This window comes from Mytilus galloprovincialis, chromosome 8 (genome assembly GCF_965363235.1).
Source record: "Mytilus galloprovincialis chromosome 8, xbMytGall1.hap1.1, whole genome shotgun sequence".
NCBI lineage: Eukaryota > Metazoa > Mollusca > Bivalvia > Mytilida > Mytilidae > Mytilus > Mytilus galloprovincialis.
This window is the reverse complement of record NC_134845.1, coordinates 86,018,495-86,090,583: the sequence shown is the minus strand read 5'-3', so window position 1 is coordinate 86,090,583 and position 72,089 is coordinate 86,018,495. Positions and strand designations below refer to the sequence as shown.

At 32.4% G+C, this 72,089-nt stretch overlaps 2 long non-coding RNA genes across 2 annotated transcripts; both read right to left on the bottom strand.

Moving 5' to 3' along the window:
• Nucleotides 1-23,959: 23,959 nt before the first annotated feature.
• On the bottom strand, nucleotides 23,960-26,926 carry LOC143043628 (uncharacterized). Its single transcript, XR_012968514.1, has 3 exons — nucleotides 26,789-26,926; nucleotides 25,609-25,749; nucleotides 23,960-24,060 (listed from the first exon to the last, which is right to left on the bottom strand). It is a non-coding gene; the product is annotated as an uncharacterized LOC143043628 (long non-coding RNA).
• A 30,754-nt stretch (nucleotides 26,927-57,680) lies between these two features.
• LOC143043627 (uncharacterized) lies at nucleotides 57,681-68,447 on the bottom strand. Its single transcript, XR_012968513.1, has 5 exons — nucleotides 68,322-68,447; nucleotides 62,034-62,186; nucleotides 60,529-60,672; nucleotides 59,351-59,491; nucleotides 57,681-57,803 (listed from the first exon to the last, which is right to left on the bottom strand). It is a non-coding gene; the product is annotated as an uncharacterized LOC143043627 (long non-coding RNA).
• Nucleotides 68,448-72,089: the final 3,642 nt, after the last annotated feature.

Sequence of the window (72,089 nt, the reverse complement as noted above, 5' to 3'; positions counted from 1 at the left end):
AGAAACTTTCAAGTCTAGTTTAATTAATTGATAATGTCGCATGCCGTACAAAATAGACCACGCGGGATTAATCAAAAACATTTGTTCACAATATAGAAAAAAACAGATTCACATAACAAGTATTCCGAAACGTTTTCATGTATATCTAAATAGTTATCAAACTATTAATCATATAATTGATTCCGAGTATATGGAAAGCCTGTATGTAGTTTTGTTGTCGTGCATTGCATCTTTCTTATTCAGTAGTAGTCATTGGTAGTTGTATTTACCACATTACCATACTTTGTTCTTTCATTGTATATGTACCTCCCAATCTTGAGGGATACAAAAACGAGGAAAAAAACAGATTTTTTTTCAACTGTACAATTCTTGTATTAAAAAAATAATAATGTGGCAGCTAGCATCAGTTAAAAAGTAAACAAGTTGTCATCTTTTGATTACCACAACAAGACAACTAGCGCTTATAAAGGATGTGCTTTTATTTTCTTATTCGAGCGTCACTGATGAGTCTTTTGTAGACGAAACGCGCGTCTGACGTGTATATATAATTTTAATCCTGGTATCTATGATGAGTTTATTTTTATCTTTAACCTAGATTTCGAGAATGTCGGAACGTCTGAGTCGTATACAAATTAACTTTTATTCAGACATTTCATCAAAATGGCTGCTGAAAAAAAGACGTGTCTCGGTATGTTTACATCCAACATTCATGTATTTAGTTATGATGCAATCTTATCGTTTGTCGTTTTAATCCTATTTTTTATTTACTATTCGTATGTAAAATTAAAGATATTTGATCACCTAGTTCATTTGTATGATTTCAGTATAAAGCTACTATATGCACAGGATTTATTTGTTTTAAACAGTTTGCATGATTTGATTTAGAAGAAACAATCGATTTCTCGTAATTGTTATAACATACACCAAACAACACTCACAAACTTAATTCCGATTTATATTTTTTTTGTAAAAGAAAGGTACATGTGACGTCACTTTTTGGGGCGTTGATACATCCGTGTGACGCATAGCTCGTAATCTTATTCTACTGTCTTTTTTTTTCAACTGTCGAAAATAATTTTTTGTGTTTGTTTTTATTCTGTAGTCAACTTGTCGAAATGTACTAATGAATTAATTGTTCATGTATTTCTCTTTCCTGAGTATTCTAACAGTTAGTTGTACTGAATTGCTGTCATATAATGCCATTTCAGCGGTAAATGTTACATTGCAGTATATAGGGTTCAACGAACCATTTTTTTCTAAACATCCTGTACCAAGTCAGAACATGACAGTTCTTATCAAATATTTCGTTGCTATGCATGTTGTAATGGCGTTTAATTTTGTTGCAAATCAGTGTAACTGTTTTCCGTTGTTTTCTCTTATAGTTGATGTGTTTCCAACGTTTTCAGTTTGTAACCCGGATTAATTTTTTCTTAATCAATTTATGACATTTGAACAGCGGTATTCTAATGTTTCCGTTATTTGTTACTTTAATCAGATAATTAAGAAAATAAAAAAGACAGAAAACACATACCCCTACAGAATGCCGGATCTTCATCACTCCAATCGTTACAGTTAAACATGGTACCCCTTCTACTTCCACCATCGCATAATCCCCACAAAGGAAAGCATTCATTACCATCGCGACATTTGATATAGCCTTCACCGCATGACTGGTCTGTTATCAAAGTAATAAAAGAGACAGATTAAGGAAAGCATTCATTACCATCACGACATTTGATATAGCCTTCACCGCATGGCTGGTCTGTTATCAAAGTAATAAAAGAGATAGATTAAGTGAAGCACTTATCACCATCACGACATTTGATATAGCCTTCACTGCATGACTGGTCTGTTATCAAAGTAATAGAAGAGAAAGATTCAGGAAAGCATTCATTACCATCACGACATTTAATATACCCTTTACAGCATGACTGGTCTGTTATCAAAGTAATAAAAAAGACAGATTAAGTGAAGCACTTATCACCATCACGACATTTGATATAGCCTTCACTGCATGACTGGTCTGTTATCAAAGTAATAGAAGAGACAGATTCAGGAAAGCATTCATTACCATCACGACATTTAATATAGCCTTCACAGCATGACTGGTCTGTTATCAAAGTAATAAAAAAGACAGATTAAATGAAGCACTTATCACCATCACGACATTTGATATAGCCTTCACTGCATGACTGGTCTGTTATCAAAGTAATAGAAGAGACAGATTGAGGAAAGCATCCATTACCATCACAACATTTAATACAGCCTTCACCGCATGGCTGGTCTGTTATCAAAGTAATAAAAGAGATAGATTAAGTGAAGCACGTATCACCATCACGACATTTGATATAGCCTTCACTGCATGACTGGTCTGTTATCAAAGTAATAGAAGAGACAGATTAAGGAAAGCATTCATTACCATCACGACATTTAATATAGCCTTCACCGCATGACTGGTCTGTTATCAAAGTAATATAAGAGAAATATTAAGGAAAGCATTCATTACCATCACGACTTTTAATATAGCTTTCACTGCATGGCTGGTGTGTTATCAAAGTAATATATTGAATAAATTAATAAATTGGTTTACATTGTCATTTCTCATTGTTGAAGGCCGTACGATGACCTATAGATATTAACGTGTGTGTCATTTGATCTCTTGTGAAGATTTGTTTCATTGGATATCATTTCTCATCTGTTTTTATATTCATGCACTTTGCAGTAAAGGAAAGTGGAATTCTTAATGGCATTTATATTTAAAAAAAGAGGGACGAAAGATACCATTAGGACAGTCAAACTCAACGATTGAAAATAAACTGACAGCGCCATTGCTAAAACTAAAAAGACAAACAGACAAATAATAGTCCAGAAGACAAAGCATAAAAAACTAAAGACTAAGTAACACGAACCCCACCAAAATCTAGGGGATCTCAGGTGCTTCAAACGGGTAAGGTGATTCTGCTCAACATGGGGCACCCGTCAATTTGCTTATGTTATTACAAATCCGGTTAATAGTCTAATTCGGTAGTACAGAACATATCCGATATCATCTGTGAAACGGTTATTCCATAACGGTCAACCAACTATTGATGGCGTAAAATTTAGAAAGCGATGATTTCAACTTCACTTTTTGGAACTCCTGGTTTAATAGCTTCCTTGTGAGCAGAAATCCTTTATTAAGGAAATCATGATAGATTAAATGATACATACTTTTACAAAAACCTGGGTCCTCGTCACTTTCATCCTTACAATACACAGGGTCCCCATCACATAAGCCATTTGCGTTGAAACATTGTTTTCCGTCCCGACATTTCTTCCAACCATTCCAGCCATCCCATCCATCAAATTCAGGACAACTTTGTTCTGTAATTAGTTTTACTAATATTAATATAAAAAAGTAAAACAACAAAAATACCGAACTGCGAGGAAAATTCTTATGTAGAAAATGATGTAGAAATCATGGTTTTACAGCTGGCTAACTCTCTCATTTGTATGACAGTCACATACAATTTTATTATTTTTCACTCGAAAATTGATATTCTATATAAGTTACAATAAAACGAATATAACTTGTCTTTAAGTGTTCGTTATGAATAAAGATGAATTTACTAAGCATTTCGGATGCATAGACATTGATACAAATATATTTCTCAATACTTTTAACAACCCGTTACCTCCTTTCTATCGTTTCTTTGTCATTTTACGTTACTCATGAGCTAGCTTAAAGTACGTTGATTTTGTTGAACGAGGAATATTGCTTTCTCAAAAGTTGCTAAGACAGGGCTATGAATCAATCAAATTAAGGTCATCACTCAAGAACTTTTACGTTATCATGAGCTGATTGGCCATTATGACAAAAGTGTGTCAGAAATCATGTCTGATATTCCTCCTCAGTCATAATAACTTTCCATCATTACCAAACTGAACAAAGAGATAACACGACGGGGGCCGTATACGGTGCAGAAAATGCTTACCCTTCCGGAGAACATGATTTAACTCCGGGATTTTAGTGGAGTTTCTTATTTATTATTTATAAGTTTTGATGTAAATTTCCTTTGGTTTTGTGAGTCTTTGTTTACTCCTTGGTTTAGACTGTCATTGTCTTTTGCTGTACGACAATCTGGTTTTTTGCACGTTTTATAAGATATTTTAACATTAAATCGTTTAAAATTTATTACGAATTGATCCTCTCTGTAGGATAGATACATCATTATGCGATTAACCCTCTATCAAAAACCCAGTTCCGCCACTGAGAATAACCGGCATCAAATATTTTTACGAAAATAGAAAAACACCATTTGAATTAATATCAAGAAAGGTCCACAATAAAACACTCAAAACCATCTAGTTGTGGTCAAACTATCATGACTTAGCTAACAGTTTCAGTTTTTTTAACAATTACTTGTTAAACTTGATCAATTTTAAAGAAATGAAAGAAAGTTCCATTCGTGTCTTTCAAGTAAAAGAGTTTATCCATAGACCTGCAATCCATCAGAAACACTACAAACCTTATGTTAGTAAAAGAGGGACGAAAGATACCAGAGGGAGGTCAAACTCATATATCGAAAATAAACTTACAACGTCTAGCCAAAAATTAAAGAAGACAAACAGACAAATAATAGAACACATGACACAACATAGAACACTTAAGAATAAGCAACTCTAACCCCACCAAAAACAAGGGGTGATATCAGGTGCTCTAGAAGGGTAATAGTATAACGTCCGGGCTAACCGTGCTTTTCCATATCGGTTTATGATATTCGAATATCGGTAAACTAATGTCGTCATAACTTAAAACACCGTTCTCTTTCATCTAGTAACTTTCATCTAGTTCGTAGTTTAACTTTTGAATAATTAAACACACATTTTATTATTAGAACTTTAGTAGTTTAATAATGAGTGTGCTCTTTCATAGAACTTTGTTGGGTTTTTTTTTTGTGTATGTATCAAATTGCACACTCTAAATGGATGTCTTATATTTAGATGTCTGATTTATACACTGGTATAATGATAGTATCAACTTTAAGGAAAATATTAGATTAAATTGTTTGGATGGTGAGGAGGACTTACATATAGAAAGCAACAGATGTTAAAATCAGGACAGTTTGGGAGGAAATCTTGTCAAACGAATAAGCTATGTAAAGTCGACGATTGAAATGAATATTTCTGTTGTAAAACAGACACATAATTCACATAACGAAAAAAGAAACAAACACGTCATGGCTGAAAAAAAAAGAAAAAAAACAAGACAAAAAGGCATATATTTAAGGAATAACTGTAATATTTTTTCTGTCTATGAAGAAATAACTTCGTTGTAAAGCACACTGAACAACACGCATAATTATTTCTTATAATTTAATTCTAAATTCTATTTTAAACCGGCGTAAATCATGAAAAAACGTTGATGACGTCATGGTCATATGACAAAATTGTGTCTATGATATGATAAGTAAAACGACGTCAGCCAATCAGAAGACGCGTTACATCCAAAATTAAACTATTAGTACATAAGAGTAGTAGAATATATAACAATCGTGAATATTTCAGCTTTCTATATAGTTTATCTACCTTAATTAATACGTTACGCTTATACATGTTTGGAGTATACGGACTTAATTTACATTTGTATGCACCTGACATAAAAAACTGGATTTTGAGGAAGAACAACTGAAATCGACAGTACATTGGTTTTACGGTCTTTATCTAGAATTCCTTGATCAATGATCAACAAAAATAAAGGCAACAGTAGTATACCGCTGTTTGAAAATCATAAATCGATTACAAACTGAAACTGAGGAAAACACATCAAATATAAGAGGAGCACTACGTCACAACATTAACACAATATTTAAATGTAACACACAAATAAACGAACTATAATATAATGATGGCCATTTTCCTGACTTGGAACAGGGCATTTAAATAAAAACAAAAGGTGGGTTTTGTTGCATGACAAACCTTCCGCTTTTATGGCAATGCTAGATATAACATTAAAATCATATCTTTCTGATTTATCTCACTATCGAATGTTTTCGAAGTATTCGATTTTTAAGATGTTAGAATATACGTGGGATCTGTAATCTTACCGATTGTTTTCTTTTTCCAATGGTGATATTTTTTAAGAGCGTTAATTGGCATTGCTGCGATGCATTAAACACAGATAACAGTTACTCTGTCGACGTAACATGTCTAACTCCTTTTAGAGTTCGTATGATCCCCTCTTTTTAATTTGTAACATTGATCTTTCTCTCCCTAGTCGCTTCCGAGATCTGAACATCGATACCGTAGCCTGAATTGTAGTTTTTGTACACGGTGAGCATATCACATGCATTTACTTTTACGTTTCTAGACCAAAATGCAATTTGAATTTTGAGATATCAAGAAAAATCCAGGAATACAAATTTTTTAGGAACCACCAAATTCAGCAGTCTTTCATTATTAAATAACCTTGTCTCTCCATCTCAAATTCCTATGCCATACATTGTTATTACAATAACCAAATGATCCTTTCATGAAATCAAGGGATATGAGTTGTAAATATAGAGAAATATAATTGCTTCTTGAATATGGTCGAAAGAAGTCCATTTAAACTGCTGCAAAACAGATATTATAAGGTACATAATGGTTTGTATCCCATGGTAACCAAAAGCAGATCTAGTGTTAACTATTTAACTGTTGAGTATAGAATTCAAACTCCACTATTTATGGGCGTTTTTTTTATAAAAACGTGATTTCTTGTCCCAGTCACTTTAAAAAAAATGTGTTTGATCGTTACAAGTAATTTTTTGTGCAGTCAGTACCTTGAATTAGATTTAACATTTTTAAGCAATTTTAGAGAGATTTATAAGGTATTGATTCCTGAACGGTCCAAAACAACCAAAATGGGATGTCCCTAGACCGCCTCTTCAACATCTATACTCTAAAATATCGTTAAAAATGTAGAAATAAGTGTTATTATTACTTAATATAAGTTCTTTAATAATTCAAAAGTATGTTTAGAGCCAACATATTTTAATGAACAGCTTTGAACATGGGATTTTTAATTTCAAATGGTGTGTCCCTGACAAAAAAAATATCCACTACGAAACGAAGTCATTAAAATTTGCTAATAAACAGTTTAATAAAATCAATGTTATTTTGTTTGCAAGAGATATAAACATAAGGGTCTTACAAAAGAAGTGATGCTTTTATAACGGCAGTTAAATTGTTGGTAAGAAAAATGAACACATGAAATGGACCAGAGTGATACCGTATTTTTGTCAATGTCCACTACGAAACGGGTCAAATCTACTCCTGTGTCTGGTTTTAAAATTATGAAAAAAATATCAGTGTACAGCTTAATACATGCTTTGGTGAATAAAATCAGTCTTGATACTACTGTAATACAGAGATTGTGGGAAGAAATAAAACATGTCAATGTGTCCCTTACGAAACGGTCACCTACGAAACAAGTGTGGGAGAAAAACGTTTCGTAGTGGACACTACCACTACCATGTAGTCTTTTTTACTCTTTTTTTTCAATTATATTCGTGCAAAACAAATAACAAGGATTAGTTTCATGTAATTTTTAGTATGATTTTATTAACATAGAATAGGGTTGATGTTAACTACGAAACTTTTTGTCCGCTACGAAACGGTTTTGTCAACTACGAAACGCATCAAAACGTCCACTACGTAACATAAGTTGAACCTTCATACGTGAAGTACTGTCTGATCTTTATCGATAACAAATGGTTCTCCAATTTAGAAAAAAAATGAGATCTTTCTAGTATATAAAGTAAACAATCTGGAATGTCTATAGGAGACATTTAAAATTGCAATAAGATATGTTTTTAGAAGCAGTTCGTAGTGGACAAATGGTTTCAGTACACACATTATGAATATAATATCATTTTGAAGAGTATCTAAATTTGCACTTTTAATTTACAAACAGGTCCATAATAGAGGTATTCAAAATAATTCTTGAATTAAAATTTTAGACAAGTTGATTTTCCTTCCTTTTTTTAGGTGTCAAAGTCACGCGTTTATTGAAAAACGCCCTTATATGCATCCAATACCTAGAAAACCCATGTATTTGATGCTGATTCTGAATTAATTCAGCAATTTCAGATCGGTTGCTAGGGCTTTTCTTTATGTTGCTATTGTCCTTCAGCCATTCAAATTAAAGCTATTATATTTTTTATCATTTTCAAAAAAATGATATTGACTGTTAAATTACATTAATATTAAAAAAATAGCAAAAATCTTGATAATGAAATAAGTATTGTTTTTGTCATTTTTATTAATTTTAACCTTTTCGGTTGCTATGGTAACAAAAAAAATACAAAAATACCTAGACTTTTTTTTCTGTTTTTAACAATTCAATATATGAACTTAAGATGCAATTATAGTTGATAATTAACTTGTCTGCCCAATGTAAATTTTTTCTTGATTTAAAATATGATATTTAAGCAATTTTCAGAAAATGTCAAAATACAGATTTTTGCACTTTTTTAAATACCATTTTAGCCTTAATAAAAAAAATATTCCACATCAAAATAAAAACTTCAAAAAATGCTAAATGATATGTTGATTTTTAAAAAAAAAAAAAATTTGAAATTGTCATTATCATAAAATTGCTGCAACCAAAAAGTATACATTTTCCAATTTTCATGTCTAATTTCATCATAAATTCCTGAAAAAAATGGCTGCATGTTTCCATACCAACCGTTCAAGAAAATTAAAATAAAAAATAGCTTGCAAACTTTATTTCATTCTTAGCTGCCTATCATATAAAGGAAGAAAGCAGTTCTGAGACATACATGAATCACCCCCTGCCTGGATCTTACAAATAGCTGTACTTTGCTTTGTTTACAATGAAATACTAAGACATATAATTATGATTTCTACCCGATCAATCTATACTCTTACTACTCCTAAATTATGTCTGCTGACTCGGAAAGCAGTATTTCATGTGAATTCCTCAAGGGTAAACATTTACATTCATATGTTTGTCTTGAATGTATATTTTGAATTTGAATATATACGTAAGCTATCGTTTATCGGCTTTACAGACAAACATAAGATTATTATATATAGAATTGCACGAGGTCGCACGACCACCAAATTCAATCATGATTCCAAACGGCGACCGTAGATCCTTTTTTGAAATCCTTATACTGTTTTGAGCATGTACTTCTGATAGTGAAATCATCATAATGAAAGCTTGTAGCTCTACAGCATACTTTTTTATTCTTTTCTAGAATATTAAAATACCAAATAACTTCAATATCAATATCAATGCGTTCGTTTGATATATATTCTATTGAAAGTTTGAATGGAAGTTCTAAGAGAGAGACAAAAGATACCAGAGGGAAAGTCAAACTCAGAGATAGAAAATAAACTGACAACGCAATGGCTAAAAACAAATTCCAATGGAAGTGTAACTTGTAACTATAATTTACTTACGTTCACAGAACTCTGGGTCTTCATCACTGTGGTCCGGACAATCATATGATCCTGCACGATCACAGAGCCATTGAGACATGAAACAGTGAACACCATCCCTACACTTAGTGTAACCAGGCTCACAATTTTGATCTATAACAAAAACAGATACTCAATTGATTTTATAGCTTGCTGTTCAATGTGAGCTTAGGCTCCGTATTGAAGACGGTATTTTGATCTATAAGGGGTTATTCTTAGGTTGTAACCTGAATGGAGAGTGGTCTTTTTGGTATTCACACCTCATTTTCCTATACTGTTGATTCAGTAATATTCGTCGGATACCAATTTTCGTGGATTTCGTGGGTACAGGGACAACACGAATTTAAATGTTCAACGCAATGCAAATTTTCTTAAAAAAATGCATGTTAACTTTGTCAAAAACCACGAATTTAATATCCACGAATATGCAGGTTTATCTCTTTCCACGAAAATTGGAACCCACAAAAATAAATGAATCCACAGCTATCTAGATACTTGAATTCTCCAAACTGAATGGCCGCAGGTAAAAAAAGGATAACATAATAATTTATCAACTTATACACGAGGTCAAATACAGACAACAATTCACAAAACAAATAGAACATTATAATTATATAAAGAGTGCTATTCATTTTTAAAAGCAAATATTCTACATAGGAATCAACTTTCTGACACCTACATTAACTCTTTACCATTCGGCAAAAATTGCACTATTTTTGCCGCTGAGGAACGATCAAATTTCAATCAATCATAACTTTCTTATTACTGTTAGTAGGCTTATCAACTAAGACTTTTTATAGAAAATAGTTTTTCAGTAATATTAATGACAGGTTTGTAAAAAATATATAATCTTTGATCACGTGATAATCAGTCCAATGTCACGTGACAACAACAAAAAACTCAGAAAATTGTAAAATTTCGATATAAAATGTACTTTTTTGAAGTTTATTTATGGAAATAGTATCAATAGAGCATCCAAATACAATGTTAGAAATAACATCTGTAAAAAAAGAACCCTGCATGGTCTATTTATGTGAGAAACAGCAATTTTTATAGCCAAACATGCTATTTGGGTGATTTGGGTCAAAAAGGCTATTTTCGAGCTTTCTGGGTAAAAAAACGTAGCTAAACTGTGCAACTGAAGTGCATCCACACTCTAATCCCTATCATTTAAAAGACAGAAAAACAAAAGTCTTGCCGCTTCATAATCCCATAGTTATCGATTTGTAATAGATTATCTTAACATGTATGTCTCTATTATTCTGTAAATGACTATAAACAAAAGACAGACAATTAACTTTTTTACAAGGAAAAAAGCACTTTCAATTTGAAATAAATTAAAGTCAAGTCAAGTTATTTAATATTGGTATTGGGTTTTTTTAAACCGCACATTCATCCTTGCGGGACTCGAACCCGGAACGCTTGATTACTATCCTCAGATGCATCCCCTCAACTACGGAACCATACGGTTAAAATTGATTAAATTCATATTATTTTCAATGTTATTTGTAAAATTTATATTTATGTCTTTAAAAGAACACACACTGTGGGATGGTCTGTAAACCAGGGGGAGGGGAGAGAGGAAAAAAAGGGGGTAATTATGATTTTAATTCAAACACAAGTAACACAAGTAACACAAGTAGTAAGAAATGCAATTTATTTATACTATTTGGCCTCTGGAACCACAATATGCACGTTTTTACTGGTATGGGCAGAAGTTCTAAGAAATAGTTGCTGAAAATTACTGACATATTGACAATGTTCACTGTTTGTATTCGTTTTTTGTAGAAATTAACCCAAAAAAAAATAACTCAATGAAGCTTCATTTTATAAAGCTCAACACAAACCTGAAAGAAAAAGATCCACAACGGACCGATGTTTGCGGTTTATAGCAGCCAAACACAATATTTTCATAATTCGAGATTAGCACAATTCTAAAGTTTTTTCTATTAAATTTTAGCTGTTTTTTTTCAAACGATAATATCTTAATTGTTTTATTCAACCACAAAGATCAACCCCAAAACACACAACAGCAATTTATACGTGTAGCGGAAACTCACAGGTTTCCTTTAAGCCCTTGGTGAAATCTGTTGATAGTCAAATGGCAAATAATTTAAGGTTTGAATCCAAATTTTACGCAAAAAAGAGCTTATGACCCGAATTCGGGTCATAGGAACGGTAAAGAGTTAATAGCCATATAAAATTTATATTCTATTCATCAGTAAACATTCACGAAATATTGATAACTTTTAATATCAGTAATCAAGATTCAAATGGCAACATTTGAATATCGATCTTATTGGTAATATTTCCCATCTTACATGCAAACAAATCATATGATGATATATAAAAGTTTAGCCCTTACCTCTACAAAAGTCGGGATCTTCGTCACTTTGATCACGGCAGTAAGTCGTCTTGCCATCACACAGATCTCGTAATGGGAAACATTGGATTCCATCTCTACATTTAGCATGAGTGGAAGGACAAGTCTGTGCTGTAGATTATAGTGTTAGATTAAAGTAAATATGTAATGATACCATATGGGAAACATTGAATTCTATCTGTACATTTAGCATGAATGGAAGGACAGGTCTGTGCTGTAGAGTCTAGTGTTTAATTAAAGTAAATATGTAATGAATTCATATGGGAAACATTGAATTCTATCTCAACATTTAGCATGAGTGGAAGGAAAAGTCTGTGCTGTAGAGTCTAGTGTTTAATTAAAGTAAATATTTAATGATACCATATGGGAAACATTGAATTCTAACTCTACATTTAGCATGAGTGGAAGGACGACAAGTCTGTGCTGTAGAGTCTAGTGTTATATTTAAGTAAATATGTAATGATACCATATGGGAAACATTGAATTCTAACTCTACATTTAGCATGAATAGAAGGACAAGTCTGTGCTGTAGAGTCTAGTGTTAAATTAAAGTAAATATATAATGATACCATATGGGAAACATTGAATTCTATCTGTACATTTAGCATGAGTGGAAGGACAAGTCTGTGCTGTAGTGTGTAGTGTTTAATTAAAGTAAATATGTAATGATACCATATGGGAAACATTGAATTCTATCTCTACATTTAGCATGAGTGGAAGGACAAGTCTGTGCTGTAGGATGTAGTGTTTAATTAAGGTAAATATGTAATGATATCATTTGAGAAACATTAAATTCTATCTGTACATTTAGCATGAGTGGAAGGACAAGTCTGTGCTGAAGATTGCAGTGTTTAATTAAAGTAAATATGTAATGATACCATATGGGAAACATTAAATTCTATCTCTACATTTAGCATGAGTGGAAGGAAAAGTCTGTGCTGTAGAGTCCAGTGTTTAATTAAAGTAAATATGTAATGATACCATATGGGAAACATTAAATTCTATCTCTACATTTAGCATGAGTGGAAGAAAAGTCTGTGCTGTAGAGTCTAGTGTTTAATTAAAGTAAATATTTTATGATACCATATGGGAAACATTAAATTCTATCTCTACATTTAGCATGAGTGGAAGGACAAGTCTGTGCTGCATTGTAGAATCAAAGTCAATATGTAATACCACCGAATCTTTGTACCTTACTGACAACAGCATCGTAAAATTTGATTACATGGCATTACAGGAACCCAAGCGGTATAACTGAAGAAATATTCGTCGTATAATCGTAATCCGTACTCCATTTGCTAGATGTTTTCAAGTACTTACGTTTTTGTTTTGTCATACTTTTCATTAAGCCTCTCTCACATTTTCCAAACCACAAAAAGCTGATTTTTGTCAGAACGTACTCACAAAATACTAATTATGGTATTTGTTGTCAGATTTTATTCTGTATTTATAATTTATAGTGTAATATTTTATTATTACAGTGAGCTTTTTTCTAAACTGGAAATGACTTGTAAGTAAAAAATATATACAAACTTGATGTTTATGTTTTCCCTTCAATATGATCATTTTGAAAAATCTAATAACACTCGTCAATTCTGGCTGTCGTATCTATTATGATCAAAGAATCGTTAATGACTATTGCATCATCCAGTACTAGAATCCTTAGCATGATTAGCAGAACCGATAATATATACGAAAAAAATACTATCCACTTGATTTAGGTAGACATTAAAGTCATAAGACACCTCAAATTAAACAAAATCATGCACATGTTTTCTATAACTAAATGGATAGTTTTCATTATACAACTTTTGTACATATATTTTTTTCGGAAAATTCTTTAATTTGTCCACATTTTGAAGAAGTTTATTTGTTTTTAATTGCTTGCTTCCAGGAAGCAACTCACCGACATATTTTCCGTGTACATAGTGACCTGAGCGTAACCCTCCTCGTAAAAATCCGACGATCGAAATACGCATGGATCTGTCATTAAAATAAACAATTATCAGATTGTACATGTTAAACACGTGCTCAATACCCATGTTTTTTGTTATTTATTTACTATAAGGTGACAATCGGTAAACTTCGGCTTTAATACACGGCATTTAACGAGCAGCCATATTTGTTAAATCATAACAGACAGAGAGAAAAAAAATTGACGATTATACGATATATTTGCGTAAAAAATGAAAAAATCGTGCACAGAGTTCTAAGTTTATGATACATACATGCATTGGTTCAAGAATTGGATAAACATTATTTTTCCCCACTCACTTGTTTCATATGACTTTAAATAATGATTTCATAGAGATGAAGAGTTTAATTGAGCTTTATTACCACATTTTCTTTATACCTACCTCTGCAAAACTCGGGATCCTTGTCACTACTATCTTTACATATCGCTGTCGTACCATCACATAATGATGTAAGAGGAAAGCATCGAATCCCGTCTCTACAACGGATATAATTATCCGGACAACGTTTGTCTATTCAAAAAAACATATACTAAGAATTTGCGAAAGCCTGTTTAAAAATGATATGTATGTTACATTATCATTGTGATATGTCAGTGTGACGATTACTCATTTTCTCTTTTTTTAACTGACCGTTTTACTTGTTTAATATTTTCAGTTCTTTACATGTAAACTGCTGGTTTGATAGGCAGAAAAGAAAATCTCACTGCCTTAAATATAAGTCTTCATAATTTATTATACAGTTTTGGGATTAAACGTCCTTTGAACAGAAATTGGTCCAACTTTATATAATAAAAGTATTATTCGCACAAAGTACAAAAAGATAAGTCGAAGTATTAAACAATTTCTGTTAATCGGACTACTTTTTTTCATCATCTGTTAACTTAAAAGTCTACAATACTTTAGAAACGAGATGGGTTTTTTCGATTAAAGAATTACAATTCTGAGCGTATATTCATGCAGTAACATGAGCAACACGACGGGTGCCACATACGGAGCTGGATCGCTTACCCTTTCAGAGCACCTGAGATCACCCCAAGTTTTTGGTGGGATTGGTGTTGCGCAGTCTTTTGTTTTCTATTCTGTTTCTTTTGTACTGCTAGTATTATTTGTCTGTTTGTCTTTTTTTATTTTTAGTCATGGCGTAGTCAGTTATTATCGATATATTACTTTGGCTGTTTCTATTGTATCTTCGCCCATGTTTTATCTATACTTAATTTCTATTTTGGCGTGCATGTATTTTATTCCTATACATCAATAAATTCAATTTGGCCGCATTTAAAAACTGATTAACTGTCAACAAAGTTTACATTGTTATAACATATACAAACCTGCAGCGTCCACTCTGCTTTTCAAAATGCTGCAGTTCACAAATACAAGAAAAGCGTAGTATACGAATTTCAGCGTCATGTTTGCAACCTAGAAGATCATGAAATGTCGGTACACTTGTTCAAAGTAAAAACATGATAAACAAATAGCGAATTCCATGGAAATTTTCAAAATCCGTAATCGGTTGGAAGTTCAAACGCTCAAACACATGAAACGAATAACAACTATCATATTTCCGAATTGGTTTAGGCAATTTCTTACACTACAAACCATTAAAAGTCTGAAATGGCCTATATCTGTACTCGACTGTACTGATTTTTACTCGACCAGTCTGAATTCGTCTGAGATTTACTTGATAATACTCGACTGTCTGAACCATACTTAACAGTCTGAATGTGTACTTGACCAGTACTTAACCATTTTATACGAGTGTGAACCGTACTCGACCTAGTCTGAACCGTACTCGACCTAGTCTGAACCATACTCGACCTAGTCTGAACCATACTCGACCAAGTCTTAACCAACATGACCAATCTAGACATATTCTTTGTATCTATCAACTGAATTTTATCAATTTAGGAATTCTTTTAATAAAAATGAAATTTGAACAACAACTTGAAATTAAAAATGTATTCAATACAGTATTGAAATTAGAATTTCACAATAATCAGCCATAACATAACTTCAACTCAATATTAATCAACACTTACATAATAATGTATATCAACTTTTAAAATATAAATAAAACAAGCTGATCAAATAATCTTAAAAAAATGAGTTGTGACTAAATTTTCAATATTATGCAAAATTTTATGAATATTTCGGAAGTAGTTTATGGTAGCTGGACTATTTTCACCATTCACTTAAGCCTAGTATAGATTTATGGTGTCAGTTGAGTTCAGGTAATAAGGCAGTGAATGTTTTTTTATTAAGATATATATAAAATAGTATATAAAACAACTTAATGAATTTAAAAAAAATGAGAGCTTAATTGTTTTGTCTTATTAAACCAAGAATTTAATTTAATCATGATAATAGAATTTCCATAGCAATCCTTGATAACCTTTTTAAAAAAGGAAATGTATTCCAAAGTAACAGTAAAAACACATTTCAATTAATTTAAGTATTTTTTTGTCAAATTAACATGGCATACATAAAGCACTTTTGCCGTGATAAAGTCTTTTTGTGCTCATGCGGCGTAAAGGTGTAATACCACCAAATCATGGTACGTCACATCCGGTTGTATACGAAAGTAGGTCTAAAAAAAAATATTCCCTTGAATTTGACAGTTGTAGAAAATTAACCCTGCATTTCAATGCACCTTAATTTTTCTGAGTCATAAACATGTATGTTGGGTGTCTGAAAGCATCATTCTTTTTTTATTTGATGGTCTTATAAAATATTTTGGAAAGTTAAGGTTACATAGTTACCAAAGCAGGTAACCAGTAAATAACAGTGTAAAAATTTGGGTTGTTTACTTCCGGTACTGGTTACTTTCTTATATGCAATGGAATGTGGTGTGAAATTTTCACTGTAGCACTGAAAAGGATTAAACTTTATTCATGCAAAGTATTTCTTTGGTTGAAATAAAGGTAAATACTGTACAATTTTTTTAAAAGTTCCAATTTAACAAAGACTAATAGGGGAAAATCAATGGTGGTATTACACCTAAAGCAACCAACAATCAATCAGTCATAAAGCACTTTAATATGTTCTTATTACCTCAGTACAGGTGTGTTTTAAAAGAAAGCCCTATTTTCTTAAATTCGTGTATTACTTATCTAGTACATACATGTATATTCGACAGGCCTTGTTATTTAATTTAAACAGGATGTTGCAATTTTGAATCAATGTTATTTAGAATTTAAAACCTCTGGCCAGGTGTGATCTTGTTTATGAATTTGACCCCAAGCAGAGGTTATACTTTATATTTCACCACTAATTAGAAAAACAATTTCATTTATTTATTTAATTTTATCCCTTTTTGATATTAGCTATATATAATATAATTTTTTTTATCCTAAATATAATCAGAGATATATTTCTTTTATAAGGTTAATTTTTTTTATAAATTTTGTTGGCTGTTGTTATATATATCAGTTAAAAAGAAATTTATTTTAACAGTTAAAAAAGTAGAGGTTTTTTGGTCTAGTATGGTTCAGACTGGTCGAGTATTTTTCAGACCTTTGGTTAAGTATGGTTTAGACTGGAAAAATAGGTAGAGTACATGTTGAGAATGAGTTAATATAAAAAAGAAGATGTGGTATGATTACCAATGAGACAACTATCCACAAAAGACCAAAATAACACAGACATTAACAATTATAGGTCACCGTACGGCCTTCAACAATGAGCAAAGCCCATACCGCACAGTGAGCTATAAAAGGCCCCGATAAGAAGACTGTTTCAGACTGGTCGAGTAATAGTTCAGACTATTTTCAACGGCAAAGATAAGGATCAAGTACGATTCAGTACAGTCAAGTATGGTTCAAACTTGGGTCGAGTAATGTCAAGTAAAAGTCAGACCAATTCAGACTGGTCGAGTAAAAATCTGTGCAGTCGAGTACAGATATAGGCCATTTCAGACTTTAATGGTTTGTAGTGTTATGCAATGTGTTTTTATGTGAGCTTTTGGTGCATCGTAGTATTGTTACATATATTTCATTTGCATTTTGAGTTAAAGATTGTAATCCACAACTCTAACTTTTAGTTGTTTATAAATTTTACTCAACGAAATTTCAAACCTTCATATCTTAATGGTGAACATTAATCCAACAAAATAAGGACACCTTTTTGCTTCGTTAAAGCCGCCTACGAGTTTGTGAATTTCAGACTGAATCAAAAACCCAATCGTTACCTTGACTCTTTTGTCGGATTGTTGTCTATTCACACATTTCGCGTTTCAATTCTTAATTCTATTTAAAACAGAAAGAAGATCTGAGCATTTTTATTTCCTTGAAAGCAATTATACTTGGACACAGGATCTATATTTAACAAGGATTATGAAATGAAAATTGAGCGAATATTGCAGTTGTATTTGTCGACAAAAGTTTATAATGTGGTAATGAAGCCAAATCTATATCCATGTATTTGATTACGTCTTGATAAAGGTTACGTTTTTGAGTCTGTACTGACATTTTGTTTTTTCGCATTAAATTACATAATAGATAAAGGAAGATGTGGTGTGAGTGCCAATGAGACAACTCTCCATCCAAATAACAATTTAAAAAGTAAACCATTATAGGTTAAAGTACGGCCTTCAACACGGTATAAACATGAATAATTCAGATTATTATACTTTATTTTTGTGATCTTTTTGATGATAATCAATGAAAATAACTAACCGTTTTTCTGTCGAAAAAAATCTTTTGTAAACTTAATATAAACCTCAAACCACCAAGAAAGTAGACATTGCCCGAAAGATGTTTTATTTGTCTTTATAGTTTTCATGTCGATACAACAGAATCTTATTAATGTTAAAAACTCATATGTTTATAAAGAAAATATAAAAATAGTTAAAACACAGATTTAAAATAAGACTTGGTTAAGATGATGACTGTAATCTTCATCAACAGGAAAAACATATTTTGTAGCTCAAAAGTTTTTTTGTGTATTTTTCTTATATTTGTAAAATGTTAACATACCTTCAGCTGACACTTTAGAAAATAATACATGTACATTTTAAAAAAAATAGATCAACCTTGAGAAAACAGCTTGAAGTATGAAAATATTTGCGCTAAAATTTGTCACCATACACAAAAGACGAACTATTATACAAAAGATAAATGAACTAGCTGGGACAGATTTATAACAGTATGTTTTCACACTTATCTTTGTCACGAACCTAAAAATTATTACAATAAACGTTTTAGACGGAATTTCACACATGAAAATTAGAGTACATTGTATTAAAATGTACCTCGAGCTAAAAATTCTAACATTGTAGTCCAGTATTTAACCTTAAACGAATTGCAACAGAAAATGTTTTAGTTCTAATCTATAGCATTGAGCCCTTAATATACACAAAAAAAGATTTAAAATTTGAATTGGTTGAGATGATAACTGTAATCTTAATGAACAGGAAAGACAGAGTTTGTTTATTTATATCTCAAACACTTATTTGTTATATTTGTAAAATTTTAACATACCTTCAGATGAAACTTCAGAAAATAATAGGAGATATGACATTACTTAAAATTAAATATCACGGTATTTATCCTGGTTGTATGATATACCATTATCATTTAAATATTAAGTACATAATTTTGATCATTAAATAAGCTACGATGAAGTATGGTAATTTGGTCTCTGGTGGAGAGTTGTCTCGTTGGCCATCATACCACATCTTTTTATTTTTATAATATCCAAAGTTAATTATGATAAATTTTGCCTATTTATGTAAAGTATCTAAGATAATTTATATCATTAATTTCTCAAGGGTCTGATTGGGTCTGCCGAACAATGAATTATGGGTATAAAAGTGATATTTTCGTTTTCTTAAAACAAAGTGTATGCAATAAATGACGTTATTATCAAACACTGACCACGTTACTCATTATGCTCTCAGTGACTAGCAGTATCGAAAACAGTAAAATAACCAAAATACTGAACTCAGAGGAAAATTAGAAAATTAAAAACGGAAAGTCCATAATTAAATGTCAAAATCAAAAGCTCAAACACATCAAACGAAGGAATAATAACTGTCATGTTCTTAACTAGGCATTTATGTAGAAAATGGTTGATTAAACCGAGCTTGATTGCTAACTAAACGTCTCACATGCATGATCGTCTCATTACTTTCGGAAACGAAAATAAAACTTTATAAAATTTAAAAGTAACTGAGGATACCAACTCCCTCAACCCAAATTTAACTTATCTGCACTTTACTTGTCTTTGTTGGTCCCTTTCGATCATAAAACATCTTAAGTATGGGAATGCAAGTATTTATGACACTTTATGCTGTTATATCAATACCATTTAAAAAAAATTTGACAGGATATCCCTGAAAGGTTAGTTTAGTAGAACAAAACAGGGAAATTGTTCAGTAAATAGTAATCGATTGATAGTTTGATATGTTTTTGTCCACTACAGATCATAACAGTATTTAATATCTTTATTTTCCGGGAAATGTTATTCATCTGTTTCAGTTTGCATTTTTTAGTTGACCAAGTCTTGACCCTAATGATGGTCGATCGAAACATTGAGGCAATTCGACTAAATTATATTAATTGTCATTTTTTATCGTTGACGTGACTATTTGTAGTGTTTATGTTCCAGACCGTATGAGAAATTTGGACTGTATGCGTACTTTTTCAAAATACTCATACGGTCGGACCGTACGCGTACGGTCTGACTAATAATAAGAAGTTGGTGAAGTTTATTAAATACAAATGCATATAACAGATCAACATAACATAACTTTCAAATTGATATAAAAAAAAGTGCAATTGTAATTGAAATAAAAACTTTATATTTTAATTATTTAACAAACTCACGCTAATAAATCTGTGTATCTCTTTTATAAAGCATGTCGATCAGTAATAGCTAATAGTTATCAAAGGTACCAGGATTATAATTTAGTATGTCAGACGCGCGTTTCGTCTACATAAGACTCATCAGTGACGCTCAACATTAATTGAACAAAATCACTGAAATTGAAGATATCGGAAGTAAACATAATGTGAGAGAACAACTGTTTTCGAATATTTAACAATTTTAAATGTAAAAAATATTACGTTACTTGTGGAAGCAAGCGTCATCTTGGGCGAGTGTCCCAAAATATATAGGATTCATATATACAATTAAAAATCTATTTAATTTCAATTGTTCGTTTGTCCATTATATTGTAATAATAACAATTTGTAAAACTTAAAAAAAAATATTGTGATCAATGTGTATATTTAGCTCGTACTGGACCATACGCGTATACTCATACGACCCAACGTACTCGTGTCGCCTAGGGTGGGAATATCTTTACATTCTTACAATTTCCGTTAGCGCCATGTGTCGCCTAGGGCGGGAATATCTTTACATACTTACAACTCCCGTTAGCGCCATGTGTCACGCGAATATCTTTACATACCAGGAGACAATTACATCACCCCTAGTTTTTTGGTGGGGTTCGTGTTGTTTATTCTTTAGTTTTCTATGTTGTGTCTTGTGTGTTGTTTGTTTGACTTTTTCATTTTTAGCCATGGCGTTGTCAGTTTGTTTTATATTTATGAGTTTGACTGTCCCTTTTGTATCTTTCGTCCTTCTTTCACAGATTATAATAAACCACCAATAAAAACCTTGAAAAAGTATGTATACATAATGGGACAACAATTAACAGTAACACAGCACTAAATTTACACAACTTCAAAGACAAAATTGTGTGTCTAAACTTTGTTAACATCTTAAGTCATATCATGGTTTGCATAGACACATGAAATCAACAACAAATTCACCCCACAAATAAATATAGATCTACAGCGCTAAATTATTCAAATTTCCATGAATAAGTTTATAATATCCCCGAAAAATATAAAAATATATATATATACGGTGACCTATCAATTTGCACTATCTATTGGTGCAAATAAAGGCATATTAATCCTACTCTTTTTGAAAATAATATCAATTATCCCCGAAATGTATGCTGCATTGCTTTATGTTTTTCATCAATCTTTTTTCAGGAAAATTACTGGTAAAGTTGTTGGATGTTTACTTTTTGTGAACATGCTGTTGATTTTAAGGTAATTGTAACTATAGAACGAAAAAGTCAAAGGAAATGATGATGGTCTCCTAATATTGAACGGACATCTAAGAATGCGCTCTTTGTGTTCCTATGCTACATAAACACAATTTGAATTGCTGTATCCCCATTTGTGACATTTTCACTTGTTACATAGATATAAGATGATTAGTATCGTTTTCAGTATGATGGAAATTTATGACCATTCGTTTAATTTGTTTGAGCTTTTGATTTTGACATCAAACCACTATGTGGAAAACATAGAACCACAACAACGATTAAATTGCAATCATAATTCACATGTGTATATCTTTATTTGACGAAAATATCCTTCCTTAGGCTTTTACTTTACAGCCGTCCTCGTGTCGTTCTTACTATTTGAACCAAGCAGCTGAAATAAATGAAATAATAGAGATTAACAAAATTGTAATTTGTTTCATGTCACCTCAAAATCGTTTAATTTTATCCCCTGATCAGATCGTATAATGTTAAATCAGTACCAGGAATATGACAGTTGGTATCCATTCGTTTGATGTGTTTCAGCTTTTGATTTTGACATTTGATAAGGGACTTTCCTTTTTTGTATTTTCCTCGGAGCTCAGTTTTTTTTTGGTGATTTTACTGTTGAATCCTAGCGTGGGAAGAACAAAAAAAATGGAAAATTTGCAGATTTAACATTGTTGTGGTGATATTTACATGTACTTTCTATTTACCTTTGCAAAATTCATCATCCTCATCACTGCCATCCGCACAATAAACTTCCTGTCCATCACACAAAGATGAGTAAGGAAAACAATGGATACCATCTCTACATTTAGTGAAGCCAGATGCACAATTTCTCTCTACAATGAAAGAACTATTCTGATTAAAGAAAATGATTAGATTTCTTTTTAAAAATTAAACATAGTATGGAAATGATGTGTAGGAAAATCGATTATTTTAACGATATTTAATAACGATAAATACAATCATAGTGGTGTAACCTGTTGTAAGAGGGTTTAACTAAATGATATACCGATAAGTACAATCATAGTGCTGTAATCTATCTAAGAGAGTTTTAACTAAATGATATAACGATAAGTGCAATCATAGTGCTGTAACCTGTGAAAGAGGGTTTAACTAAATGAAATAACGATAAGTACAATCATAGTGCTGTAGCCTGTGTAAGAGGGTTTTAACTAAATGAAATAACAACATGATCGATGTGTATCGACAAAGAATCGTAATCTTGAGTTAGATCCTTTACTAATTGAATGAGTGCAAATGATCGGCATAAAAGAATACAATCGTTGTCGTTAGTTCAAACAATAAAATGCAACTATTCATTATTACTTTCTAAATTGTTAGTTAGTTAGCATGACATACGTATATTGGGTTAATAAATAAGTTTTTATAAAAAATGAAAAAGTAAGATCACAAAAATACTGAACTCAAAGGAAAATCCAATCGGAAAGTCCATAATCACATAATCACATGGCAAAATCAAATGACAAAACACATTATAAAACGAATGGACAGAACTGTCATATTCCTGACTTGGTAATATTGTAAAACAGAAATTATTCTCCTTCTTGCAAAGCTTGAATTCCGTGCTGGTATTTGACATAACGTTTTGTCTTGTATACCGTGCTGGTATTTGGCATAACGTTTTGTCTTGAATTCCGTGCTGGTATTTGGCATAACGTGTTGTCTTTTTTTTTGTTATATCCAATCTTTTACGTTTGTATTATGTTTTACCCTTCTAAATACCTGGTATCGAGCATTGTTAAAGATTATCTTCCCTTCTTTTCGTACAGAATGCAATGTATTTTTGTCATAAGAAACATACAAAGGCCATTAACAGTAAAGTATCGACGACTTTTATTATTTGTTTTTTCGTTTATTTTCATGTTGAACATAGGCTTCTGTAGTCTCTTTAATATTTCCGAAAGATGATTGATTTTGCCATTTTAAACATCTGTTTTGTCTCTCCAATCTTTTATGTTTTGTTTTCGGCAATTATTGTGCTTTAAAATCAAACTTGTAAGACTAATGTACAAAACTCATACCTTTGCAGAAATCTTCATTTTTATCGCTACCATCTGGACAAAAGTGCCTCCGTCCATCACAAAGGGACACATCGGGGAAACAATGAATACCATCCCTACATTTAGAGTGCCCCGAAGCACATGCATGTACTGTAATGAAACGTTTGTAATTGTAACAACAGTTTCCTGAATTACTGAGGCCAAGTGCGACGTTGCTAATTTAAAGTTTTCGTTTGAATGGTTTTACCCTTGTAATTTTGGGGCCCTTTATACCTTATTGTTCAGTGTGAGCCAATGCTCCGTGTTGAAGGCCGTACAATGACCTATAATGGTTTACTTTTATTAATTGTTATTTGGATGGAGAGTTGTCTCCTTGGCACTCACACCAAATCTTCCTATATCCATTATCATTTTTAAAATTTTTATTTACTTGATTTCAATTATGACAATATTTGTCCTTAACTACTGAGTCTAAGTGCAACGTTGCTGATTTAAGGTTTTCTTAAAGTTGCATCATTATTTTTAACATTTTGATTAACATCATCAAAATTTTATTAAAATGTAAACAAGCTGCTGTGTTGAATGAGATATTCTGATATGACGTGCTTCTTTCGCTTTTGTAAACAACATCGTGACAAAATTCTCGATCTATCTATACTTAGTGCAGACTCAGAGAGACATGATAATGGATGTTACAATATACCTCCCACGTAAATCCACATGTGTCCGAGACTATTTACCAACGCTTTACCGATAAATTGAAATAAGACTACAAAAACTTTAATTCTTATTTGAATGCATAATAGAAAAAAATTAGAAATCTACAAATCAAAATAGAGTAAAATTCAGCTAAAGTTCATGATTGTTTTGGTGCATTTAAGTCATTTCAAAATATGACGTCATACATATGAAAATGCTGAAGCTGGAGGTTTTTCTGTTACCATTGAAATTTGTATACTATTACATTAAAATGATTCTTTGAAGTAGGTGTTGTTTTATTATCTATTCTAATGCATTATTCGCATATTTACAAATTTCAGCAAGTCAACATGGCTGCTCCTTAGATACGAAATGCCATCTTAGGATTTGATCATAAATTACGAGAAAAACATTAAGATTACAAATAACAAATGTTCGGTTTAAGAATTAAAAGAATAAAGTTGATTTTTTTTCTAGCGGTTATTTACGAAGTAATTCCTACAAGCTACAGCTAGATTTATTAGAAAGTTTAAGCTTTGTCTAACAGGGAGTAAAAAAGAACAGCAGCACATACGGCATTCCTACCCTCGCTTCAGTTTTTAAATGACCGTATTTCTCCTATAAGAATTGAAATAATTCATGGAAGGCATACAATTGTTGGAAATTAACACATGACCTGGGCCGTGATATTCGAATTTTATCCTGGAGGTTAGCATGGTTAGCGAGGGATAAAATTAACGAATGTGACGGCCCTGGCAATGTGTAAATTTACAACAAGTATATGGCTTCCATGAATTATTTCATAATAAGACATGTATATGCTTTTATAGTAATTTAAAATTCAACGCGTTATTTCTTTAATGAAATTTATTCATTGGTACTTTGAACAATGCCTAATGTAAACAAAGATTTTAATACTCTTCATAAGTCTGCAGTTTACTCTTTTTTACTTTCGGAAAGCGAATTTTAATTTATGAAGTAATATAGAAATTTATTTACATTTACAAAACTCAGGATCCTCATCACTGTTATCAGCACAATCAATTTTAGAATACCACTTGGTTCCGTCACACAGATGCTTGCGATTAATACACTGGATACCGTCTCGACATTTCACATAGTCGTTGGCACACTCGTGTACTAAAAAAGATAAATACAGCAAACAAAATTTAGGAAGACCCTTACTGCAACTAAACTTAACTTGCATCTCACTTTATTTTTTATATATAAAGCATATATATATATATGGTACTCCTCAGCAAATCCGTATGGTAAAGTTCTGAACCATAACTAGCTCATGTCGAAGGTGTCGACCGAAGCTTTTCACCAATTGAAAATTTCCTTGAGATCCAGATTCGTTTGAACACCACAGTTCTAGTTTTATGTCAATTATGTGTACTTGCTTATTAGACAAAGAAACTTTCAAGTCTAGTTTAATTAATTGATAATGTCGCATGCCGTACAAAATAGACCACGCGGGATTAATCAAAAGCATTCATTCACAATATAGAAAAAAAAACAGATTCACATAACAAGTATTCCGAAATGTTTTCATGTATATCTAAATATTTATCAAATTATTAATCAAATAATTGATTCCGAGTGTATGGAAAGCCTGTTTGTAGTTTTGTTGTATTCCATTGCATCTTTCTTATTCAGTAGTAGTCAATTATAGTTGTATTTACACTACCATACTTTGTTCTTTCATTGTGTATGTACCTCCCAATCTTGAGAGATACAAAAACGAGGAAAAGAATAGATTTCTTTTTCAATTGCACAATTCTTGTGTTAAAAAAATAATAATGTGGCAGCTAGCAGCACTTGAAAAGTAAACAAGTTGTCATCTTTTGATTACCACGAGAAGACGAATTGCGCTGTAAAAGGATGTGCTTTTATTTTTTGATTCGAGCGTCACTGATGAATCTTTTGTAGACGAAACGCACGTCCGGCGTATATATATAATTTTAATCCTGGTATCTATGATGAGTTTATTTTTTATCTTTAACCTAGATTTCGAGATTTTCGGAAAGTCTGAGTCGTATACAGATTTACATTTATTCAGACATTTCATCAAAATGGCTGCTGAAAAAAAGACGTTGAACAGCGGTATTCTAATGTTTCCGTTATTTGTTACCTAAATCAGATAATTAAGAAAATAAAAAAGACAGAAAGCACATACCCCTACAGAATGCCGGATCTTCATCACTCCAATCGTTACAGTTAAACATGGTACCCCTTCTACTTCCACCATCGCATAATCCCCACAAAGGAAAGCATTCATTACCATCACGACATTTAATATAGCCTTCCCCGCATGTCTGGTCTGTTTTCAAAGTAATGTAAGAGACAAATTAAGGAAAGCATTCATTACCATCACGACATTTAATACAGTCTTCACTGCATGTCTGGTCTGTTATCAAAGTAATAGAAGAGACAGATAAAGGAAAGCATTCATTAACATCACGACATTTAATATAGCCTTCCCCGCATGTCTGGTCTGTTTTCAAAGTAATATAAGAGACATATTAAGGAAAGCATTCATCACCATCACGACATTTAATATAGCCTTCCCCGCATGTCTGGTCTGTTTTCAAAGTAATAGAAGAGACAAATTAAGGAAAGCATTCATTATCATCACGACATTTAATATAGCCTTCCCCGCATGTCTGGTCTGTTATCAAAGTAATGTAAGAGACATATTAAGGAAAGCATTCATTACCAACACGACATTTAATATAGCCTTCACTGCATGGCTGGCCTGTTATCAAAGTAATATATTGAATAAATTAATAAATTGGTTTACATCGTTATTTCTCATTGTTGAAGGTCGTACGATGACCTATAGATATTAACGTCTGTGTTATTTGATCTCTTGTGAAGATTCGTTTCATTGGATATCATACCACATCTTTTTTTATATTCATGCACTTTGCAGTAGAGGAAAGTGGAATTCTTAATGACATTTATATTAAAAAAAGAGGGACGAAAGATACCAGAGGGACAGTCAAACTCAACGATTGAAAATAAACTGACAACGCCATTGCTAAAAATAAAAAGACAAACAGACAAATAATAGTACAGAAGACACAGCATAAAAAACTAAAGACTAAGCAACACGAACCCTACCAAAATCTAGGGGATCTCAGGTGCTTCCAACGGGTAAGCTGATTCTGCTCAACATGGGGCACCCGTCAATTTGCTTATGTTATTACAAAACCGGTTAATAGTCTAATTCGGTAGTACGGAACATATCCGATATCAGCCGGGAAACGGTAGTTCCATAACGGTCAACTTACTCGTAATGGCGTAAAATACGAAGGGCTGAAATCAAACATTCACCATTTGGAACTCCTGGTTTAATAGCTTCCTTGTGGGCAGCAGTCCTTTACTAAGGAAATCATGATAGATCAAATGATACATACTTTTACAAAAATCTGGGTCCAGGTCACTTTCATCCTTACAATACGCAGGGACACCATTACATAAGCTATTTGCGTTGAAACATTGTTTTCCGTCCCGACATTTCCTCCAACCATTCCAGCCATTCCAACCATCAAATTCAGGACAACTTTGTTCTGTAATTAGTTTTACAAATACTTATATCAAAAAGTAAAACAACAAAAATACCGAACTGCGAGGAAAATTCTTATGTAGAAAATGATGGAGAAAGCATGGTTTAACAGCTGGCTAACTCTCTCATTTGTATGACAGTCACATACAATTTTATCATTTTTTACTTGAAATTTGATATTCTATATAAGTTTACAATAAAACGAATATAATTTGGCTTTAAGTGTTCGTTATGAATTAAGATGAATTAACTTAAGGATTTCGGATGCATAGACATTTATACAAATATATTTCTCAATATTTTTAACAACCCGTTACCTCCTTTCTATCATTTCTTTTTCTTTTTACGTTACTCTAGAGCTAGCTCAAAGTAAGTAGATTTTGAGACAGGGCTATGAATCAATCAAATTAAGGTCATCACTCAACAAATTTTACGGTCGTCATCATGAGCTGATTGGCCATTATGTCAAAAGTGTGTCAGAAATCATATCTGATATTCTTGCACAGTCATAATAACCTTCCATCATTACCGAACTGAACAAAGAGATAACAAGACTGGTGCTGTATACGGTGCAGGAAATTTTACCCTACCGGAGAACTTGATTTCACTCCCGGTTTTAGCGGAATTCGTGTTGTTTCTTATTTATCATTTATAACTGTTGATGTAAATGTCCTTTGGTTTTGTGAGACTTTGTTTACTCCTTGGTTTTGATTGTTATTGTCTTTAGTTGCACGACAATCTGATTTTTTACACGTTTTATAAAATATTATAACATTAAATCGATTAAAATTTATTACGGATTGATCCTCTCATCAGGATAGATACATCATTCTGCGAGTAACCCTCTTTCAAAAACCCAGTTCCGCCGCTGAGAATAGCCGGCATCAAATACTCTTACGAAAATAAAAAAAAAATTTGAACTTATAATCAAGAAAGGTCCACAATAAAACACTCATAGCCATCTAATTGTGGTCAAACTATCATAACTTACCTAACAATTTCAGTTTTTTAAACAATTACTTGTTAAATTTGATGAATTTTTAAGAAATGAAAGAAAGTTCCAAATCGTGTCTTTCAAATAAAAGAGTCCTTTCCATAGACCTGCAATCCAACAGAAACACTACAAACCTAATGTTAGTAAAAGAGGGACGAAAGATACCAGAGGGATAGTCAAACTCGTAAATCGAAAAAAAACTGACAACACCTGGCCAAAAATGAAAGAAGACAAACACCGTGCTTTTCCATGTCGGTTTACGATATTCGAATATCGGTAAATGAATGTCGTCATAACTTAAAACTCCGTTCTCTTGAGTAACTTTCATCTAGTTCGGAGTTTAACTTTCGAATAATTAAACACGCTCCCTCATGCAAAGCTCTGATTTCTTTCACGGATTTGGCTATACATTTTGGACCTTTTGGATTATAGCTCTTCATCTTTTATATCAACTTTGGATTTTAAATATTTTGGCCACGAGCATCACTGAAAAAACATGTTTTGTCGAAATGCGCATCTGGTGCTGAAAAATTGGTACCGTTAATGTTATTATTGCAGAACTGGCAGTAGTTTAATAATGAGTGTGCCTTTTCACAAAACTTTGTTTTTTTTTTGTATGTATGAAATGGCATACTCTAAATGGATGTCTTATATTTAGATGTCTGATCTATACTATGGTATAACGATAGTATCAACTTTAAGAAAACTATTAGATTAATTTTTTTGGATGATGAGGAGGACTTACATTTTAAACAAGCAACATTCCAGCAATTTTGTTTGAGAATATAAAAAGCAACATATGTTAAAATCAGGACAGGATTAATATACATGGAATTGCACGAGGTCGCACGATCACCAAATTCATTCATAATTCCAAACGGCGACTGTAGATCATTTTTTCATATAGTTCTGTTAGTGAAATAATCATAATGAAAGCTTGTAGCTCTAGCATTAAATTCAGGAACCTGTTATGTGTACCCTTGTATATTACCATTGAAAAAAAAAAGAAACATTTGAACACGTATGATCATAACGTCATGTCTTTGTGTAACGTTTACGTTGACGCTTTTCGACAATCTTGCAAAATTTCACATGTTAAAAAGGAAAATAAAATATTTAAAAAATCAGCATAAGATTTTTTTCTTTTCTGAAATATTAAAATACCGAATAATTTCAATATAAATATCAATGTGTTCGTTTGATATTTATTCTAGTGAATGTTTCACTTGGCTTTAGATCATTTTTGCTATTTATTTTAGGTATTTTTTTTATATATAGCTGTTCAACGGTTTCGATACTTATTCATCTTCGGATTTCATATGTTTGGCTTTTCGGGTGAAGCTATATCCAGAAAAGCGCTTCGGACGCAAGAAATTATTAAACGTGTTGTTTTCAATATTTTACATCACTGGATCGATACCTCTGCTGGTGGACTATCAGTACCCGGGGTATCATCAGCTCAGTAGTCAGTACTTCGTTACTGACATGATTTAACAAACTTTACTAAAATCGTCCGTTTATACATTTTGAAATTATCAAGAAACTAAGGTTTCAACTCCCTCAGGCAAAATTGGATTTAGATGAATTTGGCTATTTATTTTAGGTATTTTTGACATATAGCTCTTCAACGGTGTCGGTACTTATACATCTTCGGATTTCAAATGTTTGGCTTTGAGCGTTCTGGAAGAAGATAAATCCAGAAAAGCGCTTCGGACGCAAGAAATTATTAAACGTGTTGTTTTCAATTTTTCAATAGAAGAGTAACTTGTACCTAAAATTTACTCACGTTTACAGAACTCTGGGTCTTCGTCACTATGGTCTGGACAATTATATGTTCCTGCACGATCACAGAGCCATTGAGACATGAAACAGTGTACACCATCCCTACACTTAGTGTAACCAGGCTCACAATTTTGATCTATTACAAAAACAGATACTCAAATGAATGGTTTTACACTAGTTAGGGCATTTTATAGCTTGCTGTTCCGTTTGAGCCTAAGCTCCGTATTGAAGACGGTATTTTAATATCTTAGAGGTTATTCTTAGTTTGTAACCTGAATGGAGAGTGGCCTTATTGGTACTCACACCTCATCTTCATATACTGTTGAGTCATAAGTATTCGTCGGATACCAATTTTCGTGGATTTCTTGGACACAGGGACAAAACGAATTGAAACGATCAACGCTATGCAAATTTTTCTAAAGAAATGCATGTTAACTTTGTCAAAACTACGAATTCAAATATCCATGATTATGCAAGTTTTCCTCATTCCACAAAAATTGGTACCCACGAAAATAAATGAATCCACAGTTATCCAGATACTTAAATTCCCCAAACTGAATGGCCACAGGTACAAAGAGGGTAACATAATAATTTATCTAACTATACATAAAGTCAAATACAGACAACAATGATAAAACAAATAGAAAAAAAACCATTATAATTACATAACGAGTGCTATTCATTTTTTAAATGCAAATATTCTACAAAGGAAATAGCTTTCTGACACCTACATTAATAGACAAATACAATATATATTAAATTCATCAATAAACATTTACGAAATACTGATAACTTTTAATATCAGTAATCCAGATTCAAATGGCAACATTTGCATGTCGATCTTATTGGTTATATTTCCCATCTTACATACATATCAAAGATAATATATAAAAGTTCAGCCCTTACCTCTACAAAAGTCAGGATCTTCGTCACTTTGATCAAGGCAGTAAGTGTTATCCCCATCACACAGATCTCGTAATGGGAAACATTGGATGCCATCTCTACATTTAGCATGAGTGGAAGGACAAGTCAATGCTGTATTGTATACAATTAATTATGTAATGATGCCACTAAATTGCTTTACCATACTGACAGACAGTATCGTAAATTTAATGATAGATCATATCAGGAATATAAGCGGTATAATTGAAGAAGTATTTTGTGTTTTGTCGTATTGCCAAGCAGGCTGTTTGTGAAAATGCTTAACATTAATATCAGTGGTACAACCTTTTGCATTAGCGACAATCTATACGCGAGAATCACTAACTACTTCATTTAGACATTAAATAAGTATTTCAAACAGATCAAAAGTTTAATGAATCGTTATTGCCTCGTTTTATTTATAACTACCTCTGCAGAACTCAGGATCTTTGTCACTACCATCTTTACAGAGCGCTGCCGTACCATCACATAATGATGTAAGAGGGAAGCATCGAATCCCGTCCCTACAACGGATATAATTATCCGGACAACGTCTGTCTATTTGAGAAAAACATAATTGATGAAATACCGATATATAGTTCTCGATATTAAACTTATTTTAAATCAGTCTTTTAACCACAATTTTACGGTAACTAAATATCTCTTTTTAAATCTTAGGATTGTTTTATATTTTCAGTACTTAACAGGTAAACTGCTGTTTTGATAAGAAGAAAAGGACAAAATATAAGTCTTCATGATTTATTAATGAAATTGAGGATTACACGTCCTTTGAACACACATAACAGAAAGATAGTCAAAGTGGTAAACAATTAATGTTAATCGGACTACTTTTTTATCACCTAATAATTTCAAAGTTTACAATACTTCTGAATCGAGATTCTTTTTCCGATTAAAGTGTCCAAATACAATTCTGAGCGCGTACGCATGCACGTTATGGACTTAATTTCTTGATTGGTCTACATTAATGGTATTTCTATCCCTAAAATGAATATGACTGCAATTAAAAGAGAAAAAAAAATGTTGGTCGTTTTCATGAGACAAAGTTCACATTTTTATAATTCATACAAACCTGCAGCGTCCACACTACTTTTCAAAATGCAACTGTTCACAAAAACGAGAAAAGCGTAGTATACGAATTTCAGTGTCATGTTTGCAACCTAAAAGATAACACTGAAATGTCGGTACACTTGTTAAAAGAAAAAAACATAAAAAATACCGAATTCCATGGAAAACTTTCTAAGTTCGTAATCAAATCGGAAATTCAATAGCTCAAACACATGAAACGAACGGATAACAACTGTCAAATTCCCGACTTCTTATACATTATGTTTTTATATGAGCTTTTGGTGCATGGAAGTATTGTAATATATATTTATTTTGCATTGTGAGTTAAAGGTTGTAATCCACACATCTACCTTGGTTTTTTTGTTTTTATCTGTATCTGTATCTGTATAGTACTGGAAAAGAACTCAAAATACTGAGTAAAATTTATCCAGGAAGTTTGTGTGCGCCCCTGATGTAACTAGTGGCGCGATATAACTGCCTTAAAACTTTCCACAGTTCAATTACAGTTCTTGGCTGTATTTGGTAGTAAGTTCCAATAAATGATAGTTGTGGAAAAAACTAATTTTTATAATTGTCAGTATTTGTTGGTAAAAGTTTTATTTGTTTCACGTTTGAAGTTCTGGATGGTCTATTGTTGAATTATATGTGTTGTTCAGTGGGGATGACTACCAGGTCGTTCACTATTTTGTATTTTGTTATAAAATTTGACCCAAGAAATTAACAGCCTTCGTATTTTAAGGGTAAATAATTACATCAGATGTATGTTTCATTATAACATTGTATAATACTTTATTCTGATTGGCTAATTGAACATCACATGTTATTCCTTCAGCAATTGCATACCTCAATAAAAGTTATCCAACATGATAACACGTGGTCACATTATAAAGTGTACAGGTGAACTAAATTAAAGAATATATACAATTCGTGTTTCTGTGATCATAGCTAAAAAATGTAATTATAAGTATTGAGTGCTTCTTTTTGTAACTTTATAGGGTTGTAAAAGCGTTGACCGCTTCTGCGCTTCATACAAAATGTACTTCGGTCAACGCTTTTACACCCCTATGAAGTTACAAAAAGAAGCATTCAATTCGTAAATATGAATCCGACAAAACAAGTACTTATTTTTGTTTATTAGGAAGCGACAGCACGCCTCCGGGTTTGGGATTTTCTGACTGAATAAAAACCCAATCGTGGCTTTGGGTGTTATCTACTCTTTTGTCGCATTGTTGTCTTTTTACACATTTTGCGTTTCCATTCACAAGTATTGTTTTGTTACTGTACTGACATATCGCTTATTAGCATTACACTAGATTTCTTTTTTTTTTAAGTTACAGTAAATAGTTGAAATTAGGAATTACACGTAATAATACTAAACATTTCAGTAAATACCTGTAATCACTAGTCAATTTAGTAATTACATGTATTTACTAGTTGTTTCAGTGATTACAGGTATTTACTTATTTTTTTGTCATTTTTACAGCTATTTAGAACATACTCACCCCTTCTCGTCCAATGAAAAGTCAGTTTTTTGCCCTCTAATTTTCATAGTACATTGTTTTCTATGCACTATGAAATGCTATACATGAATGACTTTTCATTGTCAGTTAATTATTAAAGTTACATCATAGCTCCTTTGTTCTAACAGGGGTGATCTGAGCCGAATCACCCCTATCAGATCACCCCAGTTTGAGTTTCTTTGTTATACATGCTTTCCTTTGTTCTGTAACATTTTGGCGGGAATGTCGAATCCACTATAAAACTTATAACTAATTGCACGGAAAAAGACTATCTATCTAAATTCACGTAGAAAAAAATCCGGTGTATATGCTGGGATTCGAACTCTAGACCTTTATCATACCAAGCTACGACACATACCACTACACGAGGACGACGGGATACGTACAATCAGTAATTTAACATACTTAAAGGAAGCAAGATATTTTTATAAGTGGGGCGAGTTGGCAGACCTTTATTCAGTGGGGTTTTAACCCTTTTCGTTAATAAGTGAGTTGTCAGACCAATTGTTAAATTTGATTTTACACTTTTTCAAAAGAGTCAAAGACAAAGAGTCGGTGAACAAGAGTGGGCGACTTTATTTATAAAGTGGCGATATAGGGTGGGCCGATTGGCAAGTTGGGCGAGTTGACATTGTTTGATATCTACTCATCGTGTTCGGGGGTCATAAAGGGTATACATCATATAGTAATATATATAAAGTATATTATAATGGTTCTGTGGCGTTCTAAACTAGATTTTATGAATTGTAAATGGTTTTTCGTCTAATCTAAAACAGCTGGGATGTAAAATAGTTATCCCATTCGGACTTGGTGTGTCTCCGGCCATCGGATTGATCTTACACTGACACACCGCGTCCTCGTGGGATAACTATTAATGAACTCTTAATAGCTGCACTTTCCTTGGGAAAATAGCCTACTGATTGAAGATGAAAGAGTAAAGTTTAAAATAAAAACTTTTTGTATTTTGCAAAATTTCATGCACTTTCTAATAGTACGCATAAATAGAATAATAAAAAAAAAATTGTAAGGATAAATAAAATGATACTTATTTAATTTATATACCTTACATTTGAGGGAATTATTTTCTTTTTCTTTCAAAAAAACACAATGCCAGACTGCTGATATAAGAGGTTGGTCATTTAAAAACGTATCAACAGTATCGTATACGTTGACGTATCCGCATCTGCAGATTTATCAAAAGTTATTATGTGATCCCGAGCTTAAGAACACCTTACGTTCGAATCAATCAAACATTCACTTTCAAAATTTGCAATAGTGGTGTTTTGTAAAAATAATAATAAGGGGGTCTATCAACTACTTTTGCATGCCCTTGAAAAAGAGCCAATGTAGGGCAGGTACATGAATATCGTACACAATCCTTTAATAATCTAGTTAAAAAATATTTCAAGATCTTACATAAATAAACACACACAAAAAATCAAATGTACTACTTATATACCTGTAAGGAACTTTGAATAGTGTTCATTTGCGGTGTTATCATAAGAGGTAATAGAAACACGAGTTGTCTTCAGATGTCATAGAAATACATGTACAGTTAATAAAACTGCACTGAGTATCACTCTATTTGTCAAATAAATAAAGGCAACAGTAGTATACCGCTGTTCAAACTCATAAATCCATGGACAAAAAACAAAATCGGGGTAACGAGCTAAAACTGAGGGAAACGCATAAATATAAGAGGAGAACAATGACACAACACTACAAAGTAACTAACACACACAGAAACGGACCAAGCATCAGACAAAATCCCACGACAATAACAAATATAACATCAAAACCAAATACATGAATTTGGGATAGACAAGTACCGTGATACGTCTTAGGTCAATGTCAATTTACACTAAAAAATATAACATAGAAATGACAACTGTACGCATGCTCTGTACAATGGTGGACGTTATTTTTTTAGCTCGTGTTAAATACTAAAATTATGACCATTTAACCACTTTCCCTACTCTGGAGGATGTGTGATATCGAACTTTAATGTAACGTGGAACGTTACAAAGACATTGGCTATCTTCAAAATGTGATATTTGTGATATGAACTGATGTGAAGTTAGTGTATTCCAGTGGGCAGTTTGTATACGTTATATACAGTGAGTTCTTCTTATCGAGGTAATTCAACCATAAACATAAACATAAACAATTACGGTCACCTGTCATTTATAACAATGTAAACATTGTAAACATAACATTAAATATTTTCATTGATTAATACTACTATTATCAATGTCAATGTCTACACCTGATATTAATAAACACAGGCTGCGTAGAGACAGCAAGCCGTCACCACCAGTACAAGAATCTACAAAAAGGTTTATAATGTCATCGCAAACTTCTCCAGAAACATCAAAATCTCCGTCTATAAATGTAGATCCGTCCGTTATAAGGCATGCTCCTATAAAAGCTGGACTGAGCTCTTTTGACCACCTACCACCATCGAAGTCCACCTCTCAGCCAATCACATGTACTTTATCTCAATCCGATGTAACTAGAATTGCTCTGGAACTAAAAAATATGCTACATTCCGAAATTGATTATACCATCAAAGCAACCATAGACCAATATAAACAAGAGATAAATACACTTTCGAATGAAAATCAAAAATTGCGAGACGATCTTGATTCTCTAGAGCAGTATGGTCGTCGTGATTTAATGAGAATCAATGGCATTCCTGATGGTGGCAATACGGAAACATCGGACAAAACTACCGAGCTGGTAACAACCCTAATAAAATCGATTGACAGAGAGCTGCAACCTGGAGACATTATAAGATCGCATAGAATTGGTTCGGCGCCGCTCACAATTAACAGCAGTGAAAATGAGAATCATGTTCAATCCAAAACACCTAGGCAAATTATTGTAAGACTTAAAGATCCTCAAGTCAAAAAACGCATACTTCGATGCAAAAAGCTACTGAAAAATAGACGGGATATGAAGTATGTTAAACTAAACGAGGACTTAACTAAAACAAGAAACAACATTGCTTACAAGGTCCGACAATTAAAAATAGAGCATATTATAAAGGACACATGGACAAACGATGGCAAAATTATGGTGAAGGACAACCAAGAACAAATACATGTAATAAACACTCAGGACTCATTTGATCAGTTTTGTGCCAATTTTTGTATTCCGGGCGTCTTTGACTTCCTTCATAGACTCGAACTGAACTCTAAAGAAAGACACCACAACAAAGAGAGTACCAAGGGTCCCAAATACCGTACTTATGCTCAGTCAGTATCTTCTTCTATCAATCAATCAGCCACCTCAGATGACCGACAAGATGGATCTTAGACACTGATACCATTCACATGTACAAACTGTATCTAAATATATAGCTAATTAAGACGATAGTAGCTTCGCAAAATAGACACTAATGCCTAAAAAATTGTGTCATAATGTTATTTGCGTAAAATGTATATCGTTAAACTAAGGGAAACCCTACTATCAAAAAGGGTAAATTATATTTTTGCTTTCTTTTATAAATTTGCCTTGTGTATTTATATTTAAAACTTCAAATTTACAAATAGAAATGTATAAACATTTAAATTATAATAACAAAAATAAATGTAAAGTTATCGGTAAATGATAATTCTGCTATTTGTTTTATAATATTAAATATGAATTCGCTACAATCTATATTCTCAACAAAAATGTATAAAAATGTTGTTACATCTAACAAACATCTAAGAGAGTAATAATTATAACTTTACTGTTAACATCGTATAAATATTTATTCATGCGTACAATCACGACCTAACGGTTGTGTAAAAAAACAGTTCACAATAGTTCACAAACGAATGACCTTTATATTAAAATATTTTCCAGTCATGATAGTATAAAAAAAGTTTGTTTTAAATCCTCCATGTCCCAGTTGTATGTTCCTTGATCTGGTCAGGAACATATTTTTTGTATATAAGTTAAATTCCTTTTTTTATTGCTTATTTTTGTACACCGATGAAATGCAAACTGTTTTGAATGTTTTGAATTCTATTGAATGTTTATTTATAGACAGTGTAGACTTGTATTGTTATCTTCTTGTATTTTTGTATGACCACTCTCACTACTTAGTTGACCAGTCTGGTGTTACATAATGGGTATTGGAATCGATCAATATAGAATGAGAGTTGGTCTTTTTGTACATAACATATGTGGTAAAACAAATAATCTATTTTGTAATACGTATGAGGTGTATCTTTTCTACTTGTTGTATTTTTCAAAAGAAAAGGTTAACACTTTTAGAGTTATCACAATGATTTGGTTTTCTCTTGAATTGTCTGTTTTAAACAAATGCATAAAAAATTGTTCACATTTCGGTTTTATCGAAAATGATAGTCAATCGCATTGTTTAGGGGATAGAGATCAGTCTTCGGATAACGTTGTTCAAATTATATTTGTGTTACTTGTTCTTCAATTACTTCTTATTATGGGTGGAATAGAAACTAATCCTGGCCCTCATCCGCTATCTGATGACAATGACGATCATAATATTAGCTTCGAAAGTGTATCAGAGAGTAACAGTATACGTGAAATGTTTTCAACTTCAATTTCCTTTTTACATTTAAATGTGCAAAGCTTACTTCCAAAACTTGATCTGATTCTTGCTGAGTACGAAGATTTTGATATACTGTCATTTACTGAAACTTGGTTGAACGGTAATAACTCGTCAGACTCAGTTGAACTTTTAAACTACCAGAAACCATTCAGGAAAGATAGGGGTCCCATGAAAAGTGGGGGAGGGGTAATAGTATATGTTAAAGAAAATATTCATTCGAAGAGACGTGATGATTTGGAAGTGCCCGGTGTTGAGGTTATATGGATTCAGCTAAAAATAAATAACAAAAATGTATTGTACGGAACCTTCTACGTGCCACCTAAAAGTAATAATGAAATATGTACAAAAATTGAAAGTTCAATTGAGTCTGCCGTAAATGATGTAAAATGTGACCGAATTATTGTAACGGGAGATTTTAACGATAACTTGCTAAATGGGGCTAATTCCAAAATACATAATATTTGTACAAATTACAGTCTAGAACAACTTATTGAAGATCCAACTCATTTTACGGAACAATCGTCTTCGCTAATTGACTTAATTATAACTGATAATTCCGATTTTGTACCGTATTGTGGAGTCGGGCCACCACTTTTAGACCAAATAAGATATCACTGTCCAGTTATGGGGTTTATTAATGCACAAAAACCTGCTTGTTTGTCTTTTAAAAGAAAAATATGGTTATATAAGCAAGGTGATTTTGATGAATATAGACGCATATTGACCAAAACCAACTGGGATAGAATATTTGCTCTAAATGATGTTGATAAAATTAATTCAGAAATTGCAAATCGTATCCTTGATGCAGCTGAAATTTCCATACCCAATAGAATCGTAACTATTCGTAAATCTGACCCTGCTTGGTTAAATAACGATTTAAGAAAACTCATAAGAAAGAAAAACCGTTTACACTCGAAAGCTAAGCGGTTTAACCGACCCGCCGATTGGAATAAATTTAGACAAAATAGAAATAAAGTGACCACTTCAATAAGACAAGCTCGCGAACAATATCAAAATAATCTTATACAAAAATTGTCAAATAGTAACCTATCGGCAAGAACTTGGTGGAAAACTTGTAACCAAATTTCTGGTATCAAACCTACTCACTCGGGTATTCCTCCCCTGCTTAAGAATGATAACTTGATTTTTTAATGATATCGATAAAGCGAATGAATTTAATAACTTTTTTGCCATGCAGACAAACATAGATGATACCGAAGCTGTTATTCCTGACTTAACCGTTCCAGACTATACACTAAGTGACATTACACTTAAAGATAGTGAGGTCGAAGATGTTTTAAAGATTTTAAATCCAAATAAGGCCTCAGGTCCAGACTTGATAAGTCCAATTTTATTAAAAGAGGCTGTATCACAGCTAAAATTTCCACTTTGTAATCTTTTTAATTTATCTTTATCTAAAGCTATATTTCCGGCAGATTGGAAAAAAGCAAATGTAACTCCTGTTTTTAAGAGTAATAATTGTAATGAAGTAAAAAATTACAGACCAATCTCGCTGTTAAGTATATTATCAAAGTGCATGGAGCGATGTGTCTATAAACATGTACACAACTTTCTTATTGAAAATAGGACAATCACCCCTAATCAATCGGGTTTTACAAAAGGCGATTCTGCCATAAATCAACTTATAGATATTTCTAACTACTTTGGTAGAGCTTTAGATAACGGAAAAGAGATTAGGATGGTTTTTTGTGACATCAGCAAAGCTTTTGATCGGGTTTGGCATAAAGGGCTATTATCAAAACTTAAACAATATGGAATTTCTGGAAATTTACTTAATTGGTTTTGTGATTATCTATCTGAGAGGAGTCAAGGGGTGGTCTTAAATGGAAGCAATTCAACATGGAGACAGATAAATGCAGGTGTCCCACAGGGCTCAATTTTAGGTCCGCTACTTTTTCTTATCTTTATTAATGATATAGTATCTGATATTAAAGCTACTATCAAATTATTTGCAGACGACACTAGTATTTATTTGACAGTAGACACCCCTGAAAATACTGCTGAAATTCTTAATGGAGATCTGAAAAAAATTCATATGTGGTCCTCTAAGTGGCTTGTAAACTTTAACTCACAAAAAACAGAAACCATGATTATTTCAAGAAAATCAATAAAACCTAGTCATCCGATCTAAAAAATGAATGACACTGATCTTCAAGAAGTTTCTACTCATACACATTTAGGTATTATTTTTTCAAATAATGGATTATGGAATATTCACATTGAATATATAGTTAAACGTGCATACAATAGAATAAATATCCTTAGGAAGATGCGTTTTGTACTGAATAGGTTCACTTTAGAAAAAATGTATTTTTCATACATTCGACCAATATTAGAGTACGGGGATGTCATTTGGGATAATCAAACACAATACTTGATAAATAAAGTGGAAAATGTTCAAATTGAAGCTATGAGAATTGTAACAGGTGGGAATAAATTAACTTCGATACAGATGCTTTATAAGGAAACGGGTTGGGAAACACTTTCAAAAAGAAGGGAAAAACACAAGCTCACTATGTTTTATAAAATGGTGAATAAGGAAACTCCATATTATTTACAAAACTTGGTACCAAGTCAAATAGTTAATTTACATAACCATTTCACTCGTCAGACTCAAAATACTTCGGAAATTCGTACAAGAACCAATCTATACTCCGATTATTTCCTTCCTTCGTCTATTAAATTGTGGAATAAGTTACCAGACCAAACGAGAAATTCTACGTCTTTAAGCATTTTTAAAAGTCGTATAAAAAACCCAAATAATAAATGCCCAAATTTTTACTACACTGGAACAAGAATGGGTCAAGTTTTACATGCCAGATTAAGGATGAATAGTAGTTCTCTAAATGAACATTTGTTCAAGCGAAATCTAGTAGATTCTTCAAACTGCTCGTGTGGTTTGATCGAGTCTACAGCTCATTTCTTATTGCATTGAAAAAAATATGACGAATTGCGTAATGACATTATTTTCTCAATTAATTATCCAGTCACACTAAACACGAATTTACTTTTATTTGGGTCACAAGCTCTAAATTTAGACCAAAATAAAGATATTTTTGGAAAAGTACAAAAATTCCTACTAAAGTGCAAGAGGTTTACAAGTTAAATTGTTATTCACTATTCTCACTAAGTTGCATTTCATCTAAACATGTGTGTAGTATTTCGGTGTAGTTTTCTTTTTTCTTTTTTTTACTTTTTTTTCTTCTTTTGTTGTATTTATTTTCATTATTTTAAAATGATTTTTTTTTCTCCTTTCTTTTTTGTTATATAGTTACTTAGTTTATACTTGTTCCATATCATAGTAACATTGCATGCTATATTTATGTAATAGTTAACTTGAGTTGGTATTTCAAGGAAACGGATTAATATAAGCTATATATAGCTTGTTTCCGAATCCTATTATTATTGTGTATTTTGTATGATGATATATTTGTATTGATGATGAATAAATATGTTTAAACTAACATAATATTACAGGACTACAATACAAATAAATAGGAAAACGTATTAGACAAAGAAACACATGATTAATGAATAACAAAAAGCATCAGATTTAAAATTTAATACGCCAAAAACGCACCTCGTCCACACAAGACTCACCAGTGACGCCCAGATATAAAAGATCGAAAGCGAAAAAAAGTACAAAGTTGTACAGCACTGAAGATCAAAAGTTGAAAAAGGTTGTGTCAAATACGGCTAAGTTTTTATGCTTGGGATAAGAACATCCTTATTATTTAGAACAATTAATGCTATTGCAAACAGTAAATTTTATCAAATGAATATAACAGATATACATAATGAAACTGAAGTATTAACTCATTACATAAAACAAACACGAATACATAATGAATGACCAACACAGAATAGACACACCCGACTCAGTCCAGGCCTCAACACAGTAAATTATGAAAATGACGTCACATACGATGGTGAAAAGGCATTTAAAATAATGTCACATACGATGGTGAAAAGGCATTAAAAATTACGTCACATATGAAAAACTATATCTCAAAAGTAAGATAGAATTAGGATTGATTAAAGATTAAAATAGAACTAAATACTGATATTGCATTTAAACACAATGCATATTGCAATACTTATTAATAGCAATTAACTATAATATATATGTGCAGTTTGTTATGAATCCAACTTCAAACGTAAATTATCGTACAGATTATGTTGACCAAAATTAAATCTAATAAATGACGGCGGTGATTAATTTTTGTTTCCATAACACATAAATATAATAGAAAAGATGTCAACACATTTGACAAAATCCGATGAGAATTACAAATATAACATTAAACATTTAAACTAAATACATGAATTTGGGATAGACAAGTACCGTAACACGTCTTATAGTAATGTGAATTCACACTCAGCAAAACAGTCACAATCGGGAATAAGTCACGTTTGGTAATTAAAAGATTAGACGACATAATGACAAACCACAATCTACCATGTGGTAAAAATGTCCTTAGCTAGTTTGGTTAAACACACATCGTATGGATCCACCAATTCGTGATGGTGTCCATAAAATTTACGGAGTGTCAATTTTAACAATTTGGTTCTACGTGAGCACAAGTTAGCACACAAATAAACGATTTTACCGTATCCACTCCTATCATGCCTGTAAACTGTTCCAACTATCCGGAATATCTTTAAAAGTCGAATTACATGTTCCACAAAAACTCGGTATGTCCTACTTGTTTTGTTATTTTTTTGCATTAGAAATTAATCAGTTGCCCATTTGCATTATTGAAAGTACATAAAATTAAAGCTGGAGATTACATACAGTTTTTTGGTATATCTGCAGATGCGGATACGTCAACGTATATGATACGGTTGATACGTCTTTAAATGACCGACCTCTAGTTAAAGCAAAAGATTGTTTTCGGAGAAACACAATACATTTAAATTTATCTATAAAAAGTAAGCATTTAATGTTGAAGAGTCTGAATTCAAATATTCATACAGAGAGTTTTAAATTTATATAAAAAAAAGTCCAATTTCAAAAAGAGGATTTATATAAAATTATGTTGCTTTTAAAATTAAAAAAATATAAAGATAAATAAGTATTAACTTTTACCTGAAGCAGAAAAAAACAATTTATCCTTCACAAACTATGTCAGTGCTATTTCATTTCATCCATTGAAATGATCATTACCTATGTTTTATATTTAGTTCATTATAAAAAGTGAACTCTAATTAAGGTTTGAATTTTACATCGGTAAAGGATAGTTTTGTAAGGTCACTCGAAAGTGTGAATATGTTCTAAATCGGCTTCGCCTTGGGCTTAAAATCTTCATAAGACATGACCAAGTATTGTCTAACCTATAATTAGTCACTTGATATTTTTGTTTAAAAATTAAAGACTTAATTCAAGATATCAAATAAGAAAGTAAGGGGTAAGGATTTTAGGGGCTTACTTAAAGGATCAAGGATTGTAGGGCACATTAAAATTGCATACTCTTCAGTGTTTGTGAATTGAAACTGGAAAATGGTTGTTTTATAAGTTTTGAAACTCCCTAAGAATCATTTCAGCATGCAAGACAATGATATCAATCCAAATTTGAGACATACTTTTTTGAGAAATTCATAGGCAACTGAGGCAGCTCTTTTTTTTTTAAGAAAGACACTAGATTATGGCAAATTTGGTTAAATGATCTTGAGAATTTTTAAAATCTCATAATTTTGTTATATTAAAATCTCCATCAGACATACTCTGCATATCAACTTGTCCAATGACATGAGTTAAATTTCTTTTACAAAATATGTTTAACTACGATTTTTTTGTCACACATTTGCGATGAAGCTGACATTCTTCACAATCAAATTTATACAAATTAATGGCGTTAAGAGTCACATTTTCATATTTCCGTGTTTTTATGAGTTTTTCAAGACCTCCAAACTGAAGCTTATATACCTGCAACAACATTTTATCATTGTTTCTTCCTGTATAAGAATGATCTTTTTGTGGATTAAATAAGTCACCTAAATGGTCCATCTCTTTTTTTATACTTTTAATGTTGACATTTTTTTCCTTTTCGTCGAGCCTGCGTTTTTTTGTCGCAAAAGCGAGAAACAGCGAACCAACATTAATTCCGTCAACAGCGGCGTCCACAAATATTCGCTCTGTGGTTAAAGTTTTTTTTATTTTTGATAACTTTCTTAAATTATCCTGAATTTCTACCAAACATGAATAGAAGCTTGTTTATGATCAAAAGATAAATTTTCAAGAAGTAAATTTTGCAAAATTAAAATCAAGTTTCTCCGTATTTTACTTATAACAAGACTTAGTTTTTAGGCCAGTTAACATTACATTCACACTGTGATTAAATTTTATTAAATTTTAATAACTTACTCAAAATATCCTGGATTTCTATCAATATTGAACAGAAGCTTGTTTATGATCATATTAAGATGATATGTAGAAGTAAAGTTTGTAAAAAAACCTATCTTTTTTCGTATACTACTTATTTAAACGGACTATTTTATTTTCAATTAACATAACATTCACTCTGCAGTTAAAGTTAAGATTTCATAAACCATCTTGAATTTTTTACAAATTTGGACAGAAGCTTCTTACAGAACTAGTCAAAAGATAGTATCTAGAAGAAAACTTTTAATTTTTTCCCCCTATTTTTGGTTGGCCTGCGACTCACAGCAGAAGTAGGCGACACACAGGGTTCTGCAAAACCCTAAAAATTTTGTTAGCCAAATACTCACTGATTTTCTAGTTAGTATTACCATAACTTTTGATCAGTTGACCATATTATAACATTGTTTTAACAATTAGTAAATAGGTTTAAAAAATCATTTTAAAATCAGTTATTACTGGTAATTACTGGGCAATTTTAGGAATTAAAATTGAGAAAGGAAATGGGGAATGTGTCAAAGCGACAACAACCCGACCATAGAGCAGACAACAGCCGAAGGCCACAAATGGGTCTTCAATGTAGTGAGAATTCCCGCATCCGTCAGCTTCAGCTGGCCCCTCAAAAATATGTATACTAGTACAGTGATAATGGACGTCATACTAAACTCTGAATTATACAAAAGAAACAAAAATTAAAAATCATACAAGACTAACAAAGACCAGAAGCTCCTGACTTGGGACAGGCGCAAAATTGCAGCGGGTTTAAACATGTTTATGAGATCTCCCCTAAACCTGTAGCCAATGTAGAAAAGTAAGCGCATAACATTACGCACATTAAAAGTCAGTTCAAGAGAAGTCCGAGTCCGATGTCAGACGATTTAACAAAAGAAAAGAAATAAAATGCCAATAATAAATAAATAACAACAGACTAATAGCAGTTAACTAACATTACTTGTATTTACTAAGTGCCTCGCGAATTACATGTAATTCCTAAATTTTAGTGATTACATGTAATTTTTAATTCACCGATGTACTGTAACATATATATATAAATATATATTAAATGACTGAATAAATAGTCAACGAAAAATCTTACGGGGTGATGGATCATATAATATGATTCAGTACACTACAAAATATAATATATAACAAGTCTAAAAGGGTACAACATCACCAAAAACACAATAAAACGAACAATATGTTAGATATTTCGGATAACATATATCCTTCCTCGGTAATAGCACGATGACAAATGAATCATGTCAATTCAAATCAAGACTCTATCAAAATCTTGAAATTTATACAATTTAAGCAAGGCTGGAACAATTTTAAAATTTTCAAACACGGCGCAAAGACTACAAAGATATGCCAAAATAAAAATAGTTATTTACGATGTGAACTGGCACAACTCTAAATTCCCAAAGGTGGTGATAGTTGACATGTTTAACAACCGCGTGGAAATACAGTCCCAACAGACTTGCTCTGGAAAGTTTTTGGATAAGAAAGCTCAGGACAGTTTCCACAGAGGGCTTTAATGAAAAAGCATAGAAGAGTTACTCATTTTCCCTACCATCACTAATTTCCTGCCATCACTTGTGTCCAGTAACTCCGGCTCCCGTACTTGACTCTTACACTTTTCAGAATTTTTTTAATTATAATAGTTTTAATTTAGTTTTACAGTTGGCAGGGATGTGTAAATACATAGCCACGTTCTCTTACTTAACCTTAGTAAAAATGTATTACTAATTTTTCTTATCATCAAATTACTATATATTTGGGGTGTTTAAATACGCAGTCTCTGTTACAATTTTTCTACCGTTGTCATATTTTAAATATTATACCAGCTTAGATCGGCCAGGACTGTTTATTGGGACTGTATTTCCACGCGGTTGTTAAACATGTCAACTATCACCACCTTTGGGAATTTAGAGTTGTGCCAGTTCACATCGTAAATAACTATTTTTATTTTGGCATATCTTTGTAGTCTTTGCGCCGTGTTTGGAAATTTTAAAATTGTTCCAGTGGGTGCTTAAATTGTATTAACTTCAAGATTTTGATAGAGTCTTAATTTGAATTTACATCATTCATTTGTCATCGTGCTATTACCGAGGAAGGATATATGTTATCCGAAATATCTAACATATTGTTCGTTTTATTGTGTTTTTGGTGATGTAGTACCCTTTTAGACTTGTTATATATATAAATATATATATATAGAGATAAGACCGTTGTTTTTCCCGTTTGAAAGTTTACACTTGTAATTTTTGGGCCCTTTATAGCTTGTTGTTCGTTGTGAGCCAAGGCTCCGTCTTAAAGGCCGTATCTTGATCTATACATGTAATGGTTAACTTTTATAAGTTGCTATTTGGATGGAGAGTTGTCTCATTGGCACTCGTACCACATCTTCCTATATCTAATTGCATGATTTATTCTGAAATTTATGTTGAATACAAAACCGCATACCGATTATCATACCTTATTTTTGTGATTTTTTTTATGATAATCAATGAAAATATCAAACCGGTTTTATTTTTTCTGTCGAAAAAAAAAGTCTTTTGTAAATCTATATATAACTCACACCACCAAATTAATAGGCATTGCCCAAATAATGCTATACTAGTCGTTATAGTTTAAAATTCGATACAATGGAAGTTTATTTATGAATAATTTAATTTTGGATATAACGCGTCTTCTGATTGGCTGACGTTTCTTTGTTATGAGCCCATAGACATAATTTAGTCATGTGACCGTGACGTCATCAACATTTATTCATGGTTTTCTACGGTTTAAAATGGAATTTAGAATTAAATTATAAGAAATGACTGTTAAATTTTTTCTGTCTATTCGAAATAACATAAAAAAATTGGTGCACACTGTTAAATAACCCGCTACGCGCGTTATTCGGTGTGCACCACATTTTTTCTGTTATTTCTTCATAGACAGAAAACATATTACAGTCATTCCTTAAAGAAAATACAAAAATAGTTACAAAAAAAAAAAGATTTAAAATTAGAATTGGTTGAGATGATAACTGTAATCTTGATGAATTAATGAACAAGAAAGACAGAGTTTGTTTATTTGTAGCTCAAACACTTATTTGTTATATTTGTAAAATTTTAACATACCTTCAGATGAAACTTCAGAAAATAATAGGAGATATGACATTACTTAAAATTAAATATCACGGTATTTATCCTGGTTGTATGATGTACCATTATCATTTAAATATTAAGTACATAATTTTGATCATTAAATAAGCTACGATGAAGTATGGCAATTTGGTGTCTGGTGGAGAGTTGGCCATCATACCACATCTTCTTATTTTTTACCTATTTATCTAAATATTTTAGATAATCGAAATCATTCTTTTCTCAAGGGTAAAATTACGAGGTTCTCGATTGGGTCTACCGACTACAGAATTACGAGGGTCTCGATTGAGTCTACCGAACACAGAATTACGAGGGTCTCGATTGGGTCTACCGACTACAGAATTACGAGGGTCTCGATTTGGTCTACCGAACACAGAATTACGAGGGTCTCGATTGAGTCTACCGAACACAGCATTATGGGAGTAAAATATAAGGTTTAGAGAAAAATTGACAAAAAAGAATAGCAATTAATGTGGTTCGATATTTAAAAGACCAAAGAAAAAACAGCAACATTAAATAATAAGACCCGATTGGGTATCGTCATAGGAAATTATTACTGTGGATCCGTTGTTGTAAGAATACAACCAGTAACAATTTTAAGGAAAACAATTCGGTGTTATTAAAAAATCTCAAACACACAGTTGTGCATCTTGCCCTTAGCAAAAGTTTGGGTTTAATAACATGAATATTGTTAAAAAAGGAAATCAGGCGAAGTTTCGGGTGTATATATTTTATACTTCAAAGTCCTCTCTGATCAAATACCTGATAAACCTTCATTATTCTTTTTTCGTGTCCTTTAAGACTTAAGCTCCTCAAGTATTCATAAAATCTTGTCTTCAATTTTATGGTGTCTTGATTGATGGTCTCTGATAAAAGTATATCCAGAAAAGTGCTTCATTTATCAAGTGATATTTTCGTTTTCTTAAAACATTTTATAATCCACAATTGGTGAATATAAGAAGTGTATGCAAGAAATGACGTTATTATCAAACACTGACCACCTAGCTATCAGTGACTAGCAGTATCAAAAACAGTAAAGTAACAAAAATACTGAACTCAGAGTAAAATTAGAAACGGAAAGTTTATAATCAAATGTCAAAATTAAAAGCTCAAACACATCAAACGAAGGGATAATATCTGTCATATCATTAACTAGGCATTTATGTAGAAAATGGTTGATTAAACCTAGCTTGATTGCTAACTAAACGTCTCACATGCATGACCGTCTCATTACTTTCGGAAACGAAAATAAAACTTTATAAAACTTAAAAGTAATTGAGGTTACCAACTCCCTCAAGCTAAATTTAACTTATCTGGATTTGGCTTTTCTTTGTTGGTCCCTTTCGGTCATTAAACATCTCAGGTATGCAAATGCAAGTATTTATGACACTTTATGCTGTTATATCAATACAATTTAAAAAAAAAAACATCTGACAGGATATCCCTGAAAGGTTAGTTTTGCTGAACAAAACAGGGAAATTGTTCAGTAAATAGTAATCGATTGATAGTTTGACATGTTTTTGTCCACTACAGATCATAACAGTATTTAATATCTTTATTTTCCGGGAAATGTTATTCACCTGTTTCAGTTTGAATTTTTTAGTTGACCAAGTCTTGACCCTAATGATGGTCGATCGAAACATTGAGGCAATTCGACTAAATTATATTCATTTTCATTTTTGATCGTTGATGTGACTATTTGTAGTGTTTATGTTCCAAACCGTATGAGAAATTTGGACTGTATGCGTACTTTTTCAAAATACTCATACGGTCGGACCGTACGCGTAAGGTCTGACTAATAATAAGAAGTTGGTGAAGTTAATTAAATATAAATGCATATAACAGATGAAAAAAACGTAACTTTCAAATTGATATAAAAAAAGTCCAATTGAAATTGAAATTGAAATAAAAACTTTATATTTTAACTATGTTAACAAACTCACGCTAGTTAAATCTGTTTATCTCTTGTATAAAGCATGTCGATCATTAATAGTTAACATTAATTGAATAAAATCACTGAAATTGAAAATATCGGAAGTAAACATAATGTGAGAGAACAACTGTTTTCGAATATTTAGCAACTTTACAAAGAAATTCAAATGCAAAGGAAGATGCATATAAGCTGCAAACATTTAAATGTAAAAAATATTACGTTAGTTGTGGAAGCAACCGTCAACTTGGGCGAGAGTCCCAAAATATATAGGATTCAGATATACAATTAAAAAACTATTTAATTTCAATTGTTCGTTTGTCAATCTAGTTGTAATAATAACAATTTGTAAAACTTAAAAAAAAAAGATTGTGATAAATATGTATGGTTATCCCGTACTGGACCATACGCGTATACTCAAACGGTCCGACTGCACGCGTATGGTCGGACCGCACGAGTATATGTATACGGTCCGGACCTTACGCGTACGGTCCAAATACTCATATAGTCTGGAACATTTATATGATATTCAACTTTAATTAAGTGATTTAAGGGCATTTGTTGTAAAGATAATTAGGGTTTAATATCTACATTAATCATTGAAGAAGATCATGACAAAGTCCACAACACGTGGTCATAGAAAATTTATGAAAGCCACAGCAAATAATCTTCATGTATTTGCTATACAAATTATATTTTTACACCCTTGCTTTCATTTTGTTATCTTTAAGTTGTTTATGATGCATAAACATATAAAGCTAGTACAGGTAATAAGAAGGCTATTTTTAACAATTAACTAGACTTTTGTTTTGAAATAATTGAAAATAGAAAAACTTTCGAATCATTTTTAGAGAATTATTAATAATATTTTGTTCATGGGCAATTATAAGAATTTGGTATCATCCTTAGTATATATGTTATGCTTGGTCTGATACCAAACTGTATCAATTTATTTGAAAATATGAAGTCAAGTTATAAACAGTATTATATTGTTAAATGCACTGTTTCTGAGAAATGCTCACATTATTAAGTGGTGTTACTGTAACGTTTATGGGTCATCGTAAATTTCCCTATTTCTATTTTTAGATACTATATATAACTATAGTTGTCCGGTCACTTTTTCGCGGGGATCGTTTTTCTCGTGCTTGGAACTCAATGTCCAGACTTGGATATTTAAACCTCGTCAGGGCAGTGTTTCCCCAAGCATTTCGGGGAACACTTTATGAAATACAGCGCCAGATTGATAGACCCTGCTACTTACTACTTGTAAGAGTACCACATGGGCTATCCTCTATGAAGACCGTGCACACCCCGTCTGCAGATGAGACGCCTAGGGCAGGCAGGTTCTTCCTCACACCACAGGTTGCAATTTGACTTGCTCTACAAGAACTCCTAAATTCTTAATTATGCTGAGTGTTTCTCAAGGGGCAAATGTTTTGTTATTGAATTTATTCTATTGTATTAAATATCAATCATTTGAAAGTGAATTCTGTTTTGTGCCAGTATGATGTATTTGGACTATGCTTTGGTTTACACATAGATACCCCTTTTATCACATATACTAACATTTCATTATTAGAGAGTAGATATGGATCCATAATGCTCAAATTCATTGGGGACTTTGTGAATTGTGATATTATATTTGAGTGTAACTATCAAGAGAGTTACATCAGAACTGAGAAAACATTGCATCTATAAGGATTTGTTTCATTCCCATACCAACAGGAAATTATATGCATCTTTACATACTTACAACTCCCGTTAGCGCCATGTGTCGCCTAGGGCAGGAATATCTTTACATACTTACAACTCACGCTAGCGCCATGTGTCGCCTAGGGCGGGAATATCTTTACATACTTACAATGTACAACTCCCGTTAGCGCCATATGTCGCCTAGGGCGGGAATATCTTTACATACTTACAACTCCCGTTAGCGCCATGTGTCGCCTAGGGCGGGAATATCTTTACATACTTACAACTCCCGTTAGCGCAATGTGTCGCCTAGGGCGGGGAAATGTTTACATACTTACAACTCCCGTTAGCGCCATGTGTCGCGCAAATATATTTTTATACCAGGAGACAATTACATCGCCCCTAGTTTTTTGGTGGGGTTCGTCTTGTTTATTCTTTAGTTTTCTATGTTGTGTCTTGTGTGCTGTTGTTTGTTTGACTTTTTTCATTTTTAGCTATGGCGTTGTCAGTTTGTTTTATATTTATGAGTTTGACTGTCCCTTTGGTATCTTTAGTTCCTCTTTTACAGATTATAACAAACCACCAATAAAAACCTTCAAAAAGTATGTATACATAATGGGACAACAATTAACAGTAACACAGCACTAAATTTACACAACTTCAAAGACAAAATTATGTGTATAAACTTTATTAACATCTTAAGTCATATCATGGTTTGAATATACACATGAAATCAATAACAAATTCACCCCACAAATAAATATAGATCTACAGTGCTAAATTATCCAAATTTCCTTGAATAAGTTATAATAATATAATATCCCCGAAAATATAAGAATATATATATATATGGTGACTTATCAATTTGCACTATCTTTTGGTGCAAATAAAGGCATATTAATCCTACTCTTTTTGAAAATAAAATCAATTATCCCCGAAATGTATGCTGCATTGCTTTTTGTTTTTAGTAAAATTGCTGGTAAAGTTGTTGGATGTTTACTTTTTGTGAACATGCTGTTGATTTTAAGGAAATTGTAACTATAGAACGAAAAAGTCAAAGGACATGATGATGGTCTCCTAATATTAAACGGACATCTTAGAATGCGCTCTTTGTGTTCCTATGCTACATAAACACAATTTTGATCGCTGTATCCCCATTTGTTACATTTTTACTTGTTATATAGGTTTAAGATGGTTAGTATCGTTTTCAATATGATGGAAATTTATGCGACTGTCATTCAAGAGAGGGACGAAAGATACCAAAGGGACAGTCAAACTCATAAATTCAAAACTAACTGACAACGCCATGGCTAAAAATGAAAAAGACAAACAAACAACAGCACACACGACACAACATAGAAATCTAAAGAATAAACAACACGAACCCCACCAAAAAACTAGGGGTGATCTCAGGTGCTCCAGAAGGGTAAGCAGATCCTGCTCCACATGCGGCACCCGTCGTGTTGCTTATGTGATAACAAATCCGGTAAATAGTCTAATTCGGTAGGTTACATTCATGAAAGGGAAGGGGATTATAGATACGGCGTAAGGAACATATCCGATATCATTTGTGAAACGGTTTTCCATAACGGTCAACCAACTCGTGATGGCGTCCGTAAAATTTACGAAGGGATGATTTCAACTTCACCATTTGGAACTCTTGGTTTAATAGCTTCCTTGTAAGTTTTGTTTTCAACCGACCCTCATTGTCAATTTCTAGATGTAAGTCAAGATATGAGGCCGACTTAACTGTATCTGTAGTATCCTTTATCTCTTGCTCGATTGGATAGATGCGTTCCACATAGTCACCAAATTTTGTAAAGAACATCATCTATATAGCGAAAAGTAAAGTTAAAAGATATTGCTAACTTCTTATCTTTCTTCCTAAGAAGTTCCTGCATGAAGTCAGCCTCATAATAATAAAGAAACAAGTCGGCAAGTACAGGGGCACAGTTTGTTTCCATTGGAATGCCGACAGTCTTTTGAAAAACACGTCCTCTGAACTTAACAAATATGTTGTCAATCAAGAAATCAAGCATCTTGATAATATCAGTTTAAGAGAATTTTTTGATCGAATCAGAGTGATCCTTTACAGAGTAGGATTTATCCCTCCCTAAGACAAGATACTTGTATCTACGTTGGCCATTCTTTTTTACGAAGCAAAGCAATACCAAATCTTTCAATTTGTCTTTTAGTTTGGAATGTGGAATACTAGTGTACAGAGTAGAAAAGTCAAATGTTTTAATACTGTTACATGATGAAAGAGAGTTAGATTGTATGTACTCTAAAAGATCTTTGGAATTTTTAAGTATCCACATCTGATTCAAGCCCCCTCTAAAATAGGCAGTTTCACAATAACTTTGAATCCCGTCTTTGATTGCTGATAAAATAGATGTTAATAATTTAGAAAGAGGTTTCGTGGAGCACTTGGAAGACCCAGCAATATACCGTTGTTTGTAAGGACACTTATGTAGTTTAGGTATCCAATACAGTGATGGCAGATCCAGTTCTTCATCTTTGGTTGAAATTCAAAAGGAACTGAGAACAGACCTATAATTATCCAGGATTACCTCTTTGGTAAGAGTCGTGAGGGTATATGTTGAGTTTCCAAGTGAATTGTCAATACCTAATTCGTTTATCAAGCAGTTAATGTAATGAGTTTTACATACAAAAACGATGTTGTTTGGGGCTTTATCTGCGGGGACAACAACATATTTGTCATGGAGGTAGGATAGGTGTTTTGCGACATTTGGGTCTTTAAAGATTGACGTAGCATGGCCATTGATAGACACATTCAGTTTCTTAATTCTGATTTGTATCAACGACCTCACTACCTTAATCCATTCGGACAGAGTGTCTACGTCTTCTTTCTCGCGCTTAACCCATTGCCTGGCATAATCCTCAACTGAATCCATCAAAATTTAACAGTTGTTTTTCCAATTGATGGATTTAGGCTCACGATATTTCGAACCTTTCGATAACACATTTCGTAGAGAAGTGTTATTAACAATGTTGAGGTCACCGGTAATAACGTGGGAAGTTTAGCTTGCTTTACAATTATGCTCAATCTACCATTTTCTTCATAAAAAAATCCTGTACCAATTCAGGACTATGACCATTCGTTTAATTTGTTTGAGCTTTTGATTTTGACATCAAACCACTATGTGGATAACTTAGAACCACAACAACGATTAAATTGCAATCATAATTCACATGTGTATTTCTTTATTTCACGAAACGATCCTTCCTTAGGCTTTTACTTTACAACCGTCCTCGTGTCGTTCTTACTATTTGAACCAAGCAGCTGAAATAAATGATATAATAGAGATTAAAAAAATTGTAATTTGTATCATGTCACCTGAAAAACGTTTTATTTTATCCCCTGATCAGATCGTATAATGTTAAATCAGTACCAGGAATATGACAGTTGTTGTCAATTCGTTTGATGTGTTTCAGCTTTTGATTTTGACATTTGAAAAGGGACTTTCCTGTTTTGTATTTTCCTCGGAGCTCAGTTTTTTTGTGATTTTACTGTTGAATCCTGGCGAGAGAAGAACAAAAAAGAAAATTTGCAGATTTAACATTGTTGTGGTGATATTTACATTTACTTTTTATTTACCTTTGCAAAATTCATCATCCTCATCACTGCCATCCGCACAATAAACTTCCTGTCCATCACACAAAGATGCGTAAGGAAAACAATGGATACCATCTCTACATTTAGTGAAGCCAGATGCACAACTTCTCTCTACAATGAAAGAAATATTCTGATTAAAGAAAATGATAAGCTTTCTTTAAAAAAAACATAGTATGGAAATGATGTGTAGGAAAATTGATTATTTTAACGATATTTAATAACGATAAATACAATCATAGTGGTGTAACCTGTGAAACAGGGTTTAACTAAATGAAATAACGATAAGTACAAGCATAGTGGTGTAACCTGTGTAAGAGGGGTTTAACTAAATGATATAACGATAAGTACAATCATAGTGGTGTAACCTGTGTAAGAGGGTTTTAACTAAATGATATAACGATAAGTACAATCATAGTGGTGTAACCTGTGAAAGAGTGGTTTAACTAAATGATATAACGATAAGTACAATCATAGTGGTGTAACCTGTGTAAGAGGGTTTTAACTGAATGATATAACGATAAGTACAATCATAGTGGTGTAACCTGTGAAAGAGGGTTTAACTAAATGAAATAACGATAAGTACAATCATAGTGGTGTAACATGTGTAAGAGGGTTTTAACGATATTTAATAACGATAAATACAATCATAGTGGTGTAACCTGTGAAAGAGGGGTTTAACTAAATTAAATAACGATAAGTACAATCATTGTGGTGTAACATGTGTAAGAGGGTTTAACTAAATGAAATAACTATAAGTAGAATCATAGTGTTGTAACCTGTGTAAGAGGGTTAACCAAAATGAAATAACGATAAGTACAATTATAGTGGTGTAACCTGTGTAAGAGGGGTTTAAATAAATGAGATAACGATAAGTACAATCATAGTGCTGTAACCTGTCAAAGAGGGGTTTAACTAAATGAAATAACGATAAGTACAATCATAGTGCTGTAACTTGTGTAAGAGAGTTTTAACTAAATGAAACAACAACATGATCGATGTGTATCGACAAAGAATTGTTATCCTGAGTTAGATCCTTTACTAAATAAATGAGTGCAAATGATCGGCATAAAAGAATACAATCGTTGTCGTTAGATCGAACAATAAAATGCAACTATTCATTATAACTTTGTGAATTGTTAGTTAGTTAGCATGACATACGTATATTTCTTTAATAAATAAGTTGTTATAAAATATGAAAAAGTAAGATCACAAAAATACTGAACTCAAAGGAAAATCCAATCGGAAAGTCCATAATCACATAATCACATGGCAAAATCAAATGACAAAACACATCATAAAACGAACGGACAGAACTGTTATATTCCTGACTTGGTAATATTGTAAAACAGAAATTATTCTCCTTCTCGCAAAGCTTGTATTCCCTGCTGGTATTTGGCATAACGTTTTGTCTTGAATTCCGTGCTGGTATTTGGCATAACGTTTTGTCTTTTTTTTTGTTATATCCACTCTTTTACGTTTGTATTATGTTTTACCCTTCTAAATATCTGGTATCGAGCATTGCTAAAGATTATCTTCCCTTCTTTTCGTACAGAATGCAATGTATTTTTGTCATAAGAAACATACAAAGGCCATTAACAGTGAAGTATAGACGACTTTTATTATTTGTTTTTTCGTTTATTTTCATGTTGAACATAGGTTTCTGTGGTCTCTTTAATATTTCTGAAACATGATTGGTTTTGCTATTTTAAACATCTGTTTTGTCTCTCCTATCTTTTATGTTTTGTTTTCGGCAATTGTTGTGCTTTAAAATCAAACTTGTAAGACTAATGTACAAAACTCATACCTTTGCAGAAATCTTCATTTTTATCGCTTCCATCTGGACAAACGTGCCTCCGTCCATCACAAAGGGACACATCGGGGAAACAATGAATACCATCCCTACATTTAGAGTGCCCCGAAGCACATGCATGTACTGTAATGAAACGTTTGTAATTGTAACAACAGTTTCTTGAATTACTGAGGCCAAGTGCGACGTTGCTAATTTAAGGTTTTCGTTTGAATGGTTTTACACTTGTAATTTTGGGGCCCTTCATAGCTTGTTGTTTGGTGTGAGCCAATGCTCCGTGTTGAAGGCCGTACATTGACCTATAATGGTTTACTTTTATTAATTGTTATTTGGATGGAGAGTTGTGTCATTGGCACTCACACCAAATCTTCCTATATCCATTATCATTTTTAAAGATTTTATTTACTTGATTTCAATTATGACAATATTTGTCCTTAACTACTGAGTCTAAGTGCAACGTTGCTGATTTAAGGTTTTCCTAAAGTTGCATCATTATTTTTAACATTTTGATTAACCTCATCAAAATTTTATTAAAATGTAAACAAGCTGTGTGTTGAATGAGATATTCTGATATGACGTGCTTCTTTCGCATTTGTAAACAACATCGTGACAGAATTCTCGATATATCTATACTTAGCGCAGACTCAGAGAGACATAATAACGGATGTTACAATATACGTCCCACGTAAATCCACATGTGTCCGAGACTATTTACCAACGCTTTACCGATAAATTGAAATTAGACTACAAAAACTTTAATTCTTATTTGAATGCATAAAAGAAAAAAATTCGAAATCTACAAATCAAAAAAGAATAAAATTCCGCTAAAGTTCAAGATTGCTTTTGGTGCATTTAAGTCATTTCAAAATATGACGTCATACATATGAAAATGCTGAAGCTGGAGGTTTTTCTGTTACCATTGAAATTCGTATACTATTACATTAAAATGATTCTTTGAAGTAGGTGTTGTTTTTTTATTTATTCTAATGTTTTATTCGCATGTTTACAAATTTCAGCAAGTCAACATGGCTGCTCCTTAGATACGAAATGCCATCTTAGGATTTGATCATAAATTACGAGAAAAACATTAAGATTAAAAATAACAAATGTTCGGTTTAAGAATTAAAAGAATAAAGTTGATTTTTTTCTATCGGTTATTTACGAAGTAATTCCTGCAAGCTACAGCTAGATTTATTAGAAAGTTTAAGCTTTGTCTAACAGGGAGTAAAAACGAACAGCAGCACATACGGCATTCCCACCTTCGCTTCAGTTTTTAAATGACCGTATTTTTCCTATAAAAATTGAAATAATTCATGGAAGGCATACAATTGTTGGAAATTAACACATGACCTGGGCCGTGATATTCGAATTTTATCCTGAGAGTTAGCATGGTTAGCGAGGGATAAAATTAACGCATATGACGGCCCTGGCAATGTGTAAATTTACAACAAGTGTATGGCTTCCATGAATTATTTCATAATCAGACATGTATATGCTTTTATAGTAATTTAAAATTCAATGCGTTATTTCTTTAATGAAAGTTTATTCATTGGTACTTTGAACAATGCCTAATGTAAACAAAGATTTCAATACTCTTCATAAGTCTGCAATTTACTCGTTTTTACTTTCGGAAAGCGAATTTTAATTTATGAAGTAATATAGAAATTTATTACATTTACAAAACTCAGGATCCTCATCACTGTTATCAGCACAATCAATTTTAGAATACCACTTGGTTCCGTCACACAGATGCTTGCGATTAATACACTGGATACCGTCTCGACATTTCACATAGTCGTTGGCACACTCGTGTACTAAAAAGATAAATACAGCAATCAAAATTTAGGAAGACCCTTAATGCAACTAAACTTAACTTGCATCTCACTTTATTTTTTTTTATATATAAACCATATATATATTTGGTACTCCTCAGCAAATCCGTATGGTAAAGTTCTGAACCATAACTAGCTCATATCGAATGTGTCGACCGAGGCTTTTCACCAATTGAAAATTTCCTTGAGATCCAGATTCGTTTGAACACCACAGTTCTAGTTTTATGTCAATTATGTGTACTTGCTTATTAGACAAAGAAACTTTCAAGTCTAGTTTAATTAATTAATAATGTCGCATGCCGTAAAAAATAGACCACGCGTGATTAATCAAAAGCATTTGTTCACAATATAGAAAAAAAACAGATTCACATAACAAGTATTCCGAAATGTTTTCATGTGTATCTAAATATTTATCAAATTATTAATCAAATAATTGATTCCCAGTGTATGGAAAGCCTGAATGTAGTTTTGTTGTATTCCATTGCATCTTTCTTATTCAGTAGTAGTCAATGGTAGTTGTATTTACATTACCATACTTTGTTCTTTCATTGTGTATGTACCTCCCCATCTTGAGGGATACAAAAACGAGAAAAATAACAGATTTCTTTTTCAATTGCACAATTCTTTTGTTAAAAAAATAATAATGTGGCAGCTAGCAGCACTTGAAAAGTAAACAAGTTGTCATCTTTTGATTACCACGAGAAGACGAATTGCGCTGTAAAAGGATGTGCTTTTATTTTTGATTCGAGCGTCACTGATGAATCTTTTGTAGACGAAACGCGCGTCCGGCGTATATATATAATTTTAATCCTGGTATCTATGATGAGTTTATTTTTTGATCTTTAACCTAGATTTCGAGATTTTCGGAACGTCTGAGTCGTATACAGATTTACATTTATTCAGACATTTCATCAAAATGGCTGCTGAAAAACGACGTTGAACAGCGGTATTCTAATGTTTCCGTTATTTGTTACCTAAATCAGATAATTAAGAAAATAAAAAAGACAGAAAGAACATACCCCTACAGAATGCCGGATCTTCATCACTCCAATCGTTACAGTTAAACATGGTACCCCTTCTACTTCCACCATCGCATAATCCCCACAAAGGAAAGCATTCATTACCATCACGACATTTCATATAGCCTTGCCCGCACGTCTGGTCTGTTTTCAAAGTAATGTAAGAGACAGATTAAGGAAAGCATTCATTACCATCACGACATTTAATACAGCCTTCCCCGCATGTCTGGTCTGTTTTCAAAGTAATGAAAGAGACATATTAAGGAAAGCATTCATCACCATACGACATTTAATATAGCCTTCCCCGCATGTCTGGTCTGTTTTCAAAGTAATAGAAGAGACAAATTAAGGAAAGCATTCATTATCATCACGACATTTAATACAGTCTTCACTGCATATCTGGTCTGTTATCAAAGTAATAGAAGAGACAGATTAAGGAAAGCATTCATTACCATCACGACATTTAATATAGCCTTCCCCGCATGTCTGGTCTGTTATCAAAGTAATAGAAGAGACCGATTAAGGAAAGCATTCATTAACATCACGACATTTAATACAGCCTTCCCCGCATGTCTGGTCTGTTTTCAAAGTAATGTAAGAGACATATTAAGGAAAGCATTCATCACCATCACGACATTTAATACAGCCTTCCCCGCATGTCTGGTCTGTTATCAAAGTAGTAGAAGGGACAGATTAAGGAAAGCATTCATTACCATCACGACATTTAATATAGCCTTCACCGCATGACTGGTGTGTTATCAAAGTAATAAAAGAGATAGATTAAGGAAAGCATTCATTACCATCACGACATTTAATATAGCCTTCACTGCATGTCTGGTCTGTTATCAAAGTAATATATTGAATAAATTAATAAATTGGTTTACATCGTCATTTCTCATTGTTGAAGGTCGTACGACGACCTATAGATATTAACGTCTGTGTCATTTGATCTCTTGTGAAGATTTGTTTCATTGGGTATCATACCACATCTTTTTTTATATTCATGCGCTTTGCAGTAAAGGAAAGTGGAATTCTTAATGGCATTTATCTTTAAAAAAAAAGAGGGACGAAAGATACCAGAGGGACAGTCACACTCAACAATTGAAAATAAACTGACAGCGCCATTGCTAAAAATAAAAAGACACACAGACAAATAATAATACAGAAGACACAGCATAAAATACTAAAGACTAAGCAACACGAACCCCACCAAAATCTAGGAGATCTCAGGTGCTTCAAACGGGTAAGCTGATTCTGCTCAACATGGGGCACCCGTCAATTTGCTTATGTTATTACAAATCCGGTTAATAGTCTAATTCGGTAGTACGGAACATATCCGATATCATCCGGGAAATGGTAGTTCCATAACGGTCAACTAACTCGTAATGGCGTAAAATACGAAGGGCTGAAATCAAACTTCACCATTTGGAACTCCTGGTTTAATAGCTTCCTTGAGGGCAGCAGTCCTTTACTAAGGAAATCAGGATAGATTAAATTATACATACTTTTACAAAAATCTGGGTCCAGGTCACTTTCATCTTTACAATACGCAGGGACCCCATCACATAAGCTATGTGCGTTGAAACATTGTTTTCCGTCCCGACATTTCCTCCAACCATTCCAGCCATCCCAACCATCAAATTCAGGACAACTTTGTTCTGTAATTAGTTTTACAAATACTAATATAAAAAAGTAAAACAACAAAAATACCGAACTGCGAGGAAAATTCTTATGTAGAAAATGATGGAGAAAGCATGGTTTTACAGCTGGCTAACCCTCTCATTTGTATGACAGTCACATACAATTTGATCATTTTTCACTCGAAAATTGATATTCTATATAACTTTACAATAAAACGAATATAATTTGGTTTTAAGTGTTCGTTATGAATTAAGATGAATTTACTTAATCATTTCGGATGCATAGACATTTATACAAATATATTTCTCAATATTTTTAACAACCCGTTACCTCCTTTCAATCATTTCTTTGTCATTTTACGTTACTCTAGAGCTAGCTCAAAGTACGTTGATTTTGTTGAACGAGGAATATTGCTTTCTCAAAAGTTGCTAAGACAGGGCTATGAATCAATCAAATTATGGTCATCACTCAAAAACTTTTACGTTATTATGAGCTGATTGGCCATTATGACAAAAGTGTGTCATAAATCATGTCTGATATTCCTCCTCAGTCATAATAACCTTCCATCATTACCAAACTCAACAAAGAGACAACACGACGGGTGCCGTATACGGTGCAGGAAATGCTTACCCTTCCGGAGAACCTGATTTAACTCCGGGTTTATAGTGGAGTTCGTGTTGTTTTTTATTTATTATTTATAAGTGTTGATGTAAATGTCCTTTGGTTTTGTGAGTCTTTGTTTACTCCTTGGTTTTGATTGTCATTGTCGTTTGTTGTACGACAATCTGTATTTTTACACGTTTTATAAGATATTTTAACATTAAATCGTTTAAAATTTATTACGAATTGATCCTCTCTGTAGGATATATACATCATTATGCGATTAACCCTCTATCAAAAACCCTGTTCCGCCACTGAGAATAACCGGCATCAAATACTTTTACGAAAATAGAAAAACACCATTTGAATTAAAATCAAGAAAGGTCCACAATAAAACTCTCAAAACCATCTAGTTGTGGTCAAACTATCATGACTTAGCTAACAGTTTCAGTTTTTTTAACAATTACTTGTTAAACTTGATCAATTTTAAAGAAATGAAAGAAAGTTCCATTCGTGTCTTTCAAGTAAAAGAGTCTTATTCATAGACCTGCAATCCACCAGAAACACTACAAACCTTATGTTAGTAAAAGAGGGACGAAAGATACCAGAGGGAGGTCAAACTCATATATCGAAAATAAACTTACAACGCCTAGCCAAAAATTAAAGAAGACAAACAGACAAATAATAGAACACATGACACAACATAGAACACTTAAGAATAAGCAACTCTAACCCCACCAAAAACAAGGTGTGATATCAGATGCTCTAGAAGGGTAATAGTATAACGTCCGGGCTAACCGTGCTTTTCCATATCGGTTTATGATATTCGAATATCGGTAAACTAATGTCGTCATAACTTAAAACACCGTTCTCTTTCATCTAGTAACTTTCATCTAGTTCGTAGTTTAACTTTTGAATAATTAAACACACATTTTATTATTAGAACTTTAGTAGTTTAATAATGAGTGTGCTCTTTCATAGAACTTTGTTGGGTTTTTTTTTGTGTATGTATCAAATTGCACTCTCTAAATGGATGTCTTATATTTAGATGTCTGATTTATACACTGGTATAATGATAGTATCAACTTTACGGAAAATATTATATTAAATTGTTTGGATGGTGAGGAGGACTTACATATAGAAAGCAACAGATGTTAAAATCTTGACAGTTTGGGAGGAAATCTTGTCAAACGAATAAGCTATGTAACGTCGACGATTGTAATAAATATTTCTGTTGTAAAACAGACACATAATTCACATATCGAAAAAAGAAACAAACACGTCATGGCTGAAAAAAAAGAAAAAGAACAAGACAAAAAGGCAAATATTTAAGGAATGACTGAAATATTTTTTCTGTCTATGAAGAAATAACTTATCAAATGTGGTGCACACTGAACAACACGCATACTTATTTCTTATAATTTAATTCTAAATTCTATTTTAAACCGGCGTAAATCATGAAAAAACGTTGATGACGTCATGGTCATATGACAAAATTGTGTCTATGATATGATAAGCAAAACGACGTCAGCCAATCAGAAGACGCGTTACATCCAAAATTAAACTATTAGTACATAAGAGTAGTAGAATATATAACAATCGTGAATATTTCAGCTTTCTATATAGTTTATCTACCTTAATTAATACGTTACGCTTAAACATGTTTGGAGTATACGGACTTAATTTACATTTGTATGCTCCTGACATAAAAAAAACTGGATTTTGAGGAAGAACAACTGAAATCGACAGTACATTGGTTTTACGGTCTTTATCTAGAATTCCTTGATCAATGATCAACAGAAATAAAGGCAACAGTAGTATACCGCTGTTTGAAATTCATAAATCGATTACAAACTGAAACTGAGGAAAACACATCAAATATAAGAGGAGCACTACGTCACAACATTAACACAATATTAAAATGTAACACACAAATAAATGAACTATAATATAATAATGGCCATTTTCCTGACTTGGTACAGGGCATTTAAATAAAGACAAAAGGTGGGTTTTCTTGCATGACAAACCTTCCGCTTTTATGGCGATGCTAGATATAACATTAAAATCATATCTTTCTGATTTATCTCACTATCGAATGTTTTCGAAGTATTTGATTTTTAAGATGTTAGAATATACATGGGATCTGTAATCTTATCGATTGTTTTCTTTTTCCAATGGTGATATTTTTTAAGAGCGTTAATTGGCATTGCTGCGATGCATTAAACACAGATAACAGTTACTCTGTCGACGTAACATGTCTAACTCCTTTTAGAGTTTGTATGATCCCCTCTTTTTAATTTGTAACATTGATCTTTCTCTCCCTAGTCGCTTCCGAGATCTGAACATCGATACCGTAGCCTGAATTGTAGTTTTTGTACACGGTGAGCATACCACATGCATTTACTTTTACGTTTCTAGACCAAAATGCAATTTAAATTTTGAGATATTGAGAAAAATCCAGGAATACAAATTTTTTAGGAACCACCAAATTCAGCAGTCTTTCATTATTAAATAACCTTGTCTCTCCATCTAAAATTCCTATGCCATACATTTTTATTACAATAACCAAATGATCCTTTCATGAAATCAAGGGATATGAGTTGTAAATATAGAGAAATATAATTGCTTTTTGAATATGGTCGAAAGAAGTCCATTTAAAGTGCTGCAAAACAGATATTATAAGGTACATAATGGTTTGTATCCCATGGAAACCAAAGGCAGATCTAGTGTTAACTATTTAACTGTTGAGTATAGAATTGAAACTCCACTATTTATGGGGTTTTTTTTGATAAAAACGTGATTTCTTGTCCCAGCCACTTTAAAAAAAATGTGTTTGATCTTTACAAGTAATTTTTTGTGCAGTCAGTACCTTGAATTAGATTTAACATTTTTAAGCAATTTTAGAGAGATTTATAAGGTATTGATTCCTGAAGGTCCAAAACAACCAAAATGGGATGTCCCTAGACCGCCTCTTCAACATCTATACTCTAAAATATCGTTAAAAATGTAGAAATAAGTGTTATTATTACTTAATATAAGTTCTTTAATAATTCAAAAGTATGTTTAGAGCCAACATATTTTAATGAACAGCTTTGAACATGGGATTTTTAATTTCAAATGGTGTGTCCCTGACAAAAAAAATATCCACTACGAAACGAAGTCCTTAAAATTTGCTAATAAACAGTTTAATAAAATCAATGTTATTTTGTTTGCAAGAGATATAAACATTAGGGTCTTACAAAAGAAGTGATGCTTTTATAACGGCAGTTAAATTGTTGGTAAGAAAAATGAACACATGAAATGGACCAGAGTGATACCGTATGTTTTGTCAATGTCCACTAAGAAACGGGTCAAATCTACTCCTGTGTCCGGTTTTAAAATTATGAAAAAAATATCAGTGTACAGCTTAATACATGCTTTGGTGAATAAAATCAGTCTTGATACTACTGTAATACAGGGATTGTGGGGAAGAAATAAAACATGTCAATGTGTCCCTTACGAAACGGTCACCTACGAAACAAGTGTGGGAGAAAAACGTTTCGTAGTGGACACTACCACTACCATGTAGTCTTTTTTACTCTTTTTTTTCAATGATATTCGTGCAAAACAAATAACAAGGATTAGTTTCATGTAATTTTTAGTATGTTTTTATTAACATAGAATAGGGTTGATGTTAACTACGAAACTTTTTGTCCGCTACAAAACGGTCTTGTCAACTACGAAACGCATCAAAACGTCCACTACGTAACATAAGTTGAACCTTCATACGTGAAGTACTGTCTGATCTTTATCGATAACAAATGGTTCTCCAATTCAGAAAAAAATGAGATCTTTCTAGTATATAAAGTAAACAATCTGGAATGTCTATAGGAGACATTTAAAATTGCAATAAGATATGTTTTTAGAAGCAGTTCGTAGTGGTCAAATGGTTTCAGTACACTAATTATGAATATAATATCATTTTGAAGAGTATCTAAATTTGCACTTTAAGTTTACAAACAGGTCCATAATAGAGGTATTCAAAATAATTCTTGAATTAAAATTTTAGACAAGTTGATTTTCCTTCCTTTTGTTAGGTGTCAAAGTCACGCGTTTATTGAAAAACGCCCTTATATGCATCCAATACCTAGAAAAACCATGTATTTGATGCTGATTCTGAATTAATTCAGCAATTTCAGATCGGTTGCTAGGGCTTTTCTTTATGTTGCTATGGTCCTTCAGCCATTCAAATTAAAGCTATTATATTTTTTAACATTTTCAAAAAAATGATATTGACTGTTAAATTACATTAATATTAAAAAAATAGCAAAAATCTTGATAATAAACAAGTATTGTTTTTGTCATTTTTATTAATTTTAACCTTTTCGGTTGCTATGGTAACCAAAAAAAATACAAAAATACCTAGACTTTTTTTTCTGTTTTTAACAATTCAATATATGAACTTAAGATGCAATTATAGTTTATAATTAACTTGTCTGCCCAATGTAAATTTTTTCTTGATTTAAAATATGATATTTAAGCAATTTTTAGAAAATGTCAAAATACAGATTTTTGCACTTTCTTAAATACCATTTTAGCCTTAATAAAAAAAATATTTCACAACCTCAACATCAAAATATAAACTTCAAAAAATGCTAAATGATATGTTGATTTAAAAAAAAAAAATTTTGAAATTGTCATTATCATAAAATTGCTGCAACCAAAAAGTATACATTTTCCAATTTTCATGTCTAAATTCATCATAAATTCCTGAAAAAAAAATGGCTGCATGTTTCCATACCAACCGTTCAAAAAAACTAAAATAAAAAATAGCTTGCAAACTTTATTTCATTCTTAGCTGCCTATTATATAAAGGAATAAAGCAGTTCTGAGACATACATGAATCACCCCCTGCCTGGATCTTACAAATAGCTGTACTTAAGTGCTAGTTTACAATGAAATAATCCGAAGGTACACCAGTCATCATACTAAGACATATAATTATGATTTCTACCCGATCAATCTATACTCTTACTACTCCTAAATTATGTCTGCTGACTTGGAAAGCAGTATTTCATGTGAATTCCTCAAGGGTAAACATTTACATTCATATGTTTGTCTTGAATGTATATTTTGAATTTGAATATATACGTAAGCTATCGTTTATCGGCTTTACAGACAAACATAAGGATTAATAAATATAGAATTGCACGAGGTCGCACGACCACCAAATTCAATCATGATTCCAAACGGCGACCGTAGATCCTTTTTTGAAATCCTTATACTGTTTTGAGCATGTACTTCTGATAGTGAAATCACCATAATGAAAGCTTGTAGCTCTACAGCATACTTTTTTGTTCTTTTCTAGAATATTAAAATACCGAATAACTTCAATATCAATATCAATGCGTTCGTTTGATATATATTCTATTGAAAGTTTGAATGGAAGTTCTAAGAGAGAGACAAAAGATACCAGAGGTACAGTCAAACTCAGAGATAGAAAATAAACTGACAACGCAATGGCTAAAAACAAATTCCAATGGAAGTGTAACTTGTAACTATAATTTACTTACGTTCACAGAACTCTGGGTCTTCATCACTGTGGTCCGGACAATCATATGATCCTGCACGATCACAGAGCCATTGAGACATGAAACAGTGAACACCATCCCTACACTTAGTGTAACCAGGCTCACAATTTTGATCTATAACAAAAACAGATACTCAATTGATTTTATAGCTTGCTGTTCAATGTGAGCTTAGGCTCCGTATTGAAGACGGTATTTTGATCTATTAGGGGTTATTCTTAGGTTGTAACCTGAATGGAGAGTGGTCTTTTTGGTATTCACACCTCATCTTCTTATACTGTTGATTCAGTAATATTCGTCGGATACCAATTTTCGTGGATTTCATGGGTACAGGGACAACACGAATTTAAATGTTCAACGCAATGCAAATTTTCTTAAAAAAATGCATGTAAACTTTGTCAAAAACCACGAATTTAATATCCACGAATATGCAGGTTTTTCTCTTTCCACGAAAATTGGAACCCACAAAAATAAATGAATCCACAGCTATCTAGATACTTGAATTCTCCCAACTGAATGGCCGCAGGTAAAAAAAAGGTTAATATAATAATTTATCAACTTATACACAAGGTCAAATACAGACAACAATTCATAAAACAAATAGAACATTATAATTATATAAAGAGTGCTATTCATTTTTAAATGCAAATATTCTACATAGGAATCAACTTTCTGACACCTACATTAACTCTTTTCCATTCGGCAAAAATTGCACTATTTTTGCCGCTGAAGAACGATCAAATTTCAATCAATAATAACTTTCTTATTACTGTTAGTAGGCTTATCAACTAAGACTTATTATAGAAAATAGTTTTTCAGTAATATTAATGGCAGGTTTGTAAAAAAATATATAATCTTTGATCACGTGATAATCAGTCCAATGTCACGTGACAACAACAAAAAACTCAGAAAATTGTAAAATTTCGATACAAAATATACTTTTTTGAAGTTTATTTATGGAAATAGTATCAATAGAGCATCCAAATACAATGTTAGAAATAACATCTCTAAAAAAAAGAACCCTGCATGGTCTATTTATGTGAGAAACAGCAATTTTTATAGCCAAACATGCTATTTGGGTGATTTGGGTCAAAAAGGCTATTTTTGAGCTTTCTGGGTAAAAAACGTAGCTAAACTGTGCAACTGAAGTGCATCCACACTCTAATCCCTATAATCATTTAAAAGACAGAAAAACAAAAGTCTTGCCGCTTCATAATCCCATAGTTATCGATTTGTAATAGAATATCTTAACATGTATGTCTCTATTATTTTGTAAATGACTATAAACAAAAGACAGACAATTAACTTTTTTACAAGGAAAAAAGCATTTTCAATTTGAAATGAATTAAAGTCAAGTCAAGTTATTAAGTCACCAAAACGGAGTTTTTGGCGACTTATTGTTTTTGTATCGTTTCTTATTATGGCACCCTCAACGGAGTTGGGGTGACATATTGTTATTGTTCGTTTCTTTTTTTCTTATTATGGCACCCTCAACGGAGTTGGGGTGACGTATTGTTATTCTACGTTTCTTTTTTTTCTTATTTTTCTTCCACACATTTTGTCCGCGCGAGTTCTTGGAATCCAATGGACCAATTTTGATGGAACTCTACTATAATGAAGTCCCCCATATGAAGTTGTGCACCTTGATATGGAATGGTAAAAAATGGCCGCCGTTTCCATGGAAACAGCAAAAATACGAAAAAAATCAAAGGGCTCCAAACTGGAAGAAACTCCACAGGATTGGTGACTGACATGTGCGGAGTTGCATTTTGAAGTTGGAATTTTCAAAATGGCCGCCGTAACCATGGAAACAGTAAAAGTATGAAAAACTTCAAAATGCTTCAAACTTAATGAAACTTTGCAAAAATGTTACTAGACATCTGTAAATGCATTCTTCGTTTTTGGAATTTTCAAAACGGCTGCCGCTCACCTGGCAATGAGGGGAAGGGTGCCATCCGTTATTGCTAGCAATTACAAATCTAGTTATTATGGCACCCTCAACGGAGTTGGGGTGACATATTGTTATTGTTCGTTTCTTTTTTTCATATTATTATTATTTTTATTCTTCCACACTTTTTTGTCCATTCTATTTCTCTGAATTGGCTTGAACAATATTGATGGAACTATACCATAATGTAGACCACCACATTCTATAGTGCAGTGGGGTATGGCACCATCAAGATGGCTGCCGTTGCCATGGAAACGAAACAAATGTGAAAAAATTCTGTTTTTTGTTTTGGTGAACTGTTTGAATATGCTTAAACTCAGAATCATCATATTTTAATACAATGAAGGTGCCCACTATATACAGGTGTTGGATGATTTTCGTACTCATTGGACCTACTATGTTGCCATGGAAACTAAACCAAAAATTTCAAAAATATCAAAATGCTCCAAACTTCACAGTTACGATGAGCAACATTGGAAGATGTGGAATTTGGCGTTGGAATTTCCAAAATATCTGTAGATACCATGGAAACAATGCAAAAAGGGCAAAACTTTGAATTTTCACAGAACATTCTAGAACATCAATGTTAAATGTATTCTAGAGACATTAAATGGTATATGATGGTATATATGATAATGGAGGGAAAAAAATGCAGCGGGGGTTTGACTTTGGAATATTCAAAATGGCCGCCGTTACCATGGGAACAGCAAAAATTTCAAAAATTTCAAAGTTCTCCAAACTTAATGAAACTTTACAAAATTGACAATTGGCATGAGTAGATGCACTCTATGATTTTGGAATTTTCAAAATGGCTGCCGCTCGCCTGTCAATTGGGGAAGGGTGCCATCCGCTATTGCTTGCAATGGCAAATCTAGTTATGGCACCCTCAACGGAGTTGGGGTGACGTATTGTTATTCTACGTTTCTTTTTTTTCTTATTTTTCTTGCAACAAATTTTGTCCGCGCGATTTCTCGAAATCCAATGGACCAAAATTGATGGAACTTTACTATATTAAGGACCCCCATGTGCTGTGTTGCAGGAAGCATGGAATGGTTCAAGATGGCTACCGTTACCATGGAAACAGAACAAATGTGAAAAATTCCAGTTTTGGGTTTTGGTTAACTGTTTGGAGTTGCTTTAACTCAGAATCATTATATTTTGATACAATGTAGGTGCCCACTATATACAGGCATTGGATGATTTTGACACTCATTGGAACTACTATGTTGCCATGGAAACTACACCAAAAATTTCAAAAATATCAAAATGTTCAAAACTTCATGAAACTTCGCAGTAACGATGAGCAACATTGGAAGATGTGGAATTTGGTGTTGGAATTTCCAAAATATCGGTTGTTACCATGGAAACAATGCAAAAAGATCAAAACTTTGAATTTTCACAGAACATTCCAGAACATCAATGTTAAATTTATTCTAAAGACATTAAATGGAATATGATGGTATATATGATTATGGAGGGAAAAAATTGCAGCCGGGGTTTGACTTTGGAATATTCAAAATGGCCGCCGTTACCATGGGAACAGCAAAATTATGAAAAACTTCAAAATGCTTTAAATTTAATGAAACTTATAACAAATTTTGCCTAGCTTATGTAGACTTAACTTTTGAATTTCGAATTTTCAAAATGGACGCCGTTGCCGTGGAAACAGCAACAATTTTCTAAATGGCTGCCGCTGGCCTGGCAATGGGGAAAGGGTGCCATCCGCTATTGCTTGCAATGGCAAATCTAGTTATTATTATTATGGCACCCTCAACGGAGTTGGGGTGACATATTGTTATTGTTCG